The sequence below is a fragment of the Amphiura filiformis genome, chromosome 7 (assembly GCF_039555335.1).
Source record: "Amphiura filiformis chromosome 7, Afil_fr2py, whole genome shotgun sequence".
Classification (NCBI taxonomy): domain Eukaryota; kingdom Metazoa; phylum Echinodermata; class Ophiuroidea; order Amphilepidida; family Amphiuridae; genus Amphiura; species Amphiura filiformis.
Genome location: NC_092634.1, coordinates 61,448,975 through 61,521,063, shown reverse-complemented (window position 1 = coordinate 61,521,063; position 72,089 = coordinate 61,448,975). Strand labels below are relative to the sequence as shown.

At 36.8% G+C, this 72,089-nt stretch overlaps 2 protein-coding genes across 2 annotated transcripts; both read left to right on the top strand.

The window, feature by feature from the left end:
- Window positions 1–34,348: 34,348 nt before the first annotated feature.
- On the top strand, window positions 34,349–39,084 carry LOC140156415 (uncharacterized). Its single transcript, XM_072179365.1, has 4 exons — window positions 34,349–34,460; window positions 35,225–35,386; window positions 37,549–37,815; window positions 38,414–39,084. The coding sequence occupies exons 3-4, from the start codon at window positions 37,635–37,637 to the stop codon at window positions 38,665–38,667; spliced, it is 435 nt and encodes a 144-aa protein (XP_072035466.1). The 5' UTR covers window positions 34,349–34,460; window positions 35,225–35,386; window positions 37,549–37,634; the 3' UTR covers window positions 38,668–39,084.
- A 3,178-nt stretch (window positions 39,085–42,262) lies between these two features.
- Window positions 42,263–67,758, top strand: LOC140157433 (uncharacterized). Its single transcript, XM_072180632.1, has 13 exons — window positions 42,263–42,472; window positions 47,472–47,652; window positions 50,551–50,770; window positions 51,583–51,766; window positions 53,031–53,317; window positions 53,969–54,097; window positions 57,187–57,303; window positions 58,190–58,345; window positions 59,623–59,711; window positions 61,761–61,917; window positions 63,473–63,772; window positions 65,661–65,830; window positions 67,666–67,758. Exons 3-11 carry the CDS (start codon window positions 50,683–50,685, stop codon window positions 63,556–63,558), a joined length of 1,293 nt encoding a protein of 430 aa, XP_072036733.1. The 5' UTR covers window positions 42,263–42,472; window positions 47,472–47,652; window positions 50,551–50,682; the 3' UTR covers window positions 63,559–63,772; window positions 65,661–65,830; window positions 67,666–67,758.
- The last annotated feature ends 4,331 nt before the right edge of the window (window positions 67,759–72,089 follow it).

Sequence of the window (72,089 nt, the reverse complement as noted above, 5' to 3'; positions counted from 1 at the left end):
GGAGGAGACTACTTCTCGATGCGTGTTTTTTTACTTCTCAATGGCTTTTTTTATATTCTCGATTAGTTTTTTTTTTTTTTCGGTGGAGGTTTTTTTTTGCTCAGTGATTTTTTTTTTCTCGGTGGAGTTTTTTCTTTCTCAATGGTTTTTTTTTTCTCAGTGGTGTTTTTCTTTCTTGATGTGATTTTTTTTCTCGCTGCAGATATTTATTTCTCAATGTGTATTTTTTTTTCTCGATGATTTTTTGTAGGTTTTGTCCACTCTGGTGTGCCATAGCTTTGTACTGGCTAAATCATTATTTTGTTCCACATGTATTCTGTCTTTTGCTAAATAAAACTAAACTAAAATAAACTGGGTTTATATGAGATTTTACTGCGAGGTCGAATAGATGTGATTATTATGGCACGCCAGAGTAGGGCACGCCAGAGTGGACAAAACCTATAAAAAAAACCATCGAGAAAAAAAAAACTCATTGAGAAATAAAAACTCCATCGAGAAAAAAAAATCACATCGAGAAAAAAACTCCCACCGAGAAAAGAAATCACATTGAGAAAGAAAAAAACTCCATCAAGAAAAAAAAAAACACATTGAAAAAGAAAAAGCTCGACCGAGAAAAAAAAAATCAGTGAGCAAAAAAAAAACTCCACCGAAAAAAAAAAATCGAAAATTACAAAAAAGTCATTGAGAAGTAAAAAAAAAACCGCATCGAGAAGTAGTCTCCTCTGCAGTCAGTTTATTCGGGTTGAGTCAAGTTTGGCCTCCTTCACAGTTTGTATTATCATCCCTATAAGGCCCTTTTGGGAAGCTCGAAGACATACAGTCTCTATGTATTGTATGATGCAACTGCAATTTTTTTCGTCTGTGCCCCAAAAATTTAATTTTACCCCCCCTGACCAAGAAAGCTGGCTACGCCCCTACCCACAAACCCTTGCCAGTTACACTTCATACTTTAGTCCTTTTCTGACAAACGAGCTGTTCTCAATTGATTTGCAATAATAACGGAATGCACTATCATTCTTTTATAATCTGTATTATAGCGGTAGTGCATGGATTGGACTTACACGGGCATCGAATACACATGAAGTATTAACAGTTGAAGGCAAGATCCAGACATTCTTAAGTTGGCATACAAATGAACCCAATGGCTATCCAGCGGCAATGTGTATGGAAATCATTCGATCAAATGGAAAGTTGAATGACCACGGTTGTAGTGTAGAACGGAATTACTTGTGCAAATATTACCCCAGTAAAGGTAAGTGTTTCCTTTACAGAAACCAATGTAATATGATCCAATGGAAGTAAATAAAATTTATGACGGAAAATGTAAATTTGGGTCATAATAGTGTACTGTTCCATTAGGAACCGTTCATGTTTCACCGAAATATTCTTTCCGTTCAACGAATAAATATATTCAATGTTTGTTTTATATAACTACCACAACAACGTTTCAAAACTTAGAAAGGGGCCAAAGTTGAAAAAATCTTAACTGTGTGGCTATTCACACTTTTTAAAACTTGATCCCATTAAGTAAAGTCACATGGAACAATTTACGTAAGTTATATTTTAAGACTGTTTTTAAACGGAGTAATATACAATATGCTGTTTATTATCAAAAGCATTTGAAGGTATGTGTTTTATTTTATACTGCGTGTTTATAAAGAGAAGTACAATAGTATATACAAATCGACCATCTGTCGACATTCTTGAATCAAATTACGTTATAATTTATGTACGGACAAATTTCAATCACGCACGAACATTCATTCATTCACTCTACAAACATTAATTCATTCACTCTACGAACATTAATTCATTCACTCTACGAACATTAATTCATTCACTCTACAAAAGAAACACATTCAACTAAGAAAACAAGTAAGTATAGATGTCTCTGCATAGGTCTTAAGAAACATTTCATACTTTTTACTATTTTCCGAATAATTTCCCTAATTTATAATTTAAGCTTGTGGATATCCATATTTCGCGGTTAGTGGCTCTTTGTAGCCATGCGGGGTAAACTAGTTGGATATCCATATTACGCGGTTAGTGGTTCCCTGTAGCCCTGTGGGGCAAACTAGTTGGATATCCATATTTCGCGGTGAGTGGTTCTTTGTTACCTTGCGGGGCAAACTAGTTGGATATACATATTTCGCGGTGAGTGGTTCTTTGTAGCCGTGCAGGGCAAACTAGTTGGATATCCATATTTCGTGGTTAGTGGTTTTCTGTAGCCCTGCGGGACAAACTAGTTGGAAATCCACCTTTCACGGTTAGTCGTAAGGGGCAAATAAACAAATAAATAATAAATGTTTTTCAAAGCGCTTTCCGCGATTCCTGTATTACCATTTATGAAAATAATACAATAGCGGATTTCAATTGACTTAAAATGGAACTCTATTTCGTCGCGTTGGTAAATTTCACTTATTCTTTTTTATTAACTAACCGTTCTTCATTTTTTATTTTTTAAACTTTGGGAAAACTCGACCTGGGTTTTTAATAAATTTCTTTATTTCTTTAGAACAATGTCGCGATGTCATGCCTGGTAGTGAGAAGTGCTACATTTCTCAAAATGAGTGGGCAACATGGGATGAGGGTCGTCAAGATTGTGCAGATAGATACGGAGGAGATCTAGCCTACATAGGGAATGCGGCTACGCAAAACCATGTGAATTCAATCGTAAGCCGTGATCTATCAGCAATATCGTAAGTGTTATTCATTTTTGCCTTCTCAGACGTGTTAGGTCAAAGCAGTGGTAGGTCCTATAGTCATTACTTTTTGCTTGGGGAATGCCGAGGGGCACGACAACTTGCAAAGGGGGAATTTGGACGAAAATGATCAACAGTTGATTAAAAAGTACAAAAAGGCATATAATTTAAATATGGGGGTAAAAAGACTTCTCACAAGGGACAGCTGCCTGCTCCATCCTCCCCCTTCCACGGCTACGCCACAGCTTTATCAAATATTTACGTATATTGACATGTTGTGAGCGGTTATGACATCTATTATAATAGATCAATTCCTCCGTTCGAGCAATACGTGGCATTCGGAACATGCTCAACATAAATATACGCAAGAAGACGCGGCGACACTATGCTAGGACAGTTGATACTCATTGTAAAATGCATTTTAGTGCATTTTTGCAATGCATTAAAAAGCGTTGTTTGATTTAATGCATTTAAAAGCATTGTAATTATTTGATGCTTAAAAGCATCATATGTGCCCATCCACCACAAACTGGTCATAAAATCGACATTTTCCAATATTGAGATTTCTATGTAAAGTATATTAGGAATTTGACCTTTGTTGAACCATAACTTCACTTCAAGATGTCCGATGAAGCTGGTTGAGGTGTCATTTTGAAACTGAAAGTACATTCTTTCAAAATCTGCAATAAACAGTAAAAGATCTAGAGCCGACTTTACTACCACTTCGTGGTGGATGGTCACATATAATTATGAATACTGATGGATCAATTCCACATATACACCAGTGTTGTCCATAATTTATAATTCAAAAGTTCTCTAAACAAATCCAATGAAGGTAATGATACCTACCTCAATGGTAGTTTCATGCGGTATCAGAGCACTTTCTTAATTAGAGAATAAAAGATAGGATTTTGTCTTTTGCCTATCAAATATCGTGTCATAATGGATGGGCTGGCCAATATTTTGAGTAGTGGATGCCGGCGCAGCCGGTATCCACTACGATAAAAATATTGGCCAGCCCATCCATTATGACACGATATTTGATAGGCAAAAGACAAAATCCTATCTGTTATTCTCATTCTTATTCAGTTTTAATGTAATTTTTGCGAGAAAAACTGCCTGTTTTCAGAAAAAAATAAAGCTACTTTTGTGAAGACATCCCCGTTGTTTTAAATGAACGAAACCATCACGAACATCTAAGCCGCCGAATCGCGTTCTTAGTTGTAGCACGTGTTTTACGCGAACGCATTATCGCGCGATCATTGACGAGCCGTTGCGTGGCGGCGCGCGCCCTGACTAATATCACTATCAACTATTGTGAGATATTATACACCAGAAAACCAATCAAATTACGTGAATTCTTTACAAGACGCACCCATTGAATAAGAATACTCAATAGTCAATCAAACCCAATCCAAACGCGGGTTTTCGTTGTTATCCCTGACAAGTTACAAGCAGGGCTTCTCGGAAAACACGAAGACAGAAGCAGTCTTTCCACCCCAAAGGATGAAGCCGACGTATAAACAACAGCAGAATGTGTACTAGTATATGAAGACCATAGTGGATAATGTACTCAAGTGCCATTTTGGCGAAAATGAGTTATTGACTGTTTTGAAGTCTTTGGGGTTTAGCAATTTTTTTCTCAAAATTTTGGCCGATATGACCCCTCAGAAATAGGGGTCACGTGAGGGGTCAACTGGGGTCAAATTTTTAAATTGGTCTGATCACTATCAAATTAGTGTCAAATTGCTCGTTGGGTCACAAGGATTACAAAAATATATGGTTTGTCATATCTACAACATTTAGTTAAGGAGTTATAAGCTCAAGGTCAACCAAAGGTCAAACGAGGTCAAATTTTAAGCAACATCCGGTTTACACAAATGATACATCAAATTGTTCCTCTCTATATGGGCATTCCAAAATATATACTTCTAACTTATATTGCCATTCAATTTTAAGAAAAATCCATTTGTTTACAGCTGACCACTGAATGTAGAAAAAAAAAGACTCAAGTGCAAGATATCGATTATTGATTATAGAAAATCAATAAGTAACAAAGTATTAATTTATAGCTGTAAAAGAATAATAGTGAATATAAAATTACTCCTGCAAGTTTTAGTACAAAATAATAAAGTTTGTGATCAGCAGATAAATTTTAAAACTTTAGACCCCATTTTCTCAGAACTAGTATTTTGGCACGTGAGCACTTCTTCCACTACAGTCTTCATATGAAATCCATTTGCCTAACTTGTCTAAAATCCTAAATTGCTGAAACCTCTAGGCTCTTTGGCACTAGCATGAAAGAACATGAGGACAATCACGTGATAGGCTGAGGTGAAGCCAAAATAAGAGACATTGAACAGTATGCTTCGACTATGTTCATAAATACGTTTTTATAAATACGCACGTGACCCATGGGTACGACAAACCGAGACCAGCAAGCGTAACCAAATCTTCATGCATTGATACACCATACAGAAAAGGATAGGAACTCTGCAGACAAATACCATTAAATTGAAGTAACAGGAAAATTATTACACATGAGGGGATTCGAATTTGTAAATGTTATCAAAAACAACATTTTAAAAGTATTTAACGACGGAAAAAATATTCATCGACGGAAACATTTACAATATACTCACAAAGTAGAACAAAGTAAGCAATTTTGCTGCACAGTAGTCAAATGTTGCATTCACATGTATAGGAAGACCATTCGCTTACTGTTTACAAGCTGTCATGGCAGCTCGGAGGTGGTCACGTGCGTATTTATAACAACGAACATATAAATATAGTTGAAGCACACTGTTGAAGCCAACAGTAAAAGGAGACACATAAAGGAAGCGATCTGGAATAGAAAGAGGGATAATTCCTACCACACGTAGATGACCAGAAGCATTTATAAAGCTGATCATTCCATTTGAGAAAGTGTACAGCACCAAAGTGCCATTGAGGTGCTATGTAAAATCATTCGTTTTGAGAACTTTTGAAGTTCAAGCTTATTGATCAATATTATTCGTTGAGTAGTTTTGGCAAATAGTTTTGAATAAAATCACACAATGTGGCTTTGAATAGTTTATTATTGCTTTTTAGACTAATCTATTCATTGTAATATTTTATCCAAGTTCATATTCAGCTAAAACTAACACATGGATAGGGATGTACATACCTTCAAACTCAAACGTGCTACATAAGGCTGGGGGCACTGTCGCAGGGATCTATACCAATTGGGAAATTGGTTCGCCCAGTGGAACCGCAGGCGTACAATACTGTATTCGAAGGCAGATAAGCGGCGATGGTTTATGGAATGACTATGACTGTACAGATATACTGCCATTTGTCTGTGAATACATTCCTGGTAAGGTTCAAACGTTGACCTCCGTTTGTTAAACACCCCAGTTGTTCGACATACACGGTAAACTCCTAACCAGGCCGGTGACACTCCTCCCGAAGCATGGCAAAATGACCCCTCCATTGTGTTTGTTCATTTGTGTATGGAGAGCCATTATACTATTAAATGGATTCAGTTGCAATAAGAGGTGGGTTAACCCCTTATTTTTCTTAATGTGACTGGGCTAAATGCGGCAAGTTTAGGTGTGTATTGTGAAGTATTACAAATATTTTGTAATGTAAGGAGGGGTGTAGTTTTTTTATCAATCCTTTATACCCTGATAATGAAATAAGTTTTACACACCGCAAATAACATAACCAATTACCATAATCAGTTTAATTCCCGTCGATGATGTCAATGCTTTTCCATGTCGCATGTAACATCTTTGAAAATTTGGAAAAGGGGATATACAGGGTGTCCCTGAAAAAAATACCGAGTGAGTGAATTTGGACATAAGTCGAGAAATAGAGAATGGAATCAAAAAATTAAAAATGTAGCGCGTAGCTCATTTTATCGTGCATCATATACGCAAATTTTATTTGATTCGGTTGACTGGTTGCGAAGAAATTACCGATTACATAATGTGCCCATCAATGCAGTTCATTCCAAGTTTGATCAACAGGCGCTTTGTTCATACTTGCTCACCTCTTCCTAAAGTTTGAGTATCTCATTAATATTAGTCCTCATTATCTATTTTATAATCCCCCGGTGTTGTGTTATTCATGCTTTCTTTCACTGAAGTTGAACAACAGTTTGTCCGAGAAAACTTTGATTTCTGCAATTGGTAGTTTCCCAGCAGTAACTTGCCAAAGAACATTTGAGCCAAGAATGACAAAAATCAAGTGCTAGCTTACGTGTGGTGTTTGATAGCATGCAACACTATGTCGCAAGAAACGGATTGTTTTAAAAGAACGAAAAGGATTCACCGAACAAAAATATATAAAACATTAGTACACATTGTGTCGTACTTGAATGCTTTTTCTTTCAAACTTGGAATGAAGTGAATTGACTCATGCGTTATGTAATCGCTCATTTCTTCGCAATCAGTAAACCGATGCAAGTAAAAATAGTGTATAAGATGCATAATAAGATGGGCTACACGCGGCTTTTTACATTTTTGGATTCTAATGCCTATTTCTCGATTTATGACCAAATATATTTTGCCGGTAATTTTTATGGGACACCCTGTATAATATAAAAAGTCATTCTTTCATTCGTTCATTCGTTCATTCATTCATTCATTCATTCATTCACATTGATTGATTCATTGGTTGATTGATTGATTGATTGATTGATTGATTGATTCATTCATTCATTCATTAAATTCATTAAATTCATTCATTCATTAAATTCATTCATTCATTCATTCATTCATTCATTCATTCATTCATTCATTCATCAGTTTGCTCATTCACTCATTTATTCAAGTATCATTCTTGTTCAATTATATAGGTACCGCCAATGCACTGTGAAGTACATGTATATATGTGACGTGTCACGTCAAAAGGAGACACTTTTGGGCAGGTTATCAATTTTGAGGTTTTTACATATCTTAAATATAGAGATATTTTGCTCCACAACGCCGTTTTCCCCAACGAAATCGGACATTTTAAGCAAAGATACTGAGTTCGCAAGTTATGGTATTATAAAATTGGAAATTGAGATACCGACCTTTGAAAATATTATTGACAATGTTGAGAGTAGGAGTTACCTTGAAAAATGTCTCAAAAAATACCAGATGCCAGTTTTATTCCAGTCTGAAACTATCAGATAATATTTTTGACATTAATAACATCACAAATTCGCAACAAACTCAAATTGTGAAAAAATCACCCCGGGCAGATTTTTGGCTATTTCTCCATTTATGATCCTGCCCAAAAGTGTCTCCTTTTGACATGACACGTCACATATGATGACATATTGTAGACATATATTCACATTCAATTTTAGATAATGCTTGAAGTACCCGTACATGTTATTTGGTAAATTCGCCTTTGAAAAGAAATGGAAATTCCATTGCATTGGTAGTATATAATTATTATAATAAGTTTGGTGTGGTGTTAGTTTTGTTGTTTTTGTGTCTTGGGTTTTACCAAAGTTAACCAAAGTTTAGTCTGCCTATATTTTGTTTAAAATATTATGTATTGCCTAAACAATTTAATGTTGGTTCCAAATTCCACTTTCGAAAATATGCTAAATGACACTAATAACACATTTCTGTTATTGGAAACCTATTTCTAAAATACCCAATCAAAATAATTATCAGAGAAAACCCAAAATCACAAATTATCATTACTTTGCATAATTATGCAAAATCCATGAAAATTAACAAATTCCACTATAATAAAAAAAATCCACATGAACATAATTATCAAAGTCAAATTAATAACTTTGGATGAGAATTGAAGCGTATTGTGAATGTAAAATAATAAGTTTGTTCAAAAATTGGAAAATCCGCCAAAATAATCAAACTCCCCTGCAGTATAGGAAAAAATTACCACGTAAATTCAAACATATTTCAAAAGTACAACATATTGGTTATACTATCCTAAAGCCACGATTTTTTCCGTTTTACAAAATTTAAATTCCGTGTTACAAATTGGACGATTCCGTGATTTTCCGTTTTACATTATAAAGCACTGAAAAATGAATACAAGCATTTTTTTAAAGTGTAATTTGTCTTATATAATTATATGTACCTTTTTACTGTAGTCTCCCCTCAATATCCCCATTAAAATTAAGCACCATCATTTGTCTTGTGTGTACTTCCGATAGCTGTATCGACCAGAATCTTGCATCATAGGCCTAGAATAAATGCTAGAATGGATTGTTTAATGGTTGATTACTGCTAAATTATCACTTTTCTTTGTTTTTGGCTTGAAAGCTTAGGCTCTTCACCAACCTTCAAAGGAATTCACTACTGTTGTATGCATGGCTAGTTGTCAATAGTGTGACTTGTAAATGAGGCTTTTGTGTCAGGTTATAAGGTCATATGTGGGTCAAATACTTGAGGTCAATTCTGGGCACCATTTTGAAAACAATGTGCTTTTTATAAGACTGGGGACATTTGAGATTTGGTCTATTTAACCTGTTCTTGAACCTGAATTAGGATATAATATAAAGGATGTACGTATACATTTAGCTTGGGATATAAATGGTGAGCACAATTGAGATGGTAAACTTCGAACTGATTTGACACATGATGGCAAAACAGGTACCTGAATCACAAATATGATTGAAACGGAAGCTTTTGAAAAAGTGTGTGATTTGGCAGAATGGTGGCAAGAAATGTTACTATTTTTCATCACTGCTGTAGTTTGGTCATACAAACTTTATACCTATGGTTTAAGTAGGATTTAGTGATATATTGCCGCTAGTTTAAAATAAAAATATGGGTCAACAATGAAAATAGAAGAACTTTAATGAATATGCTTATGGCCAAGTGTGGAGCACTGAAAATGTACTGTTTTCTAGAACTTGTAAATTATATTTCGGAGGTTCATATACCAAAGTTTGATAGCAACAACGTAATTGTGGAATGTTTGACATATGCCTACAATTCGGTAGAAAAATCGGTGTGAAGTATGGTATGATATCAACGGTCCAAAAATGAAATAGCGAGTGGTGAAAGCGGGGACCGAAGTCATAGGTTTCCAGTGAAAATCTGATTAAGGCTATAAAAATAACAATAGGAAAATAATGCTATATAAGCCTTTACCTTTAAGATGAGGTATAACTTTTATTTTTGATGATTATTTCTGGGCTAAATTCATCCCATTTTTTGCTCAAAACCTCGAAAGAGGCAGTATCCTTAAGTTCATAATTATGTTAACAGAATTTCTGATCCATAAGGCCTCGCGTATCCATCTTTGCCCCTCATCCCGTCTATGATTATCCTGTGACATAATTATGATCAGTGATGGCAGACTTGTACTGTTCTGAGACGGATTCATCACTGACGAAGTCACACGACCTGGGTGACAAAAATGTGTAACTGTGAGTAGAATTTCGGACTTCGGATTTGTCAACATAACTTAATACATCTTATCTGGTATGATACAAGCATTAATAGCTGTTAAAGGTTCCCTTATGTGTGTGTGTGTGTATTTTAAAAATGTGCCAACAGAAAGTGCTAAATATCTTTTTGGTTTTTTTCTTACTGATACTAGAAATATCACTGATAGGTAAATCTGTGAGTCAAAGTTCGACATATCGTGATGCATCTGCCGATCGTGCAATAGATGGAAACCCAGAACAAGATTACTTCAAGGACTCTTCATGTGCAATTACAGGTAGCTACTTATTATTGTTATAGACCGGCATCTACGGGAAGTTAATGATGACCCCCACATGACTCTACCCAACCAACCTTTTAGCTTCATTTTATGGTCCTATAACACATTCAAGATGTTAACAAACAATTATTCCCGGCACTCCGGCCATATTCAAGGTAAAAGGTCAACACAGTGGTCAAATTTCAAAGTTGCTCAAATCTGCTCAAAATTATACATCTCATTGCAAGGATTAAGATTAAGTAGGCATATAGTTTGATCTACCTGCGACATACCGTTCTTGAGTTATAAGCAAAAATGTCAAATCTTGGGGAGTGGTCAGTTTTTTTGGCCACACAGGGCCAAAAATTAAAAAATGTTCCGATTTCAACGAAATTTGTCTCGAATTGCTTGTCATGCATGTAAGACCAAGTCATATAAGGAATGGTTGCAACCATGTAGGATGTTTCGTTACCTGGGAAACATCACAACATAGGTTGCGGACCATAGGCTGTAATGGGGATTGACCTTTATTGGCCACTTTTGTCAATAACAAAGCATTTTTGATAGTGCAAACGATTCCTTCTTTAATTTGTTTTTACATGACGATTCTTTTTCTAAATCTTTGCAATGTTAGGAATAATTTCGTGTGCTTGTTATCCAGATTTGAGCAACTTTGAAATTTGACCACTGTGTTGACCTTTAACCTAGAATATGGCCGGAGTGCCGGGAATTATTTTTGTTAACATTTTGAATGTGTTAAAGGATCATGGTAGGTATTATAGAAGGAGAATTCACGAACCCAGTTCCCTTTGTACTATGATCGTTATTACTCGATACTGAGCAGTCAGGTATGAATGGTGCACTATCGATTTGCTAAGCTTCTTATCTATTGAGCTTGGCCGGTTATGAACCACCGTTATCGCGACTTCTAAGCAGAATGACGTCATTTTTACCCACAAAGCATTGTGGCTGTGACCATAAACAAAGGAAAACAATTTACTTCCGGTAATTTTAAAACGCCAATAGTTCTTATGGCCAAGCTTGGCGGATCATAGAAACAACATTGCCAGTCTTGGAAAACCTTTCCGAATCATTTCCACTGGTTTAAAACAGACACAGACTTTAAGCATCATATTCCGAGGCGCGGAAAGACACCAAATTGGTGTCGTATGACCTTTGACATTCTTTTGTGGCGAGTGACGTGGTCTTTCAATTCACGCCGAGTGTCCTTGACAGGCTTGACTATGCTTCAGTGGTCATGAAAGAATTCAAAAGATAACCTCTGCCCCAATAATCCCAAGCTGTCTGAAACTGCACCATGGAAGATGTATGGAAACAACTCAGTCCTCAAATGATAGTCATATAACGACCAAAAGATAAGTGACTGACTATCATTGAGGACTGAGTTCCGCAGTCTAGGTTTAAAAGTCCCGCAGACACCCGCCAGTATACTAATCATGATCAGAAAAAATACATAAATTCACCATCACTTTGGAAGGAAATGATGGAATTCGATCAGGTTTTCGCTAATAAATCAACTTGAACTCGGAAACACAATGACGCAATCGATGATCATGTGACCGATGCAAAAGGGTACTAATTAATACAATCCATTTCCGGTACGAGTCACCTGGGGGTTTGTTTAAATTAAATTTGAAAATAGATGATCGATATTGTCGCATAACGATCATAAACATCAAAGGCCGTGTTTGAGGGACTGCACTGATTAAATCCATTCAAGTGATGACTCGCGTTGAATAGCGTAATCAGCTTAACCCTATTGATTGGATTAGGATTTTTCTGTGGAACCTCCTTCTATATCGTTTGAAGGATATGTTACTCATAAAACTTATCAGTACTCCTCCAATTATTATTTCTCAGTGGACCGATTCCATTTGAAATTGAAGTTAATGATTAAAGTATTAAACTGCAACTTAAATAGTAACAAGTTATAACTTTTATAGGATATATCTAGCTCTATACGTCACTATCGGCACGTTTGGGAAGCTTAGGTTGCACTCGCACGTACGCCACTATGTGAAACGGAGCATATCGGACTTTCAGTGTCTTTTAGGCCACAACATCCGTCATTATGTGAAACGGAAGATTTTGGGTTTTGGCTCGTTTCTGAAGCATACGCCACGTTATTGACGGATGATACTGATTCTGTGCCTAAATGTCATCAAATCCGATTTTCGCCGTTTCAAATAGTGGCGGATGCTGATCGTAAGTCAGTTTGTGAAACGAAAGATATTTGATTCATATGGAATTGTTAACAGTGGGTCCGATTCCCATGGCGGCACATCCCCTTGCTTTGTTTTCAAGTTGGGTTGTGTGGCGGTCGGGATTTGTATTTATTTGTTGTCTTGTTTAATTGTAACACTTTGGGTTGGTAAACTGTTCATTCTTTCTTAATTAAGTATAAGTGAGCTTTCTTACTTGGTGTACATGAAAACCGTTTAAAACCGTTGGGCCAAAATGCGACCGACAAACACTAAACGTTTTCCACATTATTCGCAAAAAGGTTAGCAAAGATTGAGAGAAAACGTTCAAATGTCTGGTTATATAAAGGGTATAAAACGTTTCGGTAACATTCAAAAACATTCTCTGAATACCTGCTGCCAAATATTCTACTATACTGTTATTTAAATGTTGACATGATATTTTTGGTACAATGTCATTAAAATGTTTTCTGGTATGTAACCAAGTACCTTCAAAATGTTACTGTCAATTCCTACTTTAATGTCAAGTTACTCTCTTTGGTTACCATCAAACACCTAATTGAAAATAAGAAACTGTTTATAATAGTTGAGATATAAGGTCATTCAAAGGTCATCAAATTCAGAAGCCAAGGTATCGACTCCTCGTTGAGGTAGCAATACACAGAACCACCAAGCACTACATTTTGTGAGAGGTTAAGACTGTATTATACAACACTAACCCATTCGTGAATCATTCGAGTTTTTACGTTTTTAAATCAAATTGCTACTGATGAATCCTTAGGGCGAAAGCTATAGATAATATAAAATGTAGACTAGATATACATTGCGCTCACAGAGCACGACCCTTAGCCAGTAATGTTGACCTTTAGCCTAGAGTAGTTCATGTGACATTTGTACCACCAGCATATGGTTGTAGTGATTTTTTAGACACAATTTTTAGACACTGGCTATAGATTTATGCATTCAAGTGACGTCATTGTGGTATGTAATTTGTGGAAGAAGAAACATTTTTAAATAAAATTTTGGTTTGTAACCGGAAGTGGCCCCTTAATGACTTTTGACCGTAAATTAAAAAATACCATATATTCACTATGTAATAACAAGTAAGGTGTGAACATGCCGTTACTGTCCTATGTTTTTTCTGGCTAATAAAAAACGTTTTTTGGTTTTTGACAGGAAGTGGCCCCTTTTTTACCACAAATCTGTGTATAAATTTTAGACATTGGTTATAGATGATGCATTTGTGCAAGTGACGTAATTGTGTTATGTAATCTATGGAAGAAGAAACATTTTTAGTGAAATAAAACTATTGATGTTATTTCAATGACACGAGTGTTTGGATTTACCTTCAACAGGTAGGGAAGCTGGCCCTTGGTGGAAACTGGATCTGGGAACAAGTATGTGCATCAGCAGAGTTATCCTCTATAACCGAAATGACAATACTGGTACGTAGCTGTACGTAAAGTAGGGCGGCAGTCGTATGTGCTTGTGCTTGTGCTTGTGCTAAGTACATGTATGTGCTTGTATAATGGTTGAATCATCAATAAGTACAAGTTGGTAACCTAGGTATTTTTAATGTTTGGACCTACTGAATCCCAAAAAGTGGTTATCAAGCGTAGTTTTGAGCCTATGACCCTCAAAATGTCCCCAAAAGTTATCCTTTGGGGTTATACAGGGGCCAGAAAATAAACATGCTCCGATGTCTTGATGTAAGGATCACAAAAATAAACTCAACCCAGAAAGTATCGAAACGATTATAGATGGTCAGATATATCGGGAACAGAAATATATAACAAAACCTTATTTAATGTATATAAAGCGCAGCTTTCTCCTGCGCATACCGCTTTTGTTGTTCTACGATATCATTTAGTCGAGTTATGGGCGCTTGAGTGGCTTCAAGTCGGATTATGAAAGTTGCACTTAGCTACAATAGCTATTCAAGACACAGTGCCTCATTTCAAATATATAGTTTTAGTTTTGGTTTTGGTTTTGGTCACGTGGTTTCCTATTGTCCTGCCTAACCACTTGAATCACAAGATATCGAACTCTTTGTTTCTACCTTTTGTTTAAAACTAAACATTTGTGACAGGTAGTTTCGGTTTTGGTTTCAGTTTCTTATAAGTGGTGTGACGAATAAAATTACAGGATTTTCGAGTTACCTGATCTAAGTATACAAAAGAAATGTTTAAATTTCGCAGTGCAATATTCACGAGCAGAGAAGTCGAACAAAACAGTCTACATTTGAAAGCATTGATTTAGTTTGAAAGCATTGGCTTGAGACTACGAAATAGCCTAAGCTGATTTCACTGTGAAAATATATAGACCATCGAAATATTTGCATTCGACATTACAAAAGGGGCCACTACTGTAATTGTATAGGTGCTATAAACAAAATCGATTCATGTCCTTAATCCCATGTACCAGAATCGATGGAAGGCCATTATATGACCTCTAATAACCTAATGACTTTTACTGAAGCAATTTTTACTGCAAAAAGTAGAAGATAGAGGGGAGAAGATTGGGGTGGGTGGGGGTGTGTGTGTGTGTGGGGGGGGGTTAGAGGGCAAGGAGGATATGGGCCGAGGGGGGAAGAAACATATGAGAGAGAGCATTGGAAGTGAAAGAGAAGGGGAGGAGAGCTCGAGATGAAGATATCGAATGTAGGGGAGGAGGAGGGGGCAAGGGGTAATGCAGGGAAGAGGTGGTTATATAGGGAGGGGAGCCCCTCTTAAAGAGGTATGGGTTGTGCTTCCGGGGATAATAAACTAATTCATAATCAAATCATCTCCATGCATCGTTTATGTTTCATACAAACAAACAAATTCCCCACCCCACCCTTCAGTATACGCGCATGTATATAATTTCTAGGCCTAGAACTCGTGAGTGTAATATGCCACCTACCTTCGACAGAGAGCATCAACTGTCGTCCGCGGGATAGATTTCCGATATCAATCATGATAATAATTATGTTAGCACAATAGGCGTTTGTATACTTCTGGTTATATACCCTATACTGTGTCCTCCCAGCATAATAGTGTTATGATTGCAGATCAGATCAGCTCTACTTTTTAATCCCTTGATTTTTGGTTTCTGAACAAAAGAGAAACCAAAACTATATATTTGAAATGAGGGAGTGTATGTAAGGGATAAACTGTGCATATGAGATATGGGTTCAAGTGGGGGAAATGTTCACTCTGTGAACAAAAAGAGTCGAAAGTCAATTTTCAAGCTGTACATGAGTCAGATTTTCAAAAAAAAATAGGACCAAATTGTCTAGCTTCAGGCACTGTGAGAAAAAGACAGGTTTCCCTATGTGATGTATATACCTATGCGTCACGGGCTGCATATGTCGGCTGATAAATGGTGAATGTGTGAAATACGCTGTTAAATAAAATAACCCCAAACATCCTCAATCCCCCAAGTCTAAACTTAATAAAGAAATTAATCAAGAACATACAGGTTCGCTAATGAAACTTACAATTTTAATTGTGTAACGCGTGTTGTTAACGCGTGTTGTTAAAACAACACGCGTGTTAAGGCCCGAATATTCCACATCGTTGATATTTGAGCCACACTTCCGAAGATTGTGCTGTTGGCTGAATTATGATATAAACAATTCAATCAACCAATCAATCAATCTTTGTGATTTGTGGTTCATGATAGCCCTACTAGTATAGGGCCTTTGAGTGTGGTGATCCAAAATTATGCTATATCATAAAACCTGGCTATATCCAGAGAACTGCAAAACCCTGTGACTGCTATTCCCCAGCGGTTAGTGGGTTTTAGCGGTTCTCGGATATACACCAGGCACAAAAAGAAACTCGCCGGTTATATTCATCCTTGCTGTTCAATATACATTTTGTTAATTGGACTTTGCTTTCTCATTTGACACCCTATTTGTGAAAAACGAACAAGAATTGACCAAGATATTCGCCTTCAAAGCCTCAAACCCCAAAATCAAAAGTTGCATTTTCAACGATTTTCAATGGGAACGCATCGTTGTATTGCACACAAGCACCACGGGCCAATCAATAAAGCACACAGTTAAAGGCACAATTGAATCGTTAAAATTGCAACTTTTCATTTTGGGGTTTGAGAGTTTGGAGGCGCATATCTTGGTCAATTCTTGCTCAATGTTCACGAACAGGGTGTCAAATGAGAAAGAAAAGTCCAATTAACAAAATGTATATTTCAGAATAATCCAAAATTATCAAGTTATTGAACAGCAAGGATGAATATAACTGACCAGTTTCTTTTTGTGCCTGGTGTAGTGTGTTTAAAAGGCCCTATGTTCCGGGTGGAGCGGTTAGTGGGGTTAGTGGGTTTTAGTTCCGGGTGGAGCGGTTAGTGGGTTTTAGTGGTTCTCGGATATAGTGTGTTATATAGTGCACATCGTCATCATCCCTATATCTTCGTGTTAAAAATTGCCGTGATAGTACAGCGAATCCTCTCGTTTTTTAACAGCTACGCATCGCGATTTTGTTCGAGATAGGCCGAGCGACTCAGGCTAAGCATACCATGACTAACATATGAGATACCACAGCGTTTCTATATATTCTACACATTATTACGATTTGTACATGCTCTAGTACCCCATATGATGTTTCTATTACAAGAAAAAAAAAATGTTTTCAGGTAAAACCAGGGTTTTGTTTCCAGTACACTCACTCGAAAAGCAGTACACTAATTAGCGGGGCCTTGCAGCTTGCTGTGGATATCTTTTACTGCATTTTTAAAGTAAAAAATTTGAAATCCAAAGTAAAAATTTTGAGAATGACAATTATACTTTATAGGTATAAAGGAACGCGTTTAGCCCATTCAGTTAAGTTCCCGGTGCACGTCCTATAACACAATGCATATGTAAACTTTCTTTATCTGTGTCAATAATAGAATATTGATTTCAACGGAGTATTGAAAAAAAAAAAAAAATATTTATAATACAGGGTGTTGACACTGTGTAGTGTGCTATAGTAGTAGGGCTAGTTCATGATAGCTCATCCAGTTCTTCTTAATCATTAAAATCTAGTGGCACAAGATCGTATAGTCGACGCAGAGGTTCGTGTAGGAAATAACGACGATGTTACCAACACGGATTGTACCGGTTCACCAATTACCCAGTCTACTTACGACGCTTCCACTGATCAGGTGTTTGACATACCATGCAACCTCTATGGACGATACATAACAGTTAGTCTTCCTGCAGGTACTACAGATTACCTCAACTTTTGTGAACTGAGGGCATTTCGTTGTTCATCAGGTAGGTACTATACACTCTAAAATTATTTTACTCAACCTGTGTAAAATCTTACTCATTTTGATAGTAAAAAGGTCATAGCTCATTTGTTGAGTAAACTTGACTCAACGAAGTTAGAGTAGCAATTTTACTCTGCCTTTGAGTAAACAGTTCAAGGGCAGATAAGCGGCAATGGTTTATGGAATGACAATGACTGTACAGATATAATTCCCTTTATCTGTGAATACATTCCCGGTAAGGTTCAAACGTCAACAATGTTTGTTTAACATCCCTGTTGTTCGACTTGATAACCTCTTAATCCTAACCCTGCCTCTTGCCTAATTCTAACCAGGGGCATAGCTAGCATTTTTGGTGTGTGGGGAGGAGGGGATTGTGTTTGGCCCATTGTAGTAGGGTGAGCAAAGCCAAATGTTCGTCCCCATTGGTTAATGTTTTCCCATGTTCAGTCATTTTAATGACACTTTACTCTTTTCCGTCCCCATTTTATCCCTCAAATTTCCCATTTTTAGTCATTTTAATGACAATTTATTCCTTGCCTTCTCCATTGTATCGCTCAAAATTTCCTGGTGGGCAATTTACAATAGATCCCCTCGCCCTTCCCGGCTCCCCTGGTTTCGGTTCTCCCATTGATTCTAACCTCAACCCTTAATCCTACTACCATAACATTATTCTAATGACATAAGTAGACCTAACATCCGTACGCGGTCTCTATCTCAACATATTTGGTACCAATGTATAGCTATGGATGTCTTCTATCCAGTGAAACGTAAATAAGTATAAAAGTGTCCCTAATAATGCCACTAGAAAATTCTGGTTATGTACAAAAGTATAGGCAAAATTGATTTTCGACAAAAATGCGATTTTCACCGAATTGTTTCTTCAATATAACAGGAAATGACTATTTCAACCTAACAAACAAGCAAAAAGTCAGTAGCTCTTGGAATAATCTCACAGGAGGAAATGAAAATCACTGGTTTTACTGTAGAAACCAATGGTGGGCCTCAACCCCCCCTTTATGCCATGGTCATTTTTGTCGGCTGGTCTTACCCCCGGGGGGGGCACTCGAATTTTTTTTTGGTAGGGGTGTGCCACCGCCAGTTTCGAACTTGAGGTCTAAGGAACTGATCGGCCAGCCAAAAGGAGGGTCTAGGGAACTGATTGGCCGGTCAAAAGGGGGTCTTGGGAACTGATTGACTGGCCAAAAGGGGGGTCTTGGGAACTGATCGGCCGCCAAAATCTGAAAAATCTCGGAAACTAAATCCGCAGGCCAAACCAGGGTTCAATTTTGTTGCGTTTTTGCCACAGATTTTTGAAGGAATCGATTTCACTTTGAATTGTGCATTAAATTATTAATCAGGAAAATCATTAATGCAAAATAGGTCTGGTTTGGCCCATTACGATGGAAACCTCAACAAAGCAAAACAGCATTCAAATCAAAATTACTAGACCCTGTAGACCTACAATCTATGCTATTAGCCTACTGATAATTATAGCAGCATTACAAAAGCCCACCATAAAAACAAACCCACAAGAATTATTTTTTCAGTGCCGAATAGAAAAACATTTAGACTACATTGAACTGTCATGCTTATACCATGAGATGATTGAGTGAAGTGTGCAGAATTTGACAGCCATTCCACTCCCGATTTTACTAGACCAGTAGATCGTAAATTACCTTTTAATTCATTGTTTATGGAGAGCTGCAAGGATGTGTACATAATTATTAAGGTACTTTTCCTCATATTTGGCAATTTTATTCCAAAAGAGATCTCAAAATCATTTATTTCTAGCTAAATGTTCACCAGCTGGACTCTCGCGATCGGCATTGCTGCAATGTTTATTTATTATCAGTCAACCAGTGTTGCCACTACTAAAGGAGCCCAAAATCCCACCCAAAGTTCACCTTATTCCTTACAATGTGTTTCAATGGGGAAGAAATTAATGGAAAATTCCCTTTGAAGTTTATGGGCTCGCAAAAGTAGCTTTTGGGTCTGCTTTTGGGCTTGAAATAGTAGGACAGAAAACACGTCTCTCAAGATGCCGATGAGAGCGGAAATCGATGATCTGAGGGTCTATGGAACGGCTAGAAAATTTTGGGGCTTCAGAGCGGGCAAACAATGAATTCAGAGGGTCTAAGGAACGGCCAGTGGCTCTGAAAAGGGGGTCGTCGCCGCGGCACATACCCGTATAGCTGGGAAATGTGAGTGCCCCCGGGGTCTTACCCCCTGGTAGCGCAAATGATTGATCTACGATTAGCTTAGACCGTTTGGGCGTAAACGCGTGCGGTTTTTTTTTTTTTGTGACGGGTACAAAATCTTAGGGGGTTGGTCCCCCTCTCCGTAGTTCTAGGGTTAAAGCTTTTCAGTGCTTATAATATATTTGTTATTATTTCTTTTAGACTTCGACGACTGTTTAGAAGGAACTCATACTTGCGATCAAAATTGCCAAAACGAACCCGGAATTGGAGCTTTCTCTTGCTCGTGTAATGACGGTTACCAGCTGAATATGGATGGTCATCAGTGTCTAGGTATTTTTGATTGCTTAGTAAAATATTAGTGATCAAAATCAATCATGCCCAAATATTTTGCAGATTTTCGGGCAAATTTTCGTTAAAATGTAAACTAAAATAAAAATTAAAAAAAATAAACTCCAACTTTTACAATTTTCCACGAGCAAATGGGTAGAACAAATCTAATTTTAAATAGGAATATGAGACAAACTATTAATATTGTTTCGCCTAATGAAAATATGTGTGTGCCGTTTCATAGAAATTGTATACCATGGATGTTTTAAAGATGGAAACGATCGCGCACTACCTCATGGAGGGACATCATCGCCCACTATGACAAGAGAATCGTGCATGGAACATTGCCAGCAAAACCAGGCAGGTAAGGATTTGCTTCAACATTTTCATTTTTAATTTATTTATATCTTATACTTTGTTTACTTATTTTAATTTAAAAAATTTTCAAAAAATACAACAAAAAAAAAACAAGAAAGAAATTAACTGCTCCTTGGAATTCATTTTTGAAATTACCGCATTCTTAATCTTTAATAGTTTTCAAATTCACAAATAGCTGCCATATGTCCAAAAATCCCAAATGGCGTCAAAAATGACATGATATTCTTATGATTTTCATTATATTTGCACTATTTGGACACAAAGAGCATACTAAACCTCATTTAAGAAAATCAAAATAGCTGCCATGTGCTTGCAAATCCAAAATTGCAGCTAAAATGCTGTATTATATCATTATTATGTCGTTGATCACTCAAACATTTGAGTAACGTTGGTGTCGTTTTGATTTTAATTGATATTGTCAAGTTGAAAATCCAAAATGGCTGCCGTAAGCTTAAAATCAAAATGACGCCACTTATAAAGATAATTGAATGGATTATCTTTACATAGTGAAATGCTATAATTATACGATCCTGTTGGGCCCTTCTTTTTTGTTGAAAAAACGTGCCCAAAATGCCTTTTCCGGGATGCTCCCATTTCGTTTCTAAGCATTCTCTGGCCAAATATGGTATATTTGGTGTCTATTTATATGTTTTCGAGCATGACAAATCTATTCCGATAGTTTTTAAAATTAAAAATAGCAGCATTGTGCTCAAAAATCCAAAATGGCGCCTAAAATGCAATATTTGTCCAGATTGAAATATGTCCCCCTCTACATTTTTAAAATGATTTTAGTACCTATTTGCATGGTGTGGGGTACAAAGATCACAATCAATCTATTTTCAAAATTCGAAATGGCTGCTGCATACTCAAAACTCAAAATGACGGCCAAGTAATGTGGCCAAAAGAAAACAATGTTCCACAACTTAAGTGTCGACAATTAAGTGTTAGTTTGAATATAATTATGTAGAATTGTGTTGGCAACAGTTTATGAAAGTTCAAAATGGTTGCTATTGGCTTGAAATCATACTAGTTATGTCCGCCACATAGCTCATAATGACTGTTTGTACTAGTATATGATAATTATCTTAGGTTCAATTTGCATTTTCTTGATTTAAACTTATATTACAGCTTCCTTCAAAATCCAAAATAGCTGCAAAAACTTAAACAACACCTAATAGTGATTTGCTGTTCGCAGGTCATTTTGATCGCCATTTTGAACACCAATTACCTTAATTACCGTTACATTCAAGATGGCCGATAAAGTTTATTTCGTAATTTCCAATTTCTTATAGGTATTAATTGTCATTTTTACGAGTCCTCTTCTGAACTCTCTTCACTCAACGGGACTTATTCGTCCTCTGAATCTTCAGAGTCGCTGATCAGTTCATATCCCCTTAGTTTTGAACATACCAACCAGGGAATTAAACATACAGTTTACTACAAAGTTTGCATGTTGGATGTGGTATTTCATTGATTTACTGTCAGGTGGAAGCCTCTGAGACGAGGTTACCTCCCGCTTTTTCCCCTTTCCCCACATTCTCATTGCATAGCGACTATCCCCTTATGTTAATGAAGTTACAGACTTCATACTTCACATAGTTTACAACAGGCCAAGGAATGAAAAGACGGCAGGGGATAGTTGCTATGCAATGAGAATGTGGAAAGGGGAAGAAGCGGAAGGTAACCCCGTCTCAGAAACTTCCCTCTGACAGTAAATCAATGAAATGCCACATCCAACGTGCAAACTTTGTAGTAAACTGTATGGTTAATTGCCTGGTTGATATGTTCAAACAACAGAATCCTCTATACTACGGCTGGAAACTTGATTATGATGATGTTCTTAAGCCCGTTTGGTACCGTGGTTCGGTACTTCCAAATGAAGATGAGGTGAGACAGATGGTGGAAGAGGAGGAAGTGGGTGAACCACCAGAAGCAGTCATGCCGACTCCAGAAATCCCACCAGAACTAAGGGGATATGATCTGATCAGAGGACGAAGAAGTCCCGTTGATTGAAGAGAGTTCAGAAGAGGACTCGTAAAAATGACAATTAATAACTATATGAAATAGCAAAATACGAAATAAACTTTATCGGCCATCTTGAATTTAACGGTAATTAAGGTAAATGGTGATCAAAATGACCTGCGAACAGCAAATCACTACCGCGTATTACGTGTTGTTTTAGTTCTTGCAGCTTTGAAGTTTAAATTAAGAAAATGCAAATTGAACCTAAGATTATTATAATATACTAGCATGGCTAGTACAAACAGTCATTATGAGCTATGTGGCGGACATTACCAGTATGATTTCAAGCCAATAGCAACCATTTTGAGCTTTCATAAACTGTTTCCAACACATTTCTACATAATTATAATTATATTTAAACTAACACTTAATTGTCGACGCTAAAGTTGTGGAAAATTGTTTTCTTTTGGCCACATAACTACATCGTTTTGGCCGCCATTTTGAGTTTTGGGTATGCAGCAGCCATTTTGAATTTTGAAAATAGATTAATTGTGATCATTGTACCCTACACCATGCAAATAGGTACTAAAATCATTTTAAAAATGTACCTACATGGGGACATATTTCAATTTGGACAAATATTGCATTTTATGCGCCAATTTGGATTTTTGGGCATAAGGCAGCTATTTTTGATTTTAAAAGCTATCGGAATAGATTATTCATGCTCGAAAACATATAAAGAGACACCAAATACACCATATTTGGCTAGAGAATGCTTAGAAACGAATTTTGACACCCAAAATGGGAACACCCCCGGAAAATACAGTTTAATTTGTACATCAAATGAAACACAAAGTTATCCCTGCAGCTGAAATGGGATCGCCCTCGTGAGGTCACGCGATGTTTTCATGGGGGAGCCAATTGGGTGCCTTGTTTGGTATCAGGAGGGCCAATCACGGGCATCATTGCTCGGGGCCGTCGGTGGCCATTTTGTTGGCTAAGGCCATTCTCTGTCAGTTTTTCAGCAAGAACGGATGCAGAATTTTTTTATTCAACTATAAGACAATGAATAGGCCGTCACAGCTTACAAAAAAGTGGGTAGTGGTGAATCCAACGGATGTGGATACAAAACACATCAAGGATACCTCGAATATGAACAACTGGAAAGAAAAAAAGCAAGTAAGCTTACAGTTTACAGCACATCACACCACATGAAATGAATTGTGACGGTACAATGAACAGTCCGGAGTTGTTTGTATAACTCGATAAAACTTTCGTGGTCGATTGTCTAAACAGTGACGTCAGGCATGTACGAGTACTATTGATTGGGATTGCCGGACTGGTGGTATGGAATAATTCTAATGTGTTGAAATATTGTAGGCGAGATCTTAGCGCTATTACATTTGGCAGAAGAGAGACTACATTTATCCTATGCTTGTAAAAAGCGGTGGCAACAGCCGATGGCCAAATAGAGTATTTGTATTTTGCGTCAACAGTGAATAACACGGTGAGAAATTTGCTTTCAAAATTGTCAAACGTGGTCGTCTACATGTATACATGTATGTACATTATTAATGGTAACATAGACCACTGAATCACGGTAGTATATAGCCGGGGGGGTCACTGGGTTATCAGGAGTTTTTAACCTCATAAATATTTATAAATCATGCAGGTAGGAGAATGGAAAATGCTTGAAATTAAGGGAAAGCAAAGTTTTGAACCATTTCTATGTTCATCATAATTATCTTATGCAGTCTGAAGGAACAAAATCTGTTTCTGTTCTGGTTTGAAATTGAAAGTTGTATGACACCACGGTTCAATTTTTTTTTTGTTCTGAATTGGAAAATCTCTCTTGGTATTTAATAGCCATATGAGTGAATTTAATTGTCAATTCCAATCTGTTTAGCACATGGGTATCATCATTTAATTGTCTATATCAATCTTTTGGCAACATGGTTCAAACATTTTATTCTGAATTGGAAAATCTGTCTTTGTATATAATAACCATAGTGATTGAATTCAATTTCAATCCGTTTAGCACAATCATGATGGGCGTAGACACGTGATGCTCTCTCTCGGTAAAATTATAATAGTCATATGATTGAAAAACCATATGAGTGAATTTAATTGTCAATTTCAAAAAAATTTTAGCGCAAGCATCATGACGTGGGCACGTGATGCTCTAATTATGGAAGCCATCCGAGTTTCTATTTGGATAAAACGAATCACAACAAAAAAGAAGTAACTTTAACGCTGTCGTCTATGAACAACAAAACGGCCTTTAAAAATAAATAGATAAATAAATAAATTTTAAAAATATTAATAAAAATGGGTTTAATTATGTGTTTTTTGTCATTTTTTACAAGTTTAATCCAAGGTTGTCTGAGTTCAAATAGATTAATAAAGTAGTTGAATTGTTGAATATATTGGATGTCATTATAGACAGGTATGAATTATACACAAAGTAAGGGCTTTGCTGGCAGAATTTGCTTCTCTTTTTTCTGTCTTTTAATTCACTGCAGGTCGTGTGGTTACTTCGAGACAGGTGGTAGAAAGGAGGACATCTTGCGGGATCTGCAACAGGAAGCCCGTAATTACCATTCCTATGACAGTGGATGGAGTATATTTTGAATCGTTACCTGGATCTATGGGGGAGGAACGATCTTTGTTAGAGCACAAGCATGATGGAAACGGTAACTTCTCTAATGGTGAAAATTTTATTGTGTATAACAGCTAACTACATTTAGAGCATGTACAGATAACGAAGAATCTTCATCTACATTACATACAGTGTATCCTTCAAATGGAGTATTGTTGCACCTTAATATGGCGAGGAGAAAAACAAAAATGCGAATGGAAGATAATATATATTATACAGTTCTTCATGCGAGTACTAATAGCATAAGCAATTATGGAAGCTGTATGCTAGCAAGTCCATGTCAAAAATGCTTCTACGGATGGAGATGCAATAAAGGATAGAGGAAGATCATTCCATAGCTTGATGGAAATGCCAAAATTTATTTTGTACCACTGATTGGGCTTATATTATTCTCGGGCAATCTGTGAGTATCTGTCCATGTCAAACAATACAAGAAACCGATGAAGGAAACAGACAAAAATATGAATCAGTTGGAGGAAACTGCAGAATTATCTTGTTGTCATCAATGGATCATTTAATTTATAAAATGTCATACATTAAATGCTGAAGCGATCTGAAGGCAATTGAAGTGAGTGGATTTCTCTCGGAGTAGCTAATTAACCAAACTCGTTGCGGCATGAATTATCTTTTAGGTGTCATAGCACATCAGACAACTTGACTTTTGCTAGTTGGAGAAATAGCGGCAAACGTATGGGGTAGAATTCAAATTGGAATGAAATATTGCTCATCATATCAAGCTTTTATAGATGTTCATATCAATAAAACAAGGGAAATTGTGTATTTGCAGATAGAGGTGCGCAGATGCTTAGCTTAACAGAGGCCGAATAAAATTTATTTACTGGGGTGAAAATCATTCATCAATTATTGCAAATTGGCACTGTTTTCAATCAAATTACCTTTTACACTATACTTTTTGTCACCTAACTATTCTCTGACACAGGTTGGGGGTATAGTCTGTTAACATAGGCAGAAGGAAATGCATATAATATATTACCTATTATTAATGGCTAGTCGAGCGGTTATTACCACATTTGGTAAAACAAACCTGCATTGTATAAGGCAAATTTTTTTTTTTCTGTATCTATCAAACAAAGACTGGATCTTCATTATCATCAAGTTAAGCATGTGTGTGATTAAATGTTGTAATAATTGTATCTATCAAACAAAGAGAATAATTTATCATTAATTGAATTACAGTAACACCTATTATGGCATACTTTTTTCACCGCCTCGTAAGTTTCGCTTATAGACTGTATGAAGATGTGTGTCACACATCGAAAATTCAAGGTTAGTTGGATTTTTGTGCAGAAGCTCAGTTTAAACTTTTAGAAATTGTTTATCACCAGCACGTATGAACTTACATTCGAAGACTGTAGGTAGTTACTAACAGAGGCATAAGGATATTCATATAACTAGGGGTAGGTTAAACAGCCTTTTAAAAAGGGTGATGTTTCAAATTTCTTAGGGAACCAGCTTATTTGATGCGGCATGATCTCCTGAGCAATTTGACCCCTTTTCATCCAAATCGGCCAAAAATGAGAAGGTGCCGGCCAAAACAAGTATTTGGAAAGGGGGGTCTGTTGGGGGGTTTTAAAATCAATATTTTCATCAATAATTATTATTTTTGCCTAATTCTGTTAAAGTTGGTGTTGGTTTGCAGGTAATTGATGTCTAGAATTCCATTTTTGAAAGTTGCATAAAAATTGGAGTTGTCGTTTTCTTAAAATGGCTGTTTTACGTCCAAATAAGGATGTGAGGGCGCTTTGCATAAAACATAACATATTACATATAGTAATGGCTACATTGAGTAGAGTGAGTATTATGAAATTATCAAAACAAATTCATGTTTTCTTATTTGTATCTATCAAACGAAGTCCAGAACTCTTGTACATTATTATTATGTCTTCATGGTTTTAGTATATTAAGGTGTGTATATGAGTTCTATCATGCTTATTTTTATGTATACTATTTTGTTCAGCATGGAGGCCCTATTTTTTTATATTATTTACTGTGTGTATGTTTAAGATTCTGTGCAGCGCCGCACCTTGGGGCTGTTTTTACATCGTGGGGCGCTTTATAAATCCCATGTATTATTATTATTATTATTATTATTATTATTATTATTTCTTTGTTCCAATTACGGCAAATTGGCTTTTAAAAATGGCAGTTAAATTAAGCTCCTTTTGTCCTAGTAGGTATTCACTGAAGAAGCAAAAAGAATGTCATATAACATAATTAAAGTACATTGCTAGAGTGTTATCAAGTTTGGTAAAACAAATGGTTCTCTTTTTGTACCTATCAAACAAAGAACAGTTCTTCATTATTATCAAGTTTGGTCAATCAAAGTTATGATTTTAAACGTACTGTACGACAGATTCGTTCACCATGTATGGCAAATTGACCTTTAGTTGGTATGTACAAATAGGCTATGTGTAGAATGGCCATATATCATAGTATATTTTTACGGTATGTCATTGTTTTAAATAGGTTATCACCTAGTTGTTACTCCTGAAGCAGAAGGAAATTCAAAATTTTTACAATGGTAACTCGTTAATAAGTAATAGTAGGCCTATTAAGTTTCTAAAACATTCATTCATGATAATTGACAGTGGTCAAAAGATGAGAAGAAGTACTCACTCGACAGTAGTACAATTATCTCATCTCACATGTTCAAAAGGAAGGAAATTCAAATAATTTTAAAAGTTATAATAGTCAGTGGGTTTTGTTGTTTTCTTTTCGGGGTTTTCTCGTACGTGAATGTACCAAATGGCCAAAACAAAGCATTGGCAGGCATTACTTTCCACTTGTACTGCATAAGAATGCTCACTAGGTAGGACTGTTGATCCAATCAGTCAAGTTAAATCCTAAACTTTTTAGCACCAACATTCGTCACCACCAACAATGGCAGGTTTATAAGTTGGGACAAACTATTTTAAGAACACCGTAAGGGCGATTATAAACAAGGAAGGGAAAGGCAACCCAGAGCTCGCCTTATTTGTAAAGCATAAAAATATCGAGGGGGCGGGGGGGGGTGGTTTGGCAATTTCCTTGCATGTCATGACAAGGGACTTGGGTGGCAGTTTTTGGATCATTTTTCTAAAATGATCGATTTAATGTACCGAATTATACATGTACTACATTAATAAATTCTATTTAGTAGTTCCAATATCCGTAGGCATCTCCTACTGGGTATTTGGCATGGGTATTTTTTACCGATGTCCACTATGTAATCCAAATATGAATATAATAGGAAAATGAGAAAGGTATCAGCCATTTAATTTCTTTTGACGCGCTAGATGACTGCCTAGCGAATTCATGTAAGTCCGCGGCATTTCATATTCTCTCCATTGGTATTATGGAGCTTTTTATTTCCTCCTCCGAGGAGATGATCGTGTAGAGGATTGCCTAGCGAAATATTTGTCCATTGGTATATGGAGCTTTTCCTCCTCGATAAGGAGTTGATCGCTAGATGAGTGCCTAGCGAAATAGTTCCCAGTGTGTTAAGGGGAACTCTTGGGTTATAGGCGCAACTAGCTTCCCAGTAATTGTTGGGAGGCTCGGTCGGGTATTTACTTCGGGCGAAAAAGTTGTCCAGAAATCATTATTATTTGGCTGATTCCAGGGAATTTTCTAAAAACATTGCTTGAATAAATTATGCGTTCTTTCTGAATGGCTGACCAGAGGCCCAAATTTTGGTGTAAGTGTTTTCGTCATTTCAGTGTCTGGGGATAAAGGCATTTTGGGCACGTTTTTTCAAAAAAGGCCCACCAGGATCGTATATAGCATTTCACTATGTAAAGATAATCCATTAAATTATCTTAATAAGTGGCGTCATTTTGATTTTAAGCTTACGGCAGCCATTTTGGATTTACAAATTGACAATATTCTTGCCTTACTGAACAATTAAAATCAAAACGACACCAAAGTTATTCAAATGTTAAAGTGATCAACGACATAATAATGACATAATACAGCATTATTTTCTTAATGAGGTTTAGTATGCTCGTTGTGTCCAAATAGTGCAAATATAATGAAAATCATAAGAATATAATGTGTAAACATTTATATTTATAACAATTTGGTTCAGAGGGTCATTTTGGACGCCATTTTGGATTTTTGGACATACGGCAGCTATTTGTGAATTTGAAAATTATCGAAATCGGTTTGTAATGCTTGAAAACATATAAATAGACACCAAATATACCATATTTGACCAGAGAATACTTAAAACAAATTTTGCCCCCCCCCCCCCAAAAAATGGGAGCACCCCCGGGAAAAGGCATTTTGGGCACATTTTTTCAAAAAAGGCCCACCGGGATCGTGTTCCTCGGAAAATTTTGGATAAATCGATTTTTTTTCAAAATGGCCTCCAAATGATTGAAATGATGGACAAAATATAGAAAACCGACTCACTATGTCACTTATTAGTAATAGTAACACGATTCGTATGTCTCAAGCATTGCTTAGAGGGTCCGAAATAAGATTCATCACTTTTTCTCACTTGTAAGTTTTCAAAATGGCCGCCAAAATAGCTGGAACGGCCATTATTCTATCACTAAATATGGAATTAAATAATAAGCACTTGTAAAAACAAAATGATAGTTAAGAAATCCCCTGTACCACAGAAAAGGGTTTTGCCAACCATGACAACCCCAGAGGAACGGGAATGCCCAGTATCACCAAATCCTAACGACATATCGCCCCCACCAACACACGTTTCTTGTGACCCTCTACGTATGACAATCTTGAGGGGTGGAACGCCTAAAACGCAGGTCAATCTCAGTTCGTGAGAGGTAAGTATTGTGCGCTTGTGTATCTCCCTCTCATTTCTGAGTGGGGGAAACACTGATCTACTCTACTTACCTCCCACGTTCTCTTTGATACACACCGACGGTTTCATCGCATAGGTATACCCCGCAATGAGAACCAGATCAGGGAGGCACATCGGCTAAGGAGTAAAGGACAGGCATGGTCCTGTAGGCTTAAGCGGTAGGCCCCAACGACTGGTAGAATCGGCGAAGTCGCGAATCGTAATTCTGTCTAGTTGACTGTTGCCTTGCCTCTCACCAAGCACAGCAACCGAATATTAATGGCCCGCTGGCTGGACGAAGTGGCGGAAATATGCCAAACAGTCAGGTGGAGGTTGTTGATCACCTACATCTGTACCTGGTGCCGGTGGCGTGGCGGAACTGTGAGAAGATCAACGCGGTATAGACGACTGACTGGTTCTCCCACGAAAAGATCCAGGAGGCGGGAGAACCACCACTGCTTGAGCTAGAGGGAGTGCTGCCCTCCTATGGCAAAAGGGCGTAACTAACACTTTTGTCAAAATTGCGTTATGACCACTGGTAGGTCCAGGAACCTATATCTACACACAGAATATCCAAAATGCCCCAATTTTAATTCCAAACCCAGAAATTTAACCCTTCCGAAATTGGTTTACATGTACAAGTCTATGGGAGCAATGAACAGTTTTTGTCAATTATCTCGAAAAGATCAATATGTTAGTTATGCCCTTTTGTCATAGGGGGGTAGAGTGGCTAAAAGGAGTAATCAGTCCCGAGAATTGGCTACCTTCAGCAGAACCAGAAGGATCATGGCAATGGGAGGGAAGGCATTACCGAATATGCCCTCCCAACGCTCCTGCATGGCATCCCTGCCTACCACCCTTAATTCCGAGTGAAGTAAGTCGGAAGCTGATGGTTCTGATGGGACGATCTAACCTCTGAAAGATGGACCGATATATGCATACTGCTGAGTGAGGTGCCATTATTAGACAAGAGAGATGAGGACTGACCCCCACCCCCGACAAGCAATCGGCGAGTCAATGACAATCCCGGCCAGAAGCTCCGCACCGCCTCCACAGAAGGAGGAACACTCTCCCTGCAAATGCTGGTAGCTGGGACTTTTGGTGCCCCCTCCCTACTGAGTTGATTTATAGGAGAGGCAGGAGTGGACCTGCCGAGGGACCGGAATTATGAGGCTCTGAGGATGCTTGGAACTGCCCGAGGAAGTATAGCTGTATCTCCCTCATAAGCAAGTGGCAGCTCCGAACGCTGGCCACCAGCCCTAATAGGCGAAGCCACACCCGAGCCTGAACAGATGCTGCCTGCTCGTTTTCGGATTTCGTTCAATTCACAGAGCATCATCGTCATATTGGATGTTATGTTGATACAGCAGACCGCGCCTTTCCAACCGACTTGGCACATACAAACGCAAAACTGACGCTGTCTAATTGCTTCAGTCATTGTCGTTCCAACGGTAAACGCTACGCGGCGGTTCAAGCCGGGAATTACTGCACGTGTGGGAACGATGATGTTCAGTATGATGTATATGGGACGGCTGCATCAAATGCAGAATGTAGCGCCCCGTGTATCGGCAATTCATTGCAGACATGTGGAGGTTCATGGCGAAATTCAGTATATGATTTATGGGGTAGGTTTACTGATGGATGTGGCAGAAGGTGTTGGGGTGGGTGTGGATATGGGTATGGTGTTTGAAAAGTTGCGTGAGTGAGAATAATATTTTTTCAGTTAAATATAATCTTATTGCCATGGTCGAGTGTATGCTGCAGGGCACTGATTTGGAATCAGACAATTTTAGCCTAACCGGGGCCAGAAAAGGGTAAACCCGCCCTGCATGCTGGTGAAGTAGGCTAGATTCTCATCATTGGCAAATACTTTTGCCATTGTATGTTTATCTTTATTTTTCTTACGATATATCCTTTCATTAACACGTTTAAAGGAATACGTTATGTTGGACTGCAATATGGAAGTCAGTGTTTTTGTGGAGCAATGGGTGCCGATTATTCAAAGTATGGTATCGATGCAGAATCGGCATGTAATATGCCCTGTTCCGGGAACGCCGGGCAAATGTGCGGAGCCGGTTGGAGGAGTAATATTTTTGAACTAAGACGTAAGTATACTTAACATAACATGTTTGTAATGTGTTTTACCATTTAAACGCTATCCATGTGCGCATACAATTTGCCGTAGGAGCAGTGATGAAACAGGATTGATTACCATAGCGATAGGTGAAAACTACCGTAAGTAGGCTACACTCATCACCTGTCATGTCTCTGTATGTGTGTATTATATTGAATACGATACCGTTCATTTCAAAGACACTTATCGTACAGGTGCAAGTGAAACGTCCACGGACTCTGCATAATTGGACATATCCATAGAATTACGATTAGAATGTTAAAAGAAGTTACAATCACATCATGTCGTATATGTTAGAATAATCAAGCACGAATCACATGGTTTCATTTAAAACAAACTCATATTGACCATAAAAACGAATAAAAACAGCCGACTCTCAACACGCGATATTCAAAATTCCCGCGCCGAAATTGTCTAGGGCCATGACGTCATGATTATTTGTGCTCAATGTCATCAGCCTTCATTGTATTACTGGGACGTCATTGCCCCAGACAATTTCGGCGCCCGGGAATTTTGAATATCGCGTGTTGAGAGACGGCTGTTTTTATTCGTTTTTATGGTCTATATGAGTTTGTTTTAAGTAAAACCATGCAATTCGTGCTTGATAGTTATTTTTCTAACATTATAAGGCATAATGTTGTGATTGCCGGAGACTTCCTTTAAGGTATTTTGCCTATTCTTTGATAATCAATGGTGCGATGCTACGCGGTGCCGAATCAATTCTGTAGGTATGTGTTATCCCAGTGGCATATTCGAATTCGGGGAGTTAAACAACCTACTCGACTTCCAGGACTAACGTTATCGCGGTACCTTATCCGTTTATAGTGCCGCTATATAAATTATGGCAAGATATACTCAAATATCCATCGATTTGAAGTATTTCATGACGGTTAATTTCCCGGGGTTAATGTGTACTTACACGCTAAAAACGGATAAACTGGCTCACTATAAACATACTCTGTGGTGCATATTCGGATTGTATGATACTGAAGTGCAATAAAGTAACTAGACTTTCACACCCAAAGAGGTTATACATGGAGAGACAATACATTACGTAACTCATTGTTCCTTTGGTGTCGAATTGATTTGCCGACAGGCTTTTCATAAAAAGCTACTATTGTTTCGGACAAAAGGGTTCCGCCATTAGTAACTGACCCGACTGCACATTAACGTTTTTTATTTACTTAGGAGTAACATTTTGTTTTAAAAAATATATTATTTATGGAAATGACACAATATTGCGTGCTTTTAACTACTACCATCCTTCATTCTTGCATTGAATACACAATTAGCTATTTGCAGTCCTACATGTGTGCAAGGAATATGTAATTGGGCACCGGATCAATGTGAATGCTTACCAGGCTATGAAGGCAGCACCTGTGAAATAGGTAAAGTATTCAAAAACTCTTTTGCCACAGATTCCTTCCATTACATTTGTACGTACCGTTCCAAGCTGTCTTATTTCTATTTTAAAACCAATCTGTTGAAAATAATTAATGCTAAGGTAAACTTTGTTATTGAGAGTGAATCGCGTGAGAGTGACTTTGCAGAAACTGTCGAAATTAATAATTCAGCACATTTAATACTTTGCATGCTAGCCATATAAGAAGTCCCAAGTTTTGAGATATTTCCCCAAAATATCACGACCTATCTCAAAAACCACTGAACCAATACTAGGCTTGTTTGTACTAATTTTAATGCATTTTTCACGCTGATTCCAAATATGGTCATGAAAATTTACATTCCTGAAATTTTTGAATTTTTTAAATTTTTTTTGAAACTTGTCGTCTGCAGTCGACACTCGCGTGAAGAGAGTTAAGTAACTTTTAAGTAACTAATGGTGTTATTAAGATCAACATGCATGTTTTATTTAACAAGATTCTGATGAATGCACAAGAAAATAAAGGATCAAGAAATACTCCTTTAAAGATAAAAAAAATAAAAACTATGTTCTTTGCCAATTACAATCGCGTATCTGAACATTTTCCTTAAACCACAAGTATGTACATTTCTTTTTGATCTGGATTTAGATATTGATGAATGTTCTAGAAACACTGATAATTGCGATGATATTTGTACTAATACACCTGGGAGTTATATCTGCTCGTGTCAAGCAAAATATCTCTTGGAGGCAGATGAAAAATCCTGTTCAAGTAAGGACCAAAGAAGTTAATAAAAAAAACATTGAATTACGTAATCTGCTTAAATTTGATCCATAGATATACGATATGTTATTACTGTTTTATTATTGCATAGTTAGTAAATAAATACCCAACAAACAACCCCTACTCTTTTCGAAACGGACTGTGATTACGTGTATAGGTATGATCGATACCTTTTATGGTATTCTTAATGAAAATTAGGGTGATTGGAAGTCCAACTTTAATCAATTTTAATAATTAAAGATGTTTTTCTTCATTTCATTGGTCGAAGATGAATACGCGTAAGCTGATTGGTTGTTTGGGGTTTAATTATGGGTTCTTTATAACATGATACGTCACTTTAAGCAACCCGTGAGATTCTAAGACGTTAAAGATGCAATCTTACACGTATAAGATGCTATGTTACACGTGTAAGATGCCATCTTACACGTGTTAGGTTACACGTATGATCTTACACGTCTTTGGGTCCACTTGGCCCATTCATATAGAACGCAGCAAGTCAACATGTTAGAATAACTTTTTGCCTACATGAAAGGAAAGCAAGTAATCTTTCATTTTTCTGATAAATTAGACATCCTTAAATGTTGCTAGCTCGAACATTCACCCACGCTATTAGATTTTTAGAGTGAAGAAAGCTCATATTTTTCTGATAACTGCACGTTAGACCTAGTTTTTGGTTAATAATACCCCAATGATCATATTAGTAATTATCATAACTTTCCAGATTTTTGTCTCTTTTTCTCGGCATTTAACAGGATGTGCCTCTTATCAAACAAGCACAGCCTTTGAATATAAGTTTATAGACTCCGTGATTCCCTCCGACGTTACAAAATTCAGATTCAAAATCGCAACTAGAAGTGGTGTTCAGATTGCCCTGACCTCCACAAAATCAACCGTGTCAAATGCTTATCGAATAGGTGAGTCTTTAAATCTTGACTTAAAATATGATCAGTTAAAACAAAAAAGAACAATTTATATACTCGATATTTTTATACAGTGTTACATAATTGTGATCTTTTAGGACCAGACAAAGCTGTGTTTTATTTGGGGGGGGGGGGGTGATTTCGGAACATATTTACATATATTCTAGCCCATTTATAGCTTCTTTGTGATTCTATGGAGTAAATTTAAATGTTAATTGGTTATTGGGGATTTAAAAAACTTAGAATTTCAACTAAAACGATGGTGATTTACTCAGATTTGATACGTTGCCAGTCTGATGAAACTACTAGTAGGTATATCACCTCAAAAATAATCGCAGCATTTAATGTTCCTACATTATTAAGCGTTAATAAAGCATCAAAAATCAAAAAACAGAATTGAAATCGGTCAATGCATTGTGATGTAATGTCAATTTAAAGATGCTCGTCGATGGAATGAAATCCTGCCACAAATGGCTGTAATGACAAAATTGGCACATTTCGAGATTTTGAAGGTTTATTTGGACGCTTGCTTGTTAAATGCCTATCTTTCCTCACTTCGTTACAGAAAACGAAATTAAAAAAGCCATCATTGAATAATTATTATAAACTAATCAAATATACTATTTTAGCCATTTCGGCCAATCTGCAGACAAATTAAATCTCAAAAAATGACTAAGTTCAGCTAATTAAAAGGGCATTTCGTGATCCACAGCCTCATCATTGAGATTTTTATATCTCTGGAAACCTCTGGCTACATAATGTTTATGTACAAAATATTTCTTGCAGATTAATTTGTTTAGCAAAGATATCGTGAAATTTGAATTTCGTTCTGGTGCACCAGAACGAAATTACAACGCATTGTCTATGGAGCAGTGTAATACACATAATCATGCATAACTCGCAAACGCAAAATCGGAATCAACTGAAATTTTGGGAATAGGTTTTTTTCGTGTATATCTAATGAAAAATGACATAAATAGAGTATGCTAGGATCACGAAATACTCCTTTAATATGCAAAATTGATGCCAATAGAAAACCGTACATGATATAAAGGTGCGGGTTTTTTGCACACATATATATACAAAGTTCTTTCAATTGATGACAAAAAATACACAAAAAGTAATTAATTATGCAAATTAGGTAATTACAGCTAATTATGCATTTATGATATTATTATGCAAATTAGGCATGAGTAATTTTGGGTTTTTTTCAATATTTAATGAACGTCTGTTCATTCATCATAAATCTTTTAAGTATGATCCTGTTATGAGGTTGAATAAATGAACTGCAGTTAATTATTTAAAAACAATACAAAAAAATAAAAAGTTTGACATTTTGACGGTGTCTGGAATATAATTTTCATTTTTACTGTAAACATGGTAAGCCAAGTCCGAAAAGTAAAAATAAAAATTCAGTTGCAATGAGACTTTAAATTAACTTTTTGTCATCTGTATTAACATGGGAGGACAATCGGTAAAAGGAACATCAAATTTACTGTACCGCGTATACAAAAATAGTATGGCCTTGGACACACACAATGGCTTAGAGCTATTGTGGTTTGGAAACTTACTCCCTAAAAATATCATTGATTAATGTTTTGCTTCAACTAGTTTTAGGGGAGTGCTTCATTCGTTGTCGACGGAAATAATTTACATGCTAAGAAAGATTAGTATTTCAGCTAAATGGTGGTAGGTACCTTTACTTCAATAGGCCTATATTTACTGATTTATGAGCGATCTTCAAAAATCCATAAAAACAGGCAGTAGCTCTTAAACAAAACAATTTTTAATTTTTGAGGACCCGATGTTAGCCTCGGAAAGGCTTTACACACCATATATTAAAAATTTAAACAATTTGGATGAATGAAGCATATGACTAAATTCATTTATCGACATGGATGTTTTCTAAAATTGGCCAAATTTGAAGCGCGCCCTTTTCAATTCACTGTTATGCTTGCATGCACAGTGTAGCGGCATTATTGTGCAGCCACTGTGACATACTTACTACTAGTGTAGTGGTGAAACGTCACTAAAACATGAGTTTAAATCAACATTCCTAAAATAAAACTAACTTACCTATTGGTTGCCAGCTGATATATTCAATCATACGGAATGTACTTATCCGCCATTACCATTGTTTTCTTACTTTTTCTTAGTAATTGCAGGATGGGACAACACCCAATCCGTTATTCAACCATGCATCAGTGGGTGTCCATCTGACGTCCAAGTATCAACGCCTAGTATGCTGAACTCTAATGAACATCGGGAGTTTCATGTTTCTTTTAAAGATGGCCTAATCGAGGTTGGTCAAAATGGACAGACACCTTTCATGTCACATCAATATTCGACTCCACATCCAATTAATTATGTTGCCTACGCTTCCGGTAAAGATAGTCCTGGGGACTGGAGATTCTGCTCTTTTGGTATGTTAAGAAGTTGCTGTTTTTATTTTCTATACGCTCGATTAAGTTTTTAACATAATTTATTATTCTTTGGTTCAGCTCAAGTTCGGTAGTGACGTCAATGCTTTATTTTGCTATTACGCTGCAAGCGTGCCGACAAATCGCCCTTGCATGCATGCATGTACTCTCTGCGCGATTAACTTTATGCACGCGATTCTTTACTGCGACCAGGAAAATACGCACCTACGTCACTACCAAACGTGAGGCGAACAAATGAATAGTTATTATTATTGATGCTACTTTTTGACAATTTTGTAAAACATGTAGAAATACAAATTTGTCTGTCAAACTTCCGGAAAATTCCTACTTATTGACAGTGAGGATATTGTCACAATTCCGAAATTTTAACTAGATAAAGTTGGAAAGCAAATGCGTGAATAAAAAATATAAAATGAGTAAATAATTGATGATTAATTTCAATATCCTCGACTTTATCAATAATGTATATAATTATTGGTCGGTCCTTTTTTTATTAAAAGACTAAATTACTTGAAAATATAAATTCGAATATTAATGATGAAACAATGTTTTTCTTTTTCTCCTTTCTTCCTTTCTCTAGCAGCCCATTCTAACACATACACCGCAGACGGAATCCTCCCTGACCAGCGCCATCTTGATGTGTCTGAATCTATGACGGCAGAAAGTGTTGCGCGATGTGCATCGTATTGTAAGGCGCACATGAACTGTAATGGATTCACTTATAATCAAGGCAGCGAGGAGTGTGAACTTGTTAGTGGCGAAACAGCGCACGATTCATCAAGATTGGTTTCAAAGTTGAATGCCAAATACTATAAATTAAAAGTTTGGGCTTAGAAGTCCAGGGACAGGGACACTCATTGCGGCTACATACGTATACCCTCATTTTTACTTTTACTTTGCTGTTACCTATTGGCGTACCCAGGTGGCTACTACCCGGGGGCTTGAGAAAAGGTAAATTTTGCCGCCTCTTCAACAGACCGTAAAGGTTAACTCAAAGCAAGAAAAATGATAAATAGGCGCTAGCAACTTTTGAAAAAACAAACATTTTTATGTAGAATTCCATTTGTTTTCACAAATTAAAAACATTTTTGATAAGTTTTTCGCCTTTTTTCCTTTAATAAAACAGTGTATTATTTTTATCTAAAAAAAGTTCAAGTACGTTGGTTTTAGCGATTATTACCTTTCTTAGACCAAATACCTTTAAAAATGCTTTGCTACAATACAGGGTCAAAGTTCATATTTAGATTTGAAACGATACGACTTGTCTATAGTTGTAATTTATCAATTGAAAAATTGCGATATGTTTAATAAATGAATCTTCTTTCATGCAAATTGAATTGCCTGCATCTCTTGCTGTATTATAGTTGTGCCATGTGTCAGGAGAAAAATAAATCAGTTATTGGGGACCTCAAATCCGGATTCAACGTTATCTCCATTTTTTTTTTTTGAAACAAAGACCAAACTGATGCCTCTACATCGTTTACTTCTTCTTCCTCCTCTTTCTCTTTTCTTCCTCTTCTTCTTTTTCTTGTTGCGTTTACCAAGCGCGTACCGTATAGCGTCACATTCACATGTCTATTGTGTGTCCCACTGCATGTAGACCTGCGCCGAGAGGCTTTTTAGGTTCCTTAAGGGTAGACGAGGTATTGTTGGTCGAAGCAACCTAAAATCGATTTTCATTATCTAGATCAATATATTATTGAAAATTAACACCTTGATGTTTTGCAAAAGTTCTTTCTACAAATCGTATACTTTGCAAACTTACTTAATTTATTGTTGTTAATGAGTTATGTACGTTTTACAAAAGTGTTGTTGTTTCAGCCCTCTTCACAACGTAACTCAAGAACCGCAGCACCTATAAAAGTATATCTGTGATATTTTAATTCTTCTACACGCTCGCTATGAATTGAGCAATGCATTTTTTGCCAAAGCTCACTACCATTCGTAAGATGCTGTGAATTACCAAAGCACAACAGTTTAAAATAATTAATAACCTTAAATGGTACAAAAACACACCAAGATATTCCCAAAATTATTAAGCGACCATAAGCGCGTTAATGATCATCCAGTAACGCACAAAATGCGTAGGCAACTGTACGATGTAAGGACAGTGACGTCATACTTTTGAACATAATTCTTGATATTAATACGCTGTTTTATCTAGGCTATTTTGCTCGTGGCAGCGTCATTTTTCTGCTATTAATTATTCATGAGGTTCGCCAATTTGTTGTTGACAGGTTACGTCATTTTCCAGTAAGTCTTTAAGATTCTGTCTAATACACAGATACTGAGTTGCGCTGTCCTCACCTTCTTGTATTGCGCTGGTATAGCATCAAGAGTTACAAGGGTCTGGCGTAAGGATCAAACAAAGCTCGACATCATCATCATCATCCTTCGGCTGCGGAGCAGGCGACCCCAAGTTTCCTCCAACTACATCGGTCTTGAGACATATTGCTGATAGTTGACCTTGACGTAGCATGCTGCATGTCCATATCCCCCAAATAAAACGACACTTGACTTTATTTTGAGAACAACGTTTGCTGCCGTCGTGGTTTCCTCTTGCCATGAGTTGAGACCTACAATGCATACACTCTAACAGGCTCATAAGCGGATTATATGCCGTACAAATTTCAGTTGACGACCCCTATCATTCTCAACAAGTGGCGCTGTCTCTGTCAGATTGTAGATGGTAGAATTTGGTACTCTGTCTACTTTCTTGATGTTCAGCATAATACGGTAGCAGGGTGTGCCAAATGAGTAGCTTTTATTTTCCACTATAGCCCATGACTCACAACCATATAGTAAAACTGTGACGATTGTGTGAAATAGTTTAACCTTGGTGGAAATTGATATGGTACGACTTTTCCGCATGTACTCTACTTGTATAACAATAGCCAACGACTTACTAGCATTCTGAGTGGTTGTTTTCTGTGCATATGAGGGACATGACAGGAAATGCTCCTAAGCTTTTTAGATCAATGTATTACCCTGCAGAAATAACCAAACCTGGGAAAAATTATAGTCTGAAGGCTCCGACATGCCTTAAATTGTCGTATCAATTTTTATAGCGTGATGAGAAACCAGGCATATGGCGAAGCTACGTTAAAATATTCATTTTATATGTACTATTCCTGGTCAATATGATATCGGAAGTGGGTCACATACGAGTACATATCATTAATTGCCTCGCCGATGTCTTCATTATTATTCCATTAAAAGAATAAAAAACATATTAATGTTGTAATTACAGTGTAAAAACATTTTTTTTTAAAATTTTTATCAAATTAATATGTAGTCTATAAAACAGTAGGCCTAAAAAGACACAGCCCAAAAAGTGAACATATTTACCGGTAACACAAATTAATATAGTCAGAAAATGTAAAATAAAAAAAAAAAAAAAAATAGTCCGAATAATGTTTAACAAACAAGAAATACGCCTTAAAATGCAAACTATCTTACAAAACCGCATTTAATAACTAAGAATAAAAAACAATTCTATAAAATAACATCAATTAATCTACAAACATAAAAACATGACTTCATTTAGGTTTGTCAGCGTTTTATTGATGCTGTGAATTTTAAATTAAGGCGCCTCTCAGCACTCGTTTTAATAATTATGTTGAATAAAATTGCATGATAAATAATTGTTCATTAATTTATAATACCTCAGTAATTGATAACTTCATATTCATAGCCTTGAAATATTTATATCACATTCACATTATGCATCACGAATATTGGTTTATTCCAATTCCAGTAACAAATCCATCCACTATGGAAGACATGACCTTAAACAGTGAGTGCGAATTTCAAATGGATCCACTCATTCAGGTAAACCCATTTGAAACTCACACTCCTTGTGCATGTGACGGAGATTAAGGTCCAAAAACAGAGCCAAAACAGTTCCACAGAAGCTCAAACATTGAATATCTAGTTCTAAATGTCTTCAAATGTAAAACAGTAACAAAATCAGTGATAAATGAAAGTTAAAATAGTCGCCTTTGGGTGACAGATTGAATTGAAAAATAAGGGGCCTTTGGGCGACAGTAATGGTAATACTGAAAATGGGGTCTTAACATACTTATACATACGCGTCACCTAGAAAGTGGGAGTGCCCCCACCCCCGCATGTTTACTTTATGCCGTAATACGCCCTAAACTTGACCATAACCATAACCCTAAATCCCAACTCTAAGGGTTGCTGGTATTGCGGCCCATTATTGACATAGCAGAAACAAATTTTAATTCAACGCCCTCTGACGGCATATTGATGATACAATCGCAAAGAGACTTTCCAAAAAGGTATTGGTCGGTGTCCAATCACTGATGAAGTCATGGGCATGATCAGTAAACATTACAATTTATGAAATTGATTAGGTGCTGTGTTTCACTTTAACATGACTATTCATTATGCACCAATCTACAAATGTATGGACTCGGTTGAACGTTTTTAGCCCGATTCCATGCGTTCGATATTATTATTTGAAGAATAATTTATGTCGTAACATGAAGTTGGCAGTGTTTAGTTTATTTACCGTTTTAATCAGCGTGATTGTTTTCGTACTATTTCAAAATGCATTTTGATCAACGCCTACATGTTCTTTTACTTGTGACGAGTACATTCACTACTTCATCCCAAGGTAAGATTAAAGGAAAAATAAATTTCCATATTTTGGTTTAAGGATACGCTAGATTTTTCTACTTCACAAATTTGATGCATGTTGCCCCTTTAAAATCTATTTCTGGAATTAAAGGAGTATTTCGTGATCCTATCCTCCGGTGTACCAGAACGTAATCCAAATATCACGAAATTTTTGGTAAACGAATTAATCTGCAAGACATATCTTGTACATAAACATTACGCACCCAGAGGTTTTCAGTGGTATAAAAATTTAAACTCTTTTTTGGAGAAAAATGGGGAATGAAGCTGTAGATCACAAAATGCCCCTATAAATATCGTAGGGGAAAATTACAGTGTATCTTAAAGGTAAAGGTCTAAGGAATCTTATTAGTAATCGTTTTATTCTGATCCAAGGGAAACATTTGTTACTAGTGTTTGAAATGTATTCTACATTCCACCACCGTGTATTTTAATTCACTTTATTTTGGAAAGCTTACTACCGTATTAACGGATTTCGTTAAAATTTTGGATACGCGTTGCTAACACATTAGAGAAATAATGATATGTAGAAAATTCCTATTTTCGAGAAAATCTTAAAACTAATTTCTTAGGGCGACATTTTGAGCTTTTTTTCTCAGGGGCGACATTTTGAGCTTTTTTTCTCAGGGGCGACATTTTGAGCTACATACAGTAAGCCAAATAATTCAGGTACCAGTTATGTTCACCCCTTGTATATCCTAAACAAAGACAGATATGTCATAATTGGAACCAGCATAAATAAACACACAACGATCCAAAAACTCAAGGCAGATGCCAAAAGTTGCCGTTTGCTCCATATGAGGCTCTATTGATTTGCACACAACGACGGTCGCGAACAAGCGAACTAGCGCCGTGCTTCCATTGATTAGCATGTTAAAACTAGCGTCGTGCTTTCATTGATTAGAACAAAAAAAGTGCAACTTTTGATTTCGTTTCTTCATTAGGTTTTAGATCACTGTATCTTTCATTCTCAACCAATTTCAACAAGTAAGGTCTTAAATCAGAGCTAAAGAGTACAGGTATTGGCTGCTTGTTTTTAATCTTACATATTTGTCTTTATTGAGGATATACAAGGGTGAACACAACTGGTACCTTAATTTTTTGGCTTACTGTAAATTAACACGGTACACTTTTCGTGACTGAAGAGTTTTATTAGCTGTTAGCTTAACCGTACACTTTTCTACAATTTTACAATTTCACAGTAAAATTTTGAAACTAAACATCGTATTGTGCATATTTTTGTACGTGAATTCACAAATTAACACTGATCGATGTCAACGTCACAAGGCACTAACAATTCTTGTTGTCCATAACAACGGCCAGATAATGTTACCTGAATAAGTTAACACATTACTAATTAAAATGATAATTTGCTCTTCATTGATTAATTTACCGATTTCTAATAAAAATTAATTGGTGGTCTCCGTTTTCCTCATTAATATTCTATAGATTACTCAAATTTTGCTAAACATACCACTTCAAGGTTAGTTTGAACCCTGGAATTATGGAAACCTTTGGGTCTCATCACTGCCAATTATACGTACAATATAAAAGTACAGGTTAACATTATTTGGAATGAAAACAACTTTAACGAATCTAAATGAGCAGGCACGCAACGATCTATCGCGTATACGCGAAGGCACGCAACGCTGGTTAGATTGTCCATGACCCTGTTCACATTAGGAAATTTTCTTCTTTCGACGAACCTCGAACGAAGATTAAAAATGTTTTTTTCCTAATGTGTACGCACTTTTCTTTCTTCGACGAAGATTAAAATTTTGTAATGTGTACGCTCGCTCCGTTCAATGAAGGAAAGTGATCATGTGACAAGTGACCTTCGCCGGCTTTAATAATAGCCGGGCGTTAATAGCTCGTTCGGTCTTCGTTCAGCGTAATGTGTATGCATGCTTAAAAAAAAAAATTTAAAAAATTTCAAGATATTTTGTATTTTTAATATGAAAATTGATAATTTGTCTTCATGTCATACTCTATTAATGATTTCAAAATGCATTGAATTTGAATGCATTTTGAAATCATTAATAGAGTATGACATGATAACAAAGTATCAATTTTCATATTAAAAATACAAAATATCTTGAATTTAAAAAATTTTTTTTTTTTTTTAGGTCAACCATGAATGATCCTAGCATCTAGGTCTAGGTCCAGGGACACTCCAAAACCGGGAAAAAATAAACTTAAAAAAAAAAAAAAAAAAAAATTGGGGTGGGACTATACTCGGACCAATACGGTAGTTAATCAAGATTAACTTATCTTCGTCGAATGAAGAAATTTTCTAATGTGAACAGGGTCCATGATGCAGTTTTGTCTGCAGTAGAATTTGCAGGACTTAAACCCCTATTAAAAGCTATTAAACCAAGATATAAACTCTCATTGAAAACAGCTCAACTATGTTAAATCAGATCTTCTCTGGTTAAATCCACATGTGCGATATTGCAATGAGCTGGTATTATAGTTTCAGTTGGGTGAACGATTATAGAGCAAACGCAAGGTAACAATACTGAGTGAGCCTTTGTTTCCGAAATGAGACAATAGTCTGCATATTGTTAACCAGCATTCGGCAAATATTGGCCGATTATTTTTCACACAGTGACGTTAACTAGGCAATGCCCTAATTCCTATAACATACACTAAAACACCAAAGTGCGAATATATCCAAACACCTAAATTAGCTAAAAATTTAGGACATGTTACAAAACTATATTTTCTAGAATTTCAGAGAGTACTTTAAATATTGACCGGTTATTTTTCTCACAGTGACTTTAACTAGGCAATGCCCATATACCTATGACATACACTGTTTGTAGAGGTCATGCATCAATGGTGAGAGTACTGTGTATCATGTATAGGGTGTATCAAAATTCAGTATACAGTTTGAAAAATGCCGCTAGATTTAAAGGTATGAGGTCTTTGGTCAAAATTCTCTAGTTGATTACTTAAGCAACTTCTTCTCCTCCTTCAGCTGAAAAATCACTGGCGTGTAACCATTAATAAGGATCTGGTGGCTACTTTTGTGAGCTCAGTACAAAACGCAGTTGCACGAAGTCAATTGAGTGCTTGTTACTGTTGTGCAGCCAAGAGAAACATGCAAGTGTACAGATCATTTGTCCTCATCATGCTCATTGTGCATGTGTGAGTTACATAACACGTGACCTTTGTTAAATCTGGGCAACTATCTCCTTACATATGCTACTTGACAAGGATAATAGCAACATTAAAATGGATATTCCACAGTACACGCCAGAGCAAAGGGTCTTATTTGTTGCAGTGTACCATCGCACCCAGAGTCCAGCAGAAGTGCCTCGGAGATTCCGTCAGCAATACCCAAATGCACGTCCCCCTTCACATGACGCTATTTATAAAAATGTTGTGAAGTATCAGATAACTGGAACGAGTCGTAATCTGAACAGAGAAAATTGCGGTCGCCCCCGAACTGGAAGATCTGCTGATAATATAATAGCAGTCCGTAACACTCTGCAGGCGGGGCAAGCAGGAGGTCAAATTAGCTGCCGTTGAAATAGACTTGGAATACCATCTGCAACCTTTAACAGAATAACTTGTTTATGACTTGCGATTTCATCCCTATCAGAAGATAAAGAGACATCAACTTCAGCAAACAGATCACCAACGTCGCACTGTGTTTTCAGTCCCTCGGCTTCTTGCCCGTCCACTACGTTTCCTGGAAGATTTCATCATTGGCGAGGAAGCAGAGTTTCCATTTAATGTTTTCACAAGTCCTCCCGCAGACCTTGATGAACTTCAGAGACGCATAATTGCATAAGTTGACATTCTCAGGCAGGACAGACCTCTCATTAGACGTGGTGTGAACGCCATGTTGAGAAGAGCCGAAATCTGCATGCAGAAGAATTGTGGGCATGTGGAAAACTAAGAATAAAACTTTCAATAACAGTACACAGTAAAGAAAGTTGTGAGACTTCTTTTGTGATTTGTATTTCGTTTTGATTTTTATTGACTTCGCGCAACTGCTTTTTGTACTCGGTTCACAAAAGTAGCCACCAAATCCTTATTATTGGTCACACGCTAGTGATTTTTCAGCTATAGGAGGACAAGATGTTTTAATCTGGCGGCATTTTTCAAACTGTATACTTAATTTTGATACGCCCTGTATAGGAAAATGAACAGTAACTGCAGTATGCAGACACGGCACGATCGAAAAATCATGAAAAATGCCCTCATGAATATGCGAGAATTCAAAGCATACAATGCACGGGGACTTTGACTGTTGATACATGGTCTGTAGTAGTCGGTGGTTAAAACCATCACAATTCGTTTGTCTGTTACTGTCAGACTTGTTTATTCCAGTAATTTATTAAAGACGTAAATTGCATTTTGATTAAACTGCTGATCGTAAATTATCTCTTTCTTGTGTATTTTCTTTTCTTCTTTTTTTTATGATTTTAAATATTTTTGAACACAATTATTAGATTTTAAAAAAAGCAAAGCGTAAGAAACAGCTCCCAGAAAGCCATGCGCATGAGCTACTCTTTTTGGTAAAAAGCGTGCATGGCTCAGTTGTTTGGATTCTCGCTTCTTGTACATGAGGTGTTGGGTTCGATTCCCGGCGATGAAAACTTTGCTGGGATATTGACCTGAAGAAATAAAGTCGGAATTTAATTGTCAAAATTTGTCCTTCGGAAGGGACATTAAGCCAGCAGTCAAGTGTATGGAGTGTTGCATACCTGTACATGTAGTGTACAGTCAGTTTCAAGAAGAGTACGGTATAACCCCCTGACTGCTCGCATCGCGTCCCGATGTTGAAAATGGACCTATAATATCTCACAATAGGCTTCTTGGCCTATCTGGGGTTTTCAAACCCGAACAAAATTAACGATAAAATAAAATAAAATACGCATGCGCAAATCTTGCTTTATGAGACTGATCCTGTAATAGATCAATATCGTCATTATAACTATATATCATTTACTTCTTCAAAATACCAGCAATTCCGATTCCGTGCAATGATTATTACGCCGGCGCTTGCTATAAAGTGGAAGCCACGGCAGTAAATTGGAACACTGCCAAGGAAAACTGCATAAACGACTGGAATGGACAATTAGTTGCACCCACTCATCCTGAAGAGCAGACCCATATAAATGGCCTGGTTACTACGTATTTACCAAGGTAATAGAAAGATTTCGATTTCCAAACGTAGCATCGAACGTAGGCCTACATACGTGCAATCTATTCAAAATCCCGTTACAGGAGAGTGAATTTGAATAGATTCCACGTACGTTCGATACGTACGTTTGGAAATCGCAATCTCTCTAATAGTTTACGACGCGTCGTCCAAAACTCTTCCATAGGTTTTGTATAATGTTAGGGTTACAATTTGTTTAGACCTACGATGTGAAATGCATATTACACATAATGAGCCCAATCGGCATTGTAACTTCCGGTTTTAGAGAGAAGGTTTGGAACACTTTGACCTCAGACATATCGGCAACGTTGTTGTAATTATTATTCATTCATTTATTGTTGTAATAATGTTAACATTAACCATATTGTAAATAATTAATTCGTGAAATAATCATGTTTTTTGAACAACTTTTATTTCAGTACAACATTTATTATAATATTTTGTACGCACACAAACAAAATCCTGATTGTTCAGAGGGCAAAGTGTCCTACAACTGCAAAAACTGTCCCACAATAAAATTGCAATGCCGATTTGGCTTATTGTACTCAGATTTACGACACATCCGCCGTATAAGTCAGTCCGTTAACTCTCTTCACGCGGGTGCCGACTGCAGACGACATGTTTAAAAAAATTAAAAATTAAAAAAATTCAGAAATGTAAATTTTCATGACCATATTTGGAATCAGCATGAAAAATGCATTAAAATGAGTACAAACACGCCTAGTATTGATCCAGTAGTTCTTAAGATAGCTCTTGATATTTTGAGAAAATATTTCAAAACTTCAACTTTTTCCGTTGAAGCGCATGGCTAGCACGCAGAGCATTTTAATGCTCTGCGTGCTAGCCATGCGCTTCAAGTCATCGTAAGTCTAGAATATGTAAATCCTATGAAAGAGTTACGATGACGGAATAATGGACTTGCAATGCGTCGTATATGAACAGTTTGGTTCCAAAAGGCGCTAACTCCAAAGGCTGCTTTATGTAAAAATTATTTGATGATATTGCTAAGAGTAGCTGTACTCTGGCCAATCGACTAACATTGGTCCACTAGAACCGTTATAACAATTTTTGGTGGTCTTTAAGGGCTGGGGTATGAACGTTTGGACAGTATTTATTGTGGGACATTAGAGCACATCAGACATATCGAATTGCATTCTGAATACGAAGAATGTCATTCTGATATCAAATAATTTTGATTTTTGAAATTCGCAATTTAATACACATTTTATGGCAAATCATTAAAAATTGATATTTTTGATATTTTACAGTACTTGAAGTAAACTTTATAAATCTGATGATTTATACTTAAAGTGTATGTAGGTGGGATGCAAAGCCGACGATCAATTGAAAATTTTGACCTTTCGTATTGAAGATATGGATTTTTTTCCCAAAACACCAAAAAAAATTAGGTCTTTTTGGGAAAAAAATCCATATCTTCAATATGAAAGGTCAAAATTTTCAATTGACCGTCGGTTTTTCCTCCCTGCTACATACACTTTAAGAATATGTCATTAGATTTATATAATTTACTTAGAGGGCTGTTATATATCAAAAATTTGAAAAATATCAAATTTTTATAATTTGTCATAAAATTTGTATTATATTGTGATTTTCAAAAATGAAAATTATTTGATATCAGAAAGACATGCTTCGTATTCAGAATGCAATTTGATAGGTCTGAGATGCTCTCATGTCCCACAAAAAATACTGTCGAAACGCAATAAACGCTCATTTTAGATCCCTTAACCTCCCTCGTGCGAAGAAAAAAAAATAAATATTAAAGATTTTCTTTTTTTTGTTCCAAATGGAGCTAAATCCAAAGGCAGCTATTTTTATCTCTGCATTGCAGAATTTTATGGGACGAAATGATGTTGAAAATAGTTGAAAACAAGCTAATTATAGTTACAAACATATCCATTCAAATCGTCATTTAAACTTGGTGTGAAATTACAAAGTTGATCAAAACTTGTTTAAAAAACACACTATAATATTATCGTCATAAATATTAAGAAAAAAATATATAGTTTGACCTGTCTCCGACATACAGTAAATGAGTAGGCAAAAGGTCAATTGTAACTTTTGGGGTCCATGAACGTCTACAATTGAAAAATTCTCCCAATTTTAATCCAACTGGTCTCAAATCGTTCCTTTCGCAAAATTAAATCAAAATGAAAAAAAATTGAATTAATGTTTTGGATGCTTTGTTACTGCTATTTAAAAGAATTGAACTCATATTTAATAGACGGTCATAGAAGGCAATTTGGGACAAAGGAGGTCACGAGTGGGATAAGTAATTTTCAGGTTGGGAATACATTATATCAGAACGGATCCAACAAAAAGCCACTCCAATTCAATTGTTTTTATATACCCATTATGTCAGCTGCATCTGGTAGCAGTACAGCTTTTCTCTTCATTACTAAAGTGGTACTTTCCAGCCTATCTGGTTTACCCATGGAAAATAAAAGACAGCATCTATTAGCAAATAAAAACAGATAGGGATGCCAGCAATAGACGTTATCCACTTTACTCATGTGTGACTTCTAACAAAAGGTGCTGGTTCCTGTAGTATTCCTCATTCAAACCAATTCAATGTACGACCTCGGAGTACCTGCATGACTTTGGCGGGCTATTTTGAAACAGTTATGGTTGCACATGCAAGTACTTCTTTTGAAAGTCCTAAACAAAGTATAGAAGTCGCTGATAGGATATGCAGCTTATAGAACACGGATACCCTCTATTCTAGGGATCTTCAGTTGCATGTATACACATGCCAGTCGTCCACCAATTCACCACAAAATTGTCGTTCTACTTACATCGTATGGATCTCAGCGAGGGATCGATTATGATTGCTTTAATAATCTTGCTCTTTCTTTACATTTAAGTGGTTCGGTTTGGTTGGGACTTTCCGTGGATCTTACACTAACACAATCAAAACGGCGGATAACAAAGTACAAGCTTACTTTAATTGGTGTTGCTCAGAACCAAATGGCTATCCGGCGGCACAATGTATAGAAATGTATTATGGAACCGGACAATGGAATGATCGTAAATGCGGTAGTACCGACCTTCGTGCCTACATCTGCAAGTATTACCCCAGCAAAGGTACGTACGCGACACGTGGATCCTGCAGTTTTCAAGAGTCATCCTGGGTGGAAAATAATTGGGTCAACCTTTTCGGGCTGTTGCTGCAAGGGGCGGTAAAAATTTACCTTCTCTTTAGCCCCCGGGGTAGGAGTGGCCATGAAACTCATTATTTCTTTAAATGGCGAATTTCTGTTGAATTGTAATTCTAATTGCATTATAACATGTAGAAATAAATAACCAACTCTTTCCCTGTGTGCGCTCTTCCGAACAACCTAACAGTCCAATATCATCATAATACTGAAACTTAATAATGTATGATTTCGGTCAAATTTTAATTTTGTTAATTAGAGTATTGGTAATATTAGTAACAAAGTTCAAGGAGGGTTTCTGATAATTTTAAACCGTAATAATGACATGAATGAGGTGAAATGAAAGAAAACCACTTAGCCGCTTTACTGTGGAGCTCTGGAGGGGTTAATGGCGAAAAAAGTGGGGTGGATTTTCGTGCTTTTACTAACGGTAACAGGTCCATTTTGATGCGATGTCAGTATTCGTCAGCGAAGTGTTACGTGTATTCCGATGATCACTATGCCAACTGGATCACGCTTTTGAGTACTGCACCACAATCGAAATGATCGCAACACAAATTCAATGGCATGTATATACTATCAATGCCATAAGGTGTGTGATCCACCAGGGAATTATCTAACCACCCTAATATAAGTAACATCTGACCTGTCGAAGCATCTAACGTGTTTTTTTTGTTTTGTTTTTTTATTTATTTATTTATTTATTTTTTTGCAATGATGGGCGTTCGCTTCTCCATATAGAGCAATGTCGTGATGTCATGCCTGGTAGCGGTAAGTGCTACATTCCTCAAAATGAGTGGGCAACATGGGATGAGGGGCGGCAGCATTGTGCCGATAGATATGGAGGAGATTTAGCCTACATAGGAAACTATGCTACACAAAAGCATATCGATTCATTAGTAAGTCGTGATTTGGAAGCACTACGGTAAGTAATATGAGACATTATTTTACACTATTGACTTTCTACACTGTCATCTCAAACGATGTTCCTTCCTCCCCTGCAGTTCGTGCTTTATGTGCGTACGTCTTTTATACCCATGCGGCATACTTAAAGGCCCATTCAGTGATTTGCTCATCCAGACGATCGTAAAAGCATCAAAATTCAGATTTTGGTACCTTTGTCATTGTCATAGATGTGCTAACATTGCCTGCAAGTGGTTCAGCCGAAAACCGTGTATTTAAAACAAAATAAGACATTTTACACGAATCTCTAATTTAGATACTGACAGTATCTAATTTAGCTACATGTATTTGTTGAATGGGGCTTCAACTTCGTCAGTACTGCTGTTTTCTTTTATGTGTGTGTGCCAAATTTGTCATTTCAAAAATACTAAATGACAATTTGAATGACTTATCCTTCACTTTTAAGCAATTTATAAATAATTTAATTTTTTTTACTCACTGAATGGGTCTTTAACTACCGCGTACGATTTACAACGGCCTTCTGGATCGAAGATATAGAAATGCACGCGTTGACGTTTGGAACAGAAATTATTTTAGCCCAATTCAATCAGTAATTTTCAACAAAATGAGGTTTCTTTTTTAACCAGACCAAATTAGACTACCAATAATAAATAAATATTACATAAGTGGTAATTTTGTAGTCTACGAGGAAATGTGGAAACTATTGTAAGTGACGTATTTTTGTTCATAACTTAAATGAAGTGTCCAGCAACCACAACATTATGTCTTATATGTTAGAAAATAATTATCAAGCACGAATCACATGGTTTTATTTAAAACAAACTCATATTAACCATAAAACAGCCATCTCTCAACACGCGATACTCAAAATTCCCGCGCCGAAATTGCCTAGAGCAAGGACGTCCGAATAATTAAATGAAGCCTAACGACAAATGAGCACAAATAACCATGACGTCATTGCCTTGGAAAATTTCGGCGCGGGAATTTTGAATATCGCGTGTTGAGAGATTGCTCTTTTTATCCGTTTTTAAGTCTAATAATGAGTTTGAAATAAAACCATGTGATTCGTGCTTGATAATTATTTTTCTAACATATAAGACATAATGTTGTGGTTGCTGGACACTTCCTTTAAGGCTCACTATAGATTTTCTCGTTTACTTCGACTTCAGCTTTCATGGCAGAGTAGTTTTAAATAGATAACCCTCTAGACATTGAAATTTGTGCTTTTGGACCACATTTCACAAAGTCTTATTTTTACACTTAAGGTCATATTCGGGTAAAGTATTTGCTTGGATTGGGATGCTCGTCCCAGACACAGACGTATTGCATAAAGCTGATGGTACTATGGCAGGGGCATATGCCAGATGGATTTCCGGTGAACCTAACGGAGTTTTTGATGAAATACCATCGTCTTTCTTTGAGTACTCGAATGCACCGCCAGCAGAACAACGATACTGCGTGCATATGAAAATAACAGAGGGTGGCCTATGGAACGACCATTACTGCTCAGAGACTAATTCGTATGTTTGTGAATATATTCCACATGTTCCAGGTATGTTTAATGTATTAACACATACCGTAAAACCCCGTCTACAAGCATATAGTGTGCTTCTGATGCAAGCTACATTAATCCAGTCGCCATTATGGAGTTTGAGCAAATAAATTACGGATCCAAGCATATACAAACAAGTATTATTTTAAGACCGATCTATTGTATTGGTATATTAACGCTTGCTTCGAATTAATTAAGCTTTTATAAAAAACACTATATATGCTTGTAGACGGGATTTTACGGTATATCTTAATACATTCTTGATTTGCCGATTAAAGAATTTTCAAACAATTTTAAACTTTCTTAACTCTGCGTTGCTTAACAAAAATTTAAACCTGACCACTGTTTAAAGGATTATAAATCAATAATTGTTTAAAATTTGTACTCAAACGCGCATTATTTATAAGCTTTAAACCGAAACTAGTTAACCCTTAAACAGTAGTACAAGTTCATAGTGCATACGTTTATTGTTCAAAAAAGTTTTTATTCTAAAATACAATTAGGTGTCCCATAAAACATGTAGAAAATGAACCGCATTTTGGGATTTTGTTTAACGTTTCTTATTTAAACAGTGTCATTTTAACCGAGAATTACAGGTATTCAAGGTCTTTTTTCATATTAACACTGAGATACCGCTCTTTTCTTATTCAGATGTTGATGAATGTTCTGTTGGCACTCATAGCTGTGATCATAACTGCCATAACGAACATGGAATAGAGGAGTATTCTTGCTCCTGCAACCCTGGTTACCAACTGGACACGGATGGACACCAATGTCTAGGTACCTCAACTTCAAACACAAATATCTTTATCACGATTGCGATAACCCAAGCAAACTCCTACACAAGCAGCTTGATAGTTTAAATTGATTTAACACGTTTGAAATCCACAATCAAAGAAATTAATGTTAGCACACTCGGGCATATTAAATGTAAATCTCCACCCCTCTCCCCCAGTTCAATGTTGATGAAAGCACTTTTTCCATTGGGCTCTCCAGTCTCCCCAACATTGATTGAAGGGGAATGGGGGAGGGAAGGGGAAAGGAGAAGGTATGTACTTCTCATCAAACATAGTTATACTAATTTCACTTAACTATCAGAGCGGCAATGAAAAGTTCCAACATATTGTGAAGGTGTGCCAACTATTAAATTCGTTGATTGTCTGAGGCGAACGCTAAAATAATATGACATCTAAAATTCGTTTTTGTCTCATAACTCAACAACAGAATATCGTAGGAACTTCATATTGCACACGATATGGGAGTGGACCATGTGCTTTAGAATGATTATAAAATTGTTGAAAATAAAATAAGCTGGCTTATTTAGGAAGTGGTCACTGAAAGCATATCTTATTACGTCATATTTCGTATTATGTCATACATATTTGCATTGTGTTTCCCGTAATTGAATGAATATCGTACTGTACATTTGATAGAGGTGGAAACATATCATCATAACAAAATGTGTAAAATTTGGTTGTAATACGTGCTTTTGTTTTAAAGATATGGACCAAAAACCAATTTATATGCATGATTGAACAGATTCATCAGGATCGGTATAGTAAACTGGTTAACAAAGTTCTTTGTATCTGATCCAGAATGTTCACTTACTTGTGTACGTTTCAACAACACCTGTTGTCTTTATCAACACTTGATGGGTAGTGACTGCTACTGGCAACCGACGCTAGAAGTAGTTCCAGCGTTGATCTTGGAGTTGCCAGTCTGTTTTCCTTCAAGGGATTTTCTTGATCCCTGAGTCAGGAACTCATCAAAAATGTGAGAGAGTTGGTACTGTCCTTCATCTCTGTTCATGGTGGTGCCCCTCCGCTTTCTTATTTCTATAGCCTCCTTTATCCAGCGAGTGTATCTATTTTGCTCTGTGCCGATGACCTCTGTGCCGATGACCTCAGCTTCCTCGCATAAAAGCGAGTAAAACGGTAACCAACAGAGCAGGGAGAAAGGAACCGTTAACAACTACACATAAGTCAGCCATTACTGATCATGTCGTCGACAAGAATCACGTCATAGGATGGGGGGAAGCTGAGGTCATCGGCACAGAGCAAAATAGATACACTCGCTGGATAAAGGAGGCTATAGAAATAAGATAGCGGAGGGCACCACCATGAACAGAGATGAAGGACAGTACCAACTCTCTCACATTTTGATGAGTTCCTGACTCAGGGATCAAGAAAATCCCTTGAAGGAAAACAGACTGGCAACTCCAAGATCAACGCTGGAACTACTTCTAGCGTCGGTTGCCAGTAGCAGTCACTACCCATCAAGTGTTGATAAGACAACAGGTGTTGTTGAAACGTACACAAGTAAGTGAACATTCTGGATCAGATACAAAGAACTTTGTTAACCAATTTATATGCAGTTTAGACCCATCACAAAATGTGTTTAATTTAGCAATGGGGAGGATTTCAGTGACCACTCCCTAAATAAACCAATTCCTTTATTTACAAATCTATTATAATTCAAAGGCCTATAATCCACTCCCAAATTCTGTGAAGTATGAAGCTCATGCGGCATTTCGTTTTTGAGTTATCAGACAAAAACGAAATTTATATGAAATAGTTGACATTCGCCTCGGACAATCAAAGAAATTAATGTTGGCACACTCGGGCATATTAAATGTAAATCGTCACCCCTCTCCCCCAGTTCAATGTTGATGAAAGCACTTTTTCCATTAAGCTTTCCAGTCTCCCCAACATTGATTGAGGGGGAATGGGGGAGTGAAGGGGTAAGGAGAAGGTATGTACTTCTCATCAAACATAGTTAAGTTCCAACATATTGTCAAGGCGTGCCAACTATTAAATTCGTTGATTGCAGCTTCCATTAAATCGTCTTTGTTAAAACATTAAATATACTTTTCCGTGATCGGTTGACAAATCCGTGAAAATTCGTGTTGGTTATAAACATTTCACGGATTTTACCGAACAAGTTAGAGACCAAATTATGTGAACGTAAAATGTCATGAAAATTCGGTCGATTCACAGTACATACAATACGCCTCCAGCAGTTACCAAACTATGCAGTGCATCATGCGAAAAAAAAAGTCGACATCCAAAGCCGGCGTAATTCGAATACAACACAGGAACATTGTGTCATTGTGTGTTTGAATGGCAGTTATAATGCTGTTACACAAGGATGCACGCTAAAACAGCAATTTACAATTATAGTAGATCCATTTTCTATCTACTGATTACACGGAGCTACAGGGAATCCTTCATGGAGCTGTTATAACATTATTATCACACTTGCGTGTGAAAAAAACATTGGACTGGCAAGAGCAACAGCTGGTGGCGCATCATATTGGAATCGCGAGAATTGTCTTTCTTGCTTTGTTCATTATTAAGCTTTTATGTTAAAGGGGCATTTCGTGATCCACAGCCTCATCCCCCCACTTTTCCCAAAAAATGTTGAGATTTTTACACCACTGGAGACCTCTGGCTACATAATGTTTATGTACCAAATATTTCTTGCAGATTAATTCGTTTAGCAAAAATATCGCCAAATTTGAATTTCGTTCTGGTGCACCAGAACGAAATTACAACACATTGTCTATGGAGCAGTGTAATACACATAATCATGCATAACTCGCAAACGCAAAATCGGAATCAACTGAAACTTTGGAAATAAGCTTTTTTCGTGGATATCTACTGAAAATGTCATAAAAAGAGGATGCTAGGATCACGAAATCCTCCTTTAAGTTATTCTTCTTCACCATTTCATGTTGCTGATTGTGTTCTTCATCTATTTTGGTTAATTCTTCTTTTTCTTCGTCGCTTTCGCCTTTCCCCTCCTCCTCCTTCTGCTTCCTCTTTTTCTTCTTTCTCTCTTTATAACTGAATTATTAATGTTAATTCCAGAGGTAATCAGTCACGAATGTGTTATGGATTTTCCAAATAATCGAGTTCTACCACTTGGAGAATTTACTTCATCGAGTTTGACACATGAAACGTGCATCGAACATTGTAACCAAGCAGGTAAGCGTTGTTTGAAGAGACACAATATAAATACAAGCCCAATACCTACGGTTTTGACTTTGGAATTATGAGTCATATATTTAGTGAATAAGGGACCGTTCACAAACACTTGTAAGGGGGGGCCTGATGCAAAAAAGGGGGCCTGAAAATTTTGGACCCTCCTAAGGGGGGGGGGGGCCTGAAAAAAATGACCACAAATTTTCCTGGGAAAATTGAGTTTATATGCTTTTCTATGGGGTTGACCCATAATTTTCAGGTCAAAAAGGGGGCCCTGAAATTGTTGAGGTCTGTAAAGGGGGGCCGAAAATTTTTCACGATGAAATTTTTTGCATCAGGCCCCCCCATTACAAGTGTTTGTGAACGGTCCCTAAAGGTATTGTTTTTAGCCGCTAGAGTGCATCTATCGTCTCATATAATACGGGCGACATCATGGGTTGTTTTACCCCAAAATTAATGATATCGCCCGTATTATATGAGACGATAGATGCACGACAGCGATTAAAAACAATACCTTTATACAAGTATTACAAATTTTAATCAAATTAAATCCTACATTTTACAAGAAATTACCTAGGGCTTAAAATCGATCAGTCCCGTTGTTGCTATGCGCCTCCGATTTGTTCAACGTTGTCGCACTGCATCGTACTGCAAACTATATCGCAATGAAGTTAAATACATTTTAACTTGGAAATGCGACGAGTTGCGTTGAGTTGCGGCAAAAGTAATCGATATGTCGGTATCGCAAAGCAACGCATCGCAAATGCGGTGGTAGTATGAACGACACCCAGATAGTGACTAACGTTCTGAGTGTACAGAGTTGTGTGGGTTGGCATCGTGGACTGGAAATACTCAAATGAATGTGTTCATTTTATCTTTATATTTTTAGATTTGAGGTGCCCACCAGGATGGGAAGCTTTGAATGACTACTGCTACTTTGTATCGGATAATGGCTTGAAATACTCTGATGCAAAGGCACGATGTGAAAGTTTGGATTCTCAACTCACTAGTATTAATAGTGAAAATGAAAACAACTTCCTCACTCGTAAGTTCTTAACCCCATGGGGCATAACCGGTGAAATTATCAACTTCTAATAACCATTTTGATTGGTTACAGAGAGAGCTAAAGAGGGATATATCATGTATTGAGCGAATCAGAGATAGACACCCAGCAAACTCAGGTTTTACAGAAAAAGTTTAAATGTCGGGTTTAAAACGGTATAAAAAACGTTTCTATATAATTCTCATAAAACATTTTTGAAAACGTGATCCAAAAACATTCTAGCAGAAAGTTATTGTAACTGTTGACAAAATAATTTACAAAAATGTTTCCCAAAAATATTTTACACTAACGTTTTAAAAACGTATTAATGATCTTTATATATAGATGATTTGACCTACAATATTGCAAGTATACATTCAGACCACCCTCTGTTGTTTCAAGCCAGGCAACACATGAACGTCTATGGCAGACCAAATAAATCTTTTCAAACCAACTTTTAAAAACTTTTGTGTGATATTATGTATATAGCCTAATGCATTTGTAAACAAGTTTGATAACATATTTAGTATTATTTGCTTTGAAACCAAAGTTAATGACAACAATCAACTTCCATGTAAAGTATAGTGCTTTTGGCCTAGCAGTTTTGATCTCAGACCAACAGAGTGCGTTTTAATCATTATATAATGTAATTAACAAATCAGGTACTATTTGAGAAAGCCAATAGTACCCATTCTGGTTTTTAAGAACTTGTTTCTATTGATTACCTTTGACCTTTTCCTTTCTTTTTATCGAGGTCTTTGTCTTCTTTTTTCTTCATCTGTTCCTCCCTATCATCCTATACCGTCCCTTCTCCTAATCGTTACTTACTTATTTTAAACATCGCAAATTTAATATCAGATCTCTGTTTTATTTTCATTTGAAATAAACCATAAGTTAATAACGTAATGCTATAAAATACAATAGGCATGAATAAGCCCAATCGGCATTGTACCTTCCGGGTTTTAAGAGCAGTTTTGGGACACTTTGACCTCTGACATATCGGGGTAATTGCTATAATTATTACTAATTAATTTATTATTGTCTTAATCTTATTATTAAAAATATTTAAATCATTAATTTATAAAATAATTATGTTTTTGGGGTTTCTTTTCATTCTTGTCAAACATTTTAGATTATATTTTGTACGCACAAAAACAGATATTTGTGAATTTTCCCAATAGGTCAGAGGGCAAAGTGTCCCAAAACTGCAAAAACTGTCCCACAATGCATTGCAAACTTCCAATGCCAATTTGGCTTACATTTTTGCCATGTTGTTACAGAGAAAGCAGTGGATGCGGGTAGTGCCTTGTGGATTGGCTTGGATGACCTTGAAGTCGAAGGGACATTTAAATGGTTGGACGGATCGATGGTGAGACAAGTGAAATATTAATAGTTTAATAAATGCGTATCACTTGTTGGGAGTGAAATTGTACAAAATAATACACGCGTACTAAGATGTTGATCTAATGCACGAGCCCCGCATGGGGAGTGCATATGAATATGAAGTAGTATAGCATCACAGTAGTATTGCGCCGAGCCCACGACCAGATAGTATAAAAGTATGAGCAGGGTCGGATTTACCATAGGGCCAGATGGGCCCGGGCCCAGGGCCCCCAAAATTGCCCGGTGCAGTGTGCATCTTCCAAAATTTTGCGCGCTTCGCGCGCACTTGCCTATGATAATAAAATTTAGCTTCAAATCGGGCTAAAATTGAAAAATTTTCCCGCGCTTCGCGCCCAAATGTCCTAGTAAAATCTAAAAACTTGGCCACTTGAGTGCACATGCCTTTGGGGCTTCCAAATTTTGGCCTGGCCCAGGGCCCCCAAAGAGGTAAATCCGGCCCTGAGTATGAGAGCCGACACAACGATCGCTAAACTGAGCACATTGTACATTTTAAGAGCTGGATCGTATGTAAGAGATGGACAGTGAGCTGGTCCGGTTCAGCTGGACCTTATGGTGGTAATGAGCCATACATACTGTAAAAAAAGCAGACGATATTAACCCCATGAGAACTACTTGCCGATTGGCTAAAAAGAAGTTTTCATTATCAATTGGCCCAATCAGCAACATTGTTAGAATAATTTCACCACGCAAAAAAAATTGGGGTGAATTATTTGCAAAGCTCCGTTCTGATTGGTGAGTAAAGTGAAGATATCATGTAGTTGACCAATCAGAGGCAATGTTAGATCGGCAGGTAGTGCTCAGGGGGTTAAAATAAACCGTATTTTCTCATGTTTATTTGATGATCTAAGTACGTATCTCTTTCGTAGATTGTTACCTTTTAGAAACAATGTGTTGTAGGAATACATAGCCTAATTACACATTTCTAACAATGTCATCACTGATTATCGCTAATAGTTCCAACCTCGGCCACGAGCGGCCATTTTGTGACTCGAGAATGGTTCATAATTCAGAACCGCTCCAATATTGGGCTCTGTGGTCTCTTCTCATTACACAGCAAGTAGTATAGACCTGATCAGTGAACGATTTACCGAGCGGCCATTTTGTGACTCGACGTCCAAATCGGTATAGGCAGTTTGGTATAGAGTACCGTGTGCCACCTTCCAGCTGCTACTCGAATTGTCATTGTTTTGTAACTTGTTGCTACTGCTGTTGGTGGTGGTGTTATCTCCAATTCAATTCAAGAACCATTAAAGCCATATTATAACATTTTCAAACAAAATAGATTAGCATTTCTTTGCCATAAAATGTTAGCTTTTACTGTCAGATATATCCCTTTTATTTTTGAGCCGAACAACTACGGCAAAGCAAAGAAAATTGGAATTTACTACCAGCGCACATGTCGCCAATACGTACCACTCCTTCGGTCATGTTGTGGTACGACCCTTTGTTGTGTATATCACCGTCCGGCACGCCGTGTACGTACTGTGTGTTATGAACATCGTGTATGCGTTCGACTAATAATTCCATCGTAATAATAAAGTTTTATTCAAAATCTCGGATTTCGACAAAACTACAGCACCTAGAGTCTTGATTTTTGCAGGGTATATTGGTTTAATAAAGTACAATTTAATCGTGTAAAAAAGGGAATTTTAAAAATTCAGTGAGGGCGTCTTCCTCAGCAAATGTTATAATATGGCTTTAATAGTCAAATATATGTTTTTAGTATTTGGCAGAATTTGGGCGTTAGCACTTTAAAAAAATCAGACTATTTTGCTCGTTATGTAGTAATTATCTGATATGGAATACTGTGGATTTCGTGAGATATATTATTAGCCTAGTTAAAAATTACTTGAATAACAGAAAATGCGTTCTCTCTTATAAATCGTGTTAATCTGAACTGAACAAAGATATTTGTGGTGTTCCTCAAGGATCTCCAATCGGCCCATCACTTTTTATATTCTTCGTAAATAGTATTATTAATACATCGAAATCATTACTTCTGCAATACCTGTAGTTCCTCCCATCAAGTTGGCATTCAAGTTGGGTCTGGAGCGGGAATAATAATCCTGATAATTCTGGCAACGGGGATTGTACTGAGATTCATGACCATGGAGCGTGGAATGATAAGCATTGCAGTAATTCTCAACGGTTCGTATGCAAGATGCGAAAAGGTAAGAATAATAATATGGCGAGCGTAAAAGAATTTTCCCATTCTTAATATTGTTAAGTGGTCACATTTAAAGCCACAATCTATTCCTACGAAATTTTTAATTAAATTTGTCAATTGTTCAAACTTGGACTTTTTTGGGGGGAGGGATACTCTTGTAATCTCTACATATATTCCAACATACATGTAATTGGAATCAGTCAAATTTGCTGTGTTTGTATAACAACAGAGTTAGTGTTTTTGAAATCCCCATACAGCTCTATATAGTTAAGCTAGTAAGGGGGTTCTCTTTCACAGTCCTCATTATTTTTATTTAGAAATGAAAGGCAAACCTTCATGACAGTTGTTATTAATTTTGTTACAAGCCGTAAGTCCAAAATCACTTTTTATATTAAAAAAAACCACCCCAATATTTTAATAGACCATTCCGTGTCATATTCACTTTACATTATCGGGGATTCCCTTAAAAGGGCATTTCGTGATCCACAGCCTCATCCCCACTTTTCTCAAAAAAAGTTGAGATTTTTATATCACTGGAATACTCTGGCTACATAATGTTTATGTACAAAATATTTCTTGCAGATTAATTCGTTTAGCAAAGATATCGCGAAATTTGAATTTCGTTCTGGTGCACCAGAACGAAATTACAACGTATTGTCTATGGAGCAGTGTAATACACATAAATCATGCATAACTCGCAAACGCAAAATCGGAATCAACTGAAATTTTGGGAATATGCTTTTTCGTGGATATGTACTGAAAAATGTCATAAAAAGAGGATGCTAGGATCACGAAATACTCCTTTAATGGTGCAATACACTGAACATTCTAGAGAACATGTGATTCCTAACATTCCAAAAATAGATATGATTCAATTTGTTTTTGATCAACGTGAAAATATCATTACCCACCAACTCTTGCAAAGAGGGTTTCACATCTCTCATGGAAGTAACTCTAAATTGAAAACAAAAATAAATAATCAAATTAAATTACTCAGGGCACATTACAATATTATTATAATCATTTTGTCATTTTGGACTGAAATCGTACATTTTGGCTTTAACATCAACCATTTACAGCAACCATGTCAAAATATAGACAGGTATCGGTATATTATCCGATATATTACCGGAATAGTATTGTAATAGTTCCTTTGGGTATAAAACATATCCAAGAACGGAGTTTTATTTAGATAGCAAATATCGGATACATTCTTGTTATATTATCGAATACTATCCAGATAATTTAGTAGTAGTACTAAAGCGTGGGCTTCCAGAGAACATCATTGGGGAAAATACCGGGAGAATCTAAAAGCATCCGTATGACTGGAATGTCCCATTTTGACCTGTGCATCAAAATACGATAGTCAAAACAAGATATTAGATACTACTACATTGCGATTAAATTGAATTGCCGAAATATTTCCAACATAAAAGTACATAATTTGTCCATTAGCGCAATTGGATTTAAAATTCAACTGATCATTCTAGGATTCGAACCTGTGAGTGACCTTTGGTTTACTTGTCTAGACCTAATATTCTTTTTTTGTTGTTACTTAGAAAAACATCGCTACGTTGGCTGCTATATAGACACAGAAGATCCCGTTTTTCCTACCGACGTCAGTTTGAGGACCATTCAACAATGACTCTTTCCAAATGCTTCGACCATTGTCGTACTCTTGGTAAACGCTACGCGGCACTTCAAGCTGGCTACTATTGTACATGTGGGGACGATGGGGTCCAATATCACATGTACGGAAAAAGCCTCCTGTGACACTCAATGTAACTCTCCATGTACCGCGGGTATTCCGCAGCAGATATGTGGAGGACCGCTTCGAAATTCTGTCTATGATCTCTGGGGTAGGTGTATATACACAATAATGTTTAGGAGAGTCATGATAATCATAATGAAACATCCAAACGTTGTAGCACAGCTAATCTTAGTTACCAATAAGTTTGGACAGTCGAAGTGGTGATGTTTGGGTTATACTTTATTAGGCAATTGTGACTGCAAGACATGTCCCAATAAAGGCCTCGATTTTGATTAAAGCCATATTATAACATTTGCTGAGGAAGACGCCCTCACTGAATTTTTAAAATTCCTTTTTTACACGATTAATTAAATTGTACTTTATTAAACCAATGTACCCTGCAAAAATCAAGACTCTAGGTGCTGTAGTTTTGTCAAAATCCGAGATTTTGAATAAAACGCCGGATTCGGCGCTTTATTATTACGATGGAATTATTAGTCGAACGCATATACGATGTTCATAACACACAGTACGTACACGGCGTGCGGGACAGTGATATACACAACAAAGGGTCGTACCACAACATGACAGACGGAGCGGTACGTATTGGTGACATGTGCGCTGGTAGTAAATTCCAATTTTCTTTGCTTTGCCGTAGTTGTTCGGCTCAAAAATAAAAGGGATATATCTGACAGTAAAAGCTATCATTTTATGGCAAATAAAATGCTAATCTATTTTGTTTGAAAATGTTATAATATGGCTTTAATTATACAGATTAACTACTAAAGTATACAGAATAGCAAACACTGTGTTGCATTCACAATATTAATGGGTATAGATATAGCTATCCTATAGACATTTGACCATGTCATACATATGACACCTGACCTCTAGGGCAGATGAAGTCTTCTTCTTTGGCCAAGCCAACTCTTCCATAGTCCTAAACTTTTCCAACTTTATGTTATCATCAGCTAGCGTCAAAATAAAAAAAAAAAACCCATCAATGTGTCAATTGAAGTCTTTTATAGTTTGATTCACTAAATAACAAGTTTTTTTAAATCTTATTTTGTTCCGCTTTTTTTTTTTTACAAAATCAGGCAGATCCGAGTCCACTTTAGCGACCTGGCAACCACATTTGGGATTAACCCTCGTCCTAGGGGGGGTATATCAGCCGGTATATTAACTCTTACACCTAAATGGCTTTACCCTATGGTTCTACGAAGGGTGCACCTTCCAACTCGGGTTTTTCAGCAGGCATAAAAAACACGCATGTTAACTCCCAAACGACAGTAGCTAATCATAAATCCATCTTTTTTTAATTTCAATTTTATAGTGATAACATTTTTTAACCTAGCACTTTACGCGGGGGCAAAGTCGACCTTGAACGCTTATCAGGGGCGTTGGTGAGACCCACCGTAGAGGTTTCCACGGTTAAATTCATGATTTTCAGTTTGCTCTTGTAAAGTTATTTCAAAAGATATCGACTTTTTATTTGGTAGTTTACTATCACCCCACCCACCCCCGTTTCGTAGTTTGTGCTACAAAATGTGGTTCAGTGGGACTTTTGCAGTGGCATACATTTCTTTTTGACAATGGAAGGGGGGGGGACGGGATGGGGTTGGAAAAAAATCTTGAAATTTAGTGAATGTGCAAATTATGAGGTTCATTTGGTCAGAAACCCATATTCAGGCGTCAACATTTGGGGATGATTGTATGGATCACCCCCCCCCGGCAAAATATTGGGGAATCCCCCCCCCCCCCATCCCCCGGAATCTACGCCAATGGACTTTTGCGCTAGTGATAATCCTGGAGTTAAAGCCGACAGTCAACAATCGGGGTTTGGGGTTTGGTTCGGGGTTACAAAATGCGTTCAGTAGGACGCTGGTTCAGTGGATCATCAATTCAATAGGCCATGTAGAAGGACTTCCAAAATCCATTAAAAAACCTTTTTATGCATAGATTGTAACCGAGGGTCTCTTTATGATTCGATTCCAAAGGAATGCACTATGCAGGGTACAATACGGAAATGAATGTTTTTGTGGAGCCATGGATACTGAATATGCAAGACATGGCACGGCCCCTGAATCTGAATGCAATATGGCTTGTACCGGTGATCCCACACAGGTCTGTGGAGGTTCGGCGCGCATGAATGTATTTGAGTTAAGACGTAAGTATGGTATTATCGTTATCAGTTTGCCTGCATACCGAAAACCGATTCGTCTGTTTGCTAAAACCATGTTACACATGAATTAGAGCAAAAAAATCAGCACTTATCCATCACGCTGAATAAATGTGACCATCGACAACAAACCCGTTTCTTCTTCTGCTTCTTCTGCTTATGCTTCGTAATTGGCACCGCCTCCGTAGAATATCACGCCAATGGAGGATCAGGGTCAGTTAGTTATGCTGCAGATGCGTTTTCAATCTTGCTTTGAACTGTGTTGTTGAAGTAGCTCCAATGACATTGCCGTAGTTGCAATTTCCAATTTTAAGACTTTGAATAATAGTAACAATGTTAAAAAGCTTTAAAATGATGTGTCACATGTGATAATTGCTGGTAAGTAGTCACTCAAATAATCAATAACCCACTTGACATTCCTTTGTTTCCTATTTGGATTTTTTTGAGTTTCTTAGGCTATATCTATGAATATACCTTGGCAACTTTACCGCAATAGTTCTTCGTTCAAATTCCTTGGGAAATCCGCTGCCGGCTAAATAACCTATTATTCAAATTTATGAACCATTTACCCGGCAGCAGATTTTCCATTTTTCCAGGGAATTAGCGAAAATGGCCGTTGATAAAACAGAGAATCCGTAGATTTAGATATATTAGCCCGTAGTATAAAAAGAAAACAGAATTTGTGAATTTCCCGTATTATTTTCTCCGCTATTTTCCATTACAGGCTCTGTAAAACTACATTCATTTTCAACAGTGTATATAGCAATATAGCTCAGATTTACAAAGCATTGAACATGTTTATCCCACAAAACTATCACCAAATTACCTCTTAAATAGTGTTTCAGGTGACCGCCTGGCTGAAATAGGTAGTAGCCCCTACCACAAACAACTGTTTAATAGACAGTCAATAAGCAGTGCACGGGCAGTCAAAAACAAATGTATGCCTGATCCAACCGTCGTCAAGAAGTTGATGGAAAATTAGGCAGTTCATTGAAAGCTTGTTTCTTGGCATTCAAAGAAACACAGGCAGTCACATAATAATAATAATAATAATAATAATAATAATAATAATAATAATAATAATAATAATAATAATAATAATAATAATAATAATAATAATAATAATAATAATAATAAAACGGCATTGAATCACGCTTTCTGAATACTTAGATCCCTCAAAGCTCGCCACGGGTCGATATGCTGCCAAGCCCCTAAGGGCAGCACATACATTGCACCAAAAATTGATAGATTTGAAGGTCTATTTAAAATCTAGGCAGTCAATATATGATGCTCTGATACTTTTGAATTTTTCATTATCAAAATGAAGCTCTAAATGAAGCCAGACCTAATAAGCAGTCGGAAGCTCATTTGCATACAACAATCTGTCAGGACAATCTGTCCTGAGGATGGTGGATTTTGTGGTCTCTTTTAACACAAATCATACATTCTTAATGACAATTGTACATTACAAATAACTAGTTAAATTTAAGGCTTTCAGGTTTTGAGCTTCATTTGAGGTAATCGACTGCCTAAATTAGAGATTCAAATAGGCAGTCGACTGCTTGAGATAAGCAGTCCAAATTTGACTGCCTAATTTAAAACTTATTTGAAGGTCTAGCTACTGCCTAGCAATTGCCTATGCACAAAAGCTTGTCACTTCGCAACTGCTTGAGGTGAATGTCTGTATAGATTGCTTAACAGACTGCTTAATTACTGCAGTACAGCTATAGGCTTTGGCCTTTTACGTGACATCCGTCACACCAGTCAGTTTTATCTTAAAACATAAAATATTATCACCTTGATAATTTCTTTTTGTTGTTTAGCTGTGTGTAGCCCTTCGTGTGTCAACGGCAGAGTATGCAAGAATGCGCCAGATGTATGCAACTGTCTAATAGGATGGCAAGGAGCCACCTGTGAAATAGGTAATGCATATCCAAAAAGGAGGTATGGTTGTGCGCCGATAGTTATTTTAAACATCGTAAGGGAAAACTGAAGATGTGATGGAGCTACTGTCTGTTCAATTAGCTTAGATTCTTGTATTTTTAAGATATTTGAAAAAATAAAACACTGCGGTCAAAGTCGTCAAAGAAAAGTGTTAGCGCAGCCTTAGACCCAACGTGATTTATACTTCCAAAATTCCAAAGTTCAATTTGAAACCCCATTTCTTTTCAATTTTGCTCTTTTCCCGCGATATTTTTATAAAAAGCCGTAGAACGCCGGGTACCATAAACTTTTTTGAATCAATCCATTTAGTGCAATGGGGACGAATGTCATAATAATTAGATGCGCTGAGATATAGTATCTGCATCAGTAAGTATTGTCCAGCTAAATAGCTATATTTGCCAGAAGGCCTAATTTGTGTTGAAACCCCACTGTTGAAACATTACGTTATTTAGAAAAAATGTGAATATGAACTATAGGCCCAGCTTATATAAATACATTCCTTGCGTATCTATATAAATAAAAGGAAGTCGCTAAATCTTGTGCGCGAATAGACTCAGAGATGATTTCACTTTCAGCTCTGATTTATTCGTACATTGATCGGGTACATATTGCCATTAAACCATCTGAGAAAAAAAAAAAAAAAAATTGATGGTAACTAAGAGAATAACATAAAAACTGTCGTGTTGCTATGCAAAATCGCATGCAGTGGCATTGTGGGTAATAAGGACAGTGTGAACCGCGTAATAATATTTCCACTAAAAAACCATACGCAGAGCAACATTGCCCTGTTTTCTGCCAACTGCGAGGTGGCCAAGAAATGATTCAGGCTATCTAGATGCACAACATCGCGTACTTTAAGAATGATCTTACGAGCTTTTCGCCCCTACGCAGAGCTACGCACCCCATTTTCCGCCACTGCACCGAAGTTGGCAGCCAAGAGATTAAGGCTACGTCGCGTGAATTTTATTATTTATTCTAGGCCTATAATGAATCGTCGTTTAGTTTTACAGCCACATTCATACGGGAGATTGAGGAATATACGGGGAAGGCATTGCACTTTATTTGGTTGAAAACGGTCAAGACCAAGAATTGGCCTCAAAATCAGTGAAAATATGGTTAAAACCGGGGTTTTTCCCGGGATTTTTTGTTGTCAAAACTCAGTGGTACCGTAAAATGGGGTAACTTTGGGCACTTTTCAGAGTTTTTAAACCACTGCTTCCAAACAAAACCAATTATATTAATAATTAACTCTTTTTTGTGACATTAGGGTTCCCTTCTACACCTTGAAGTTGAAAAAGATTTTTTAATAATTTTGTAAGGGTGCCCTAGGGGTTCAAAATGACCTGACCAAAGTTACCCCGCCTTTGGGGCAACTTTGGTCACAGTATTACATTCCATGAAGGAAAAAAAATCAAAAAATTGATCTTCGCTGAATATTCAAATAAATAAATAATAATAAATAAATATGGGCAAGTTGTTGTTTTTTGTGACATTTGACACCTTGCAAAATTAATCAAACACACATCCTTGCTCACAAATATCGATTTTAATTTTTTCTGAAAAAAATGTAAAAAAATGCTGATTTTGGTCAAAAATCCCCTTTTTTCGTAAATTTCAAGGAAATTACACATGAGCGACTATTATTTCTTCCAAACATATTTCTTAACAAATTGACACCAAATATGACTAAAAACAATATTGCTGTACGAAAATATGACCATTTAAAAAAATATATTTGACCGACCAAAGTTACCCCGCTGACCGAAGTTACCCCATTTTACGGTAGCGCGTACCGTAACTAACTGGCAGCAGGGGGTTGGCGTTAGTACGTCGGCGTACTGAGCAATGTGACGCGCACGTACGGGGTGCATAATATGCACAGACCAACTTTCCGTGCCAGAGAAATAGAAAAGAAAAGAAAGGAAGATAAAACTGAAAAGGTAGGCCTATGGATGGGTCGGGTTGTGGATTATATGCATGGTACTGGATTCGGTTAAGAGATTACCCGCCAAGATGATAAAAATCGTGAGGATACGAGAGGAAAGAAGGAAGCTAAAAATAAAAGAATAAATAAATAAATAAATAAATAAATAACAACTGAAGGAAACGGGAAATCACAAGCTAAGCAGCTGATAAAAATGAAGCTATAAAGGAAAACGTATAAGAAAGGATAGATTTAGAAAATAATGGGAATGGGGTTAGGCCTAGATAGATAAATAACATGGAAACGGAAAATCACAAGCTAAATAGCATTTTGTTTTAATGGAAACAAACTATAGGCCCGTGCAGAATAAACTGAAAAGAAAATGGAAATGCAAGAAGGGACAGGTTTAGAAAAATAAAATTTACCTTTCAATGATTCTACCTTTTCAGTAATTCCTCCTGTTTTAGTGATCGCTCCCATTTACTCATCTAGCGGGGACCCGCGCGAAGCGCGGGTATCCCGCTAGTTTATATATATTCTTGGACATGTTGGAAAGAAATGATGGTATTAAACAAAACTCAATTTACAATTTACTGTTTTTGTTGCACGAAATTATATTAAAATTATGGATTTCGTTCTTATTTCAACTGGTTTACAATTTCGTGCAACAAAAACAGGTGGACCATCATCACCTGTAGACCCTATCCAATAACCGGAACGGTATAACAATTGAAATGCCAGGACAGATTGGTGGACAGATTGTTTGCTGAATTGGATAGGGTCTATGCCCTAAGTTGAGAATGGACCGTCCCACTCGATTTGTGAAAAGGTCGCGAACCCTTTTGGTGGACCCAAGTAACTGCCTAAAATGAGGCAAAATGGAAAAGAAATGGGGTTTTAAATAATTGAACTTTGGAATTTGAAAAGTTAAAATCACATTGGGTCTAGGGCTGTGCTAACACTTTTCTTTGATGACTTTGACCATTTTTTTTTTATTTTTTCAAATATCTTAAAAATACAAGAATCTAAGCTAATTGAACAGACAGTAGTTAGCTGTCACGTTTCTTAAAATTAAACATAATATCCGTTGGAGGATTCTTTGTGGTGATGATGCATGAAGGTGTACTTTGATGTGCCACGTTTTTGGGGCACCTCTTCAGCGATTTTGTTATATCGGTGGGTGGGTTGTCGGTTATGGCAAAGGCGCCAAATTTGGCACATTTGGGCAAAAGTGCCATAAAAATCACCCTATTTTGGCCAAATGTGTGTGCTCTTGGTGAAAAATTGGTATACAGATGGTTTGCCGCAAAAAGTAGTTAGATAGAGAAAGTCAGCATCCGAAAGTCTGCGTGGCACATCCCTATAATACACATTCTATTACCCCCACGACCCATTATTTAAAATCCCGCACTGTGATTTGTTGAAACGCGTCACGTGACAGACCATTAATTAGCGATAAAGTGTCAAGGGCAACGAACTTTATGTTCTTCTATCATCACAGCGCACAGCAGAGCGCACAGCACACCTGCTTATGTAGGGGAGAATGGAATGTCACGGGTGTGTTATTGTATGTGCATACCTGCTTATAGGGGAGAATGGAATGTTAGGTTGTGTTATTGAGCTTTATTGGAATGTGCATACGCTTTGGCTACGCGTATGCGCTCCACCTTGAGGTAAACAACTTGAAAAAAAAAAAAAAAAATTTGATATTTTCTCTTTAAATCACACTATTTTGTGGTAATAGAATAGAAATAAAGGGTGCAGCATTATCCTTTACACGCAAATAATGTGTTCTCGGCAGTAAAAACGTTTAAATAATGGGTTCGGCTGCGCCTCACCCATTATTTACGATTTTACTGCCTCGGACACATTATTTTCGTGTAAAGAATCATGCATTACCCTTTATTTCTTAATTAAAGATCCCCTACGATATCCGTTTTGTTAAATCAGGGATGGTTAAATGCAATGATATTATAGGACATACTCAAGCCACTTTATCTAAAAAGAAATAACAATTCTGCCTAATTATAGAGATGCGAATACAGCTGTGATATCACTGACCAGTCATGTTGTATTCACATTATAAGATTGGTATTTATGAAGATGGGTATTTATAGTGACATTTGATTTACACAGGCAATGTGGCAGGGATCATGAGCAATTTGTGATTTTGGCCCATTTCTGTAAAGTGATCATTCTGTAGAGTGATTTGTAGAGTGGAGCAATGTTTTGATTATGGTTCCATAAGTACCAGTGAGCGATAACTGTCAGTCAATTCCGATCCATCTCAGTGGTCAGAATGTCTTTTCTTTCTTTTGGATTCAGATATCGACGAATGCGCGATAGGACAAGATGAATGCAACCAGATCTGTACCAATA

What these genes read in the sequence shown, in the direction of transcription:
- LOC140156415 (XM_072179365.1), top strand. Translation starts at nt 37,635, where the DNA reads ATGCTGAACTCTAATGAACATCGGGAGTTTCATGTTTCTTTTAAAGAT. An exon ending in CTGGAGATTCTGCTCTTTTG is followed by an intron (nt 37,816 to 38,413) that starts GTATGTTAAGAA and finishes TCCTTTCTCTAG; the next exon opens with CAGCCCATTCTAACACATAC.
- LOC140157433 (XM_072180632.1), top strand. Translation starts at nt 50,683, where the DNA reads ATGTATTATGGAACCGGACAATGGAATGATCGTAAATGCGGTAGTACC. An exon ending in AATGGTTGGACGGATCGATG is followed by an intron (nt 59,712 to 61,760) that starts GTGAGACAAGTG and finishes CAATACCTGTAG; the next exon opens with TTCCTCCCATCAAGTTGGCA. An exon ending in CGTATGCAAGATGCGAAAAG is followed by an intron (nt 61,918 to 63,472) that starts GTAAGAATAATA and finishes GTTGTTACTTAG; the next exon opens with AAAAACATCGCTACGTTGGC.